The sequence below is a fragment of the Vipera ursinii genome (assembly GCF_947247035.1).
Source record: "Vipera ursinii genome assembly, chromosome: 13".
Lineage (NCBI taxonomy): Eukaryota > Metazoa > Chordata > Lepidosauria > Squamata > Viperidae > Vipera > Vipera ursinii.
The window spans coordinates 1673203-1724938 of record NC_139526.1 but is presented as its reverse complement, the minus strand read 5'-3'; the positions used below and the strand labels follow the sequence as shown (position 1 = coordinate 1724938).

The 51736-nt window shown below is 52.7% G+C and overlaps 2 protein-coding genes across 3 annotated transcripts; one reads left to right on the top strand and one right to left on the bottom strand.

Moving 5' to 3' along the window:
* The first annotated feature begins 4742 nt into the window (after positions 1-4742).
* Positions 4743-28344, top strand: COG7 (component of oligomeric golgi complex 7). Of its 2 annotated transcripts, none has more exons than XM_083373125.1 (18): positions 4743-4855; positions 7338-7555; positions 9600-9748; positions 11011-11127; positions 13753-13921; positions 15596-15678; positions 16625-16747; positions 21013-21211; positions 22201-22328; positions 23372-23526; positions 23920-24036; positions 24994-25059; positions 25210-25393; positions 26285-26422; positions 26565-26648; positions 27164-27278; positions 27421-27564; positions 27974-28344. In XM_083373125.1, exons 2-18 carry the CDS (start codon positions 7390-7392, stop codon positions 28138-28140), a joined length of 2304 nt encoding a protein of 767 aa, XP_083229251.1. In that variant the 5' UTR covers positions 4743-4855; positions 7338-7389; the 3' UTR covers positions 28141-28344. The 2 variants fall into 2 exon arrangements, with proteins under 2 accessions (XP_083229251.1, XP_083229252.1); XM_083373126.1 differs by lacking the exon at positions 4743-4855 and adding an exon at positions 6046-6172.
* A 3907-nt stretch (positions 28345-32251) lies between these two features.
* On the bottom strand, positions 32252-44582 carry SCNN1B (sodium channel epithelial 1 subunit beta; the record flags this gene model as incomplete). Its single annotated transcript, XM_083372419.1, has 13 exons — positions 32252-32665; positions 33230-33305; positions 35328-35389; positions 35657-35714; positions 35796-35871; positions 36197-36314; positions 36543-36635; positions 38194-38292; positions 38551-38714; positions 39282-39385; positions 42879-43069; positions 43468-43762; positions 44272-44582. The coding sequence occupies 13 exons, from the start codon at positions 44580-44582 to the stop codon at positions 32252-32254; spliced, it is 2061 nt and encodes a 686-aa protein (XP_083228545.1).
* Positions 44583-51736: the final 7154 nt, after the last annotated feature.

Sequence of the window (51736 nt, the reverse complement as noted above, 5' to 3'; positions counted from 1 at the left end):
ATAAATTAAAATTAAAAATTTAAAATAAATTAAAAATTGAAAATATAATTAAAATGCCTGTCAGTCCAGGTCAGCCAGGTGGAAAAGGAGTGTTTTGAGGCCGCGGCGAAAGGACCGGAGGTCCGGGGCCATCCGAAGCTCAGGGGGGAGCTGGTTCCATAGGACTGGCGCTCCCACAGAGAAGGCCCTCCCCCTGGGGGTCGCCAGCCGACATTGTCTAGCCGACGGTACCCTGAGGAGGCCTTCTCTGTGTGAGCGTACTGGGTGATTGGAATTCGTTCCCGGCAGCAGATAGTCCTGCAAGTATCCCGGGCCTAAGCCATGTAGGGCTTTGAAGGTAAGTACCAGCACCTTAAATCTCACCCGGAGGGCAACCGGTAGCCAATGCAGCTCATGGAGCAGAGGTGTTATATGGGAATATCGGGGAGCTCCCATCACTACCCGTGCAGCCGCATTCCGCACCAGCTGAAGCCTCCGGGTGGTTTTCAAGGGCAGCCCCATGTAGAGAGCATTGCAGTAGTCTATACGGGAGGTAACGAGTGCGTGGGTGACTGTACGTAGGGCATCTCGGTCCAGAAAGGGGCACAATTGGTATATTAGGCGAATCTGGGCAAATGCCCCCCTAGCCACGACTCCAATATGATCTTCAAAACTGAGTCGTGAATCTAGGAGGACGCCCAGATTGCGTGCTCTATCAATGGGAGGTAACATCTCTCCTCCTATAGTCAAAGATGGAACCGCTTGGACTAAACGAGATGACGGTATGTAGAGCCATTCAGTCTTGGCCGGGTTGAGTCGAAGCCTGTTCTTTCCCATCCAAATCTGTACCGCTTCCAGGCAACGGGACATCACATCGAGGGCATCACTGGGTTGGTTTGGGGTGGAAATGAATAGTTGGGTATCATCAGCATATTGATGATATTTCACCCCGAAGCCACGGATGATCTCTCCCAGCGGCTTCATATAGATGTTGAACAGGAGGGGTGAGAGCACCGATCACTGAGGCACTCCACAACTAAGAGGCCTAGGGCTTGACCTCTGCCCCCCTGCTAACACCGTCTGCGAACGGTCCGAGAGGTAGGAGGAGAACCACCGCAGAACGGTGCCTCCCACTCCCAACCCCTCAAGACGACGCAGTAAGATACCGTGGTCGATGGTATCAAAAGCCACTGAGAGATCTAATAGGACCAGGACAGAGGAATAACCTCTATCTCGGGCCCGCCAGAGATCATTCACCAGTGCGACCAATGCCGTCTCCGTGCTATACCCGGGTCTGAAACCCGATTGGTATGGATCCAGATACTCAGCTTCCTCCAGGATCAAAGGGAGCTGTCGTGCCACCACGCTCTCAACGACCTTCGCAAGAAAGCGAAGGTTGGAGACAGGACGGAAGTTGTTTAAAATAGCTGGATCCAATGCAGGTTTCTTAAGGAGGGGCCTTACCACCGCCTCTTTCAAGGCGGCAGGGAAGTACCCTTCACTCAGTGAGGCATTGATAACTGCTAGGAGCCAGCCTCGTGTAATCTCCCGAGATGCATAGACTAGTCAGGAGGGACACGGGTCCAACAAACATGTGGCGGCACTTAGTTTCCCCATGATCTTGTCCACTTCATCCGGAGTCACAGGATCAAACTCTTCCCAAATGTTCTCGGCCAAATTCATCGTTTTCTTCTCGTCAGATACTGCCCAGAGTCCAGACCAGCCCGAATCTGAGCAATTTTGTCCACCAGATATTTACTAAATTCCTCAGCCCGTCCTTGTAGGGGGTCCTCTCCCGTCCCTTGATTTAAAAGGGAGCGGACCACTCTAAATAGGGCGGCCGGGCGGTTATCTGCGGACGCAATGAGGGTGGTGAAGTAAGCGCGCTTTGCCACCCTCATTGCCACAAGATAAGATCTAGAAAAGGATCTTAACTGTGTTCGGTCAGACTCGGACCGACTGGTTCTCCAAATGCTCTCTAGGCCCCTTCTCTGGCGTTTCATCTCCCGCAGGTCCTTGGAGAACCAAGGAGCGAGTTGGGACTTGCGCCGGGTCAGAGGCCGCAAAGGGACAACGTGGTCGAGAGCCTTCGAAGCAGCCTGTTGCCAGGCATTAACTAAGGACTTGACCGGGCTGTGGGAGAGGGAGGTGGGAATCAGTCCAAGCGCCATCTGGAATTTATCTGGGTCCATCAGGCGCCTGGGGCGGAACCATCTGGTCGGTTCCGCCTCCTGACATCGGGGGGTGACGTGACGGAGGCCCAACCACAGGAGATAATGGTCTGTCCATGAAAGGGGTTGCGATGTTGGAGTAACCCCACCCAGTCCATTAAGCCATTGCCCAGAGATAAAAATAAGATCAGGCATGTTTCCTCCCTCGTGAGTTGGGTCCTGGGTAATTTGGGTCAGGTCCATGGCCGTCATGGAAGCCATGAACTCTCGGGCCACCTCCGATGCACTGCCCAGGGAAGGTAGATTAAAGTCTCCCAGAACCATAAGTCTTGGAAATTCAACCGCCAATCCTGAGATGGCATCAAGTAGCCTGGGTAGAACCGTTGCTGTGCAGCTTGGAGAGAGGTATACCAGAAGTAGGCCCAACTGACCACCAGGACCCCATCTTAAGAGGAGGGATTCACATCCGTCTATCTGAGGGGCAGTGGTCTCCCGCGGATGGAGGGTTTCTCTGATAACGACCACCACACCACCTCCCCTACCTTGAGCTCGAGGTTGATGCAACACACGGAAACCTGGAGGGGGTAGATCAGTCAGAGGGACCCCTCCCTCCAGGCTAACCAGGTTTCCGTGATGCACGCCAGGTCTGCGTCTTCCTCCTCAATCAAGTCATGGATGAGGGGAGCTTTATTCACAACAGACCTGGCATTAAAATAGATCAGCCTGAGCTCAGGAGTCAGTCCTCCCTCTTCCCCAGGGCAGCAGGTGAGAGCCAGAGGGTCGGAGCGCGCCACAGCTTGAAGATAGCGAGGGCGTGATCTCAGATTACGGTATGGCCCTCTGCTCATCCATCTGCTGCCATTCCCAATTACCGTGGGGATCGGTATCCCTATCCCATCCCCCTGGGTCCCAAGATTCTCCCTGGCCCTCATATTGCCGCGGCCGTTGGCCAACCTAGACTGAGACAGGTCCGGTAGGATCTTCCTCTCATTCTGCCGGGCCTGACCCTGCCCCCTCCCTAACGCTTCAAAATTTTTTAAAAGAAAACCCAAAAGCCTCTTTTTGGCGCCATGCCACCTCTCGGGGTCCCAGGACCCGTCATTAAGGAAACGGCGGCGCAGGTTTGGCCATATCTGAGAAAGGGGGGAAGCTCTCAGGGTAAGTAGCTCGTTTCTGGTGTAAGTCATTAGAAGATGGAAATAGGAGCAAAGGACGAGTTGGCTGGGACAAACTGCATATTAAATCCACAGAGCTGAAATAGTGGCTCTTGAAAACATGGTCACCCTCTTACAGTGACCAGGATCTTAGGGAACCACTATCCAGCCCTGGGTAGGTCGCAGGAGGAGAGAAAGTCTGGTGGTTGCTAGAATAGTCTGTTGGTGGTGAACTTCGCAGCTCCGGTGATGAATGGTGGTAGTTCATCTATCTCCATGTCCTAGATATCATCGCGACCCAGGGGCTGTAATAAGTCTCCATTTTTAGCTTCAAGTGGACCCTGGTGATGTTTTTGCAACATTAAGCAGATGCATTGGACAAGTGAATCCATTATACCCGATTGCTATTTGCCAGAAACCAGAAGTAAACTGGTATACATTGGAAACTGCAGTTGTGATACTGCAAACAGCTATAAATGTGAGCCAGTTGCCAAGCACCCAAAATGCGATTGTATGACTGGGGCATTGCAGCCACTGCAACTTAGAAATGGGTCATAAGTATATCTGGGGAGTTCTGTCATAACTTTGGTCACTAAGCAAGGACTATGTCTTCCGTTAATAATAATAAAAAAGTAGAAGCTGCTTGAATACTCAGGCTAAAATCTGTCCTTGAGGTAGCCACCGGTTTGGAAGCTTCTTGGAAGCAGGCAGGGCCATTTAAAGATCCAACCCGTCCCAGACACTCCTGGATCTGAAGAGACTGGTTCACACAACATTTGCAAACGTAAGCTACGGTGAACAAGTGAAAGGCAAATGGTGCAGGCAAGGGGTGCATTTCTGGCAGGTGCCCCGAGTGCGTTCAGACAAACCTCGGGGCTGGCCGGTCTTTGTTCTGCCTGGATCTTTTCCTGGAGTAAGTAAAAGGATCCAGAGACATAAGTGGCCTCCCTAGCCCTGGATTTGACTGGGCAGCATCCCGCCCCTTCCTGGCGACGTGGGCTGGGCGCTGCTGGAGCCTCTGCCCCCAAAAGGGACCCAGGCAGCATTCCCGGATAGCGTCGGTCTCAGCCCGGTTACTCTTGTTGCGTGGCCAGGTCTCCCTGCCCTCGGAGAGCAGGGAATGCTCGATTCGCGGTGCGGTTCGCGGCGCTGCAGCGGCCCCAGAGCCAGTGGGAGTGGTCGGGCGGAGGGGAAGCCCAAGCGGGCGGCTGCCTGGAGGGACTCGGCTGGGCCTGCGGGCCTCCCGCACTGGGAGGGCGAAGCGCTGCTGCTGCTGCAGGGCCGCAGCGCGAGAAGAAGCTGCCCCGGTTGGATGGGCGCCTGCCTGCCTGCCGCGCGTTCTGCAAGGCAAGCGGGAGCTGCCCGGGGGCGCTGAGTGGGCGGAGGGTCTGCCCAATCCGGGGGCGCGAGTGTCGGCCGCCAGCCAATCAGCGAAGGGGGCGGGCTTCCCGGAAATCCTGGAGGGGCGTGAAGCCGCGGGCCCGACTCCAAGATGGTAGCCGAACGCCTTGGACCGGCGGGGCCGCGGGGGCTCAGTGCGCAGGCGCGCAGGTGAGTTGGGGCGTCCCGTCGAGGGGGCCCAGCAGGTGAGGGGCGCGGCTCCCCGCTCGACTCCCTCGGAGCTCCCTGCCCCGCGATGGGGCACAGCCCGAGCCTCTCCGCGGGGCTTCGCGAGGCCTCGTTCCCGGCTCCGCCGGGTGTCCTTGCCCGAATCCCCTCGTCGCGGTGGGCGCCCCTCCCCCGCAGTCAGCGCCCCGGTGCGGCTTTCCCACTCCGTTGACGAGCCCGGCCTTTCCGAATGTGGCCGCTGGAAGGGGAGGGGGCGGAGATGCCGCTGGGGAATTCTGGGAATTGAAGTCCGCCCATCTTCAACTTGCCCCGTTGAGAAACGCTGCTCCAGGCCAGGGGTCTCTAAACTGGGCCCCTTTAAGATGTGTGGACTTCAACTCCCAGAACTCCTCTGCCAGCAGCCGAAATCCACGTGTCTTAAAGGGGCCACGTTTAGAACTCTCCTGCTCCAGGCTGTGCTATCACTGCTGCAAAAATATGGGAATGGCTAGTAGGCATGGTGCTCACTTTATTATTATCATCATTATTATTATTATTATTATTATTATTATTATTATTATTATTATTATTATTATTATTAAACTTTTATTCATAAAACATGAAGCTCAGTCAACTGAACACTCAAACTGACTGGCACTAATGATTGACACAGGTTGCTGCCGGCGTCCTAGGTATCAACCAGGTATCTCCTTAAAATGTAAGATGTTCCGAGTAGCGCAGTTTTTTGTAGCTTTGCTGGAGTTATTGCAGGAAGCTGCAATTTTTTGATGTATTTTGCAAAGTTTTTGGACATAGTTCCCAGTGCCCTGATGATGATACCATGATCATCATCATCACCTTCAATTCAATTTTCAAGTCCCTGCCCTTCATTTGGCAGGGTTCTTTGGGGAGTGGTTTGCCATTGCCTACTACTTGGGGCTGAGAGGGAGTGACTGGCCCAAGGCCTTTATATAGGACTATGAAGCACGCCATGGCCCAGTTTCTGGCTTGAGGCTCTGACCATGACACCAAAGCATTGCACCCTATAAATCTTACACCACATTAAACTAAGTTCTGTCCAGGCTGCCATTGTAATTTTTATCCTCCCCATAATCTTTAAAATGTTGACTGTTCTTGTTTTGGTCTCGCTGAATCAGTCTTGATCCTGGTGACTGGCTGGATTGGTCCCTGCAGTTTTCTTTGTGATGGTTTTTTGGAAGTGGTTTGCCTTTGCCTCCTTCCTAGGGTTGTGAGTCACTGGCCCAGGACCGCTCAGCTGGCTCTGCGCCTAAAATGGGACGGTCTCTGATTTCTAGTCTGGTGGGTGCTTTTAACTATTACTCCAAAGTGGCCCTCTCACTTTAGAGAGATTTAGATTTATTTATTTATTTATTAAAATAAAATAAAAATATTTTATTGCCTCATTTGTACACGTCCCAGAATGTTGTGTCTATTTACACTTCAGCAAATACCCCAGTTTCCAATCTGGCCTATAAGTAATTCTTTGAGGCATAACATCTTGAGAAACATAGCAATTTGCTAGACTTAACAGCCCTCCATTAAAGCTAAAGAATGACAATCATGAAATTCAAGAGTGAACTTCCTTTGGCAGGGGATTGGACATTTCCAGCCCTAGGATTCTGTATTTCTTTTAATTACAGATTTCAAATGATAAAGATGCAGCATTTTCTTTAAAATTGTCCTTGGAGTGCATTTTTTGCATAAGCTCAGAGACTGAGTAGGTAACCTTGACCTTTCCAGATCTTTCTGATAACAGCTCTCCTGGCCTGGTTGGGTAGCAGTAGAGAAGAGGATTTCAAACTTTTTCAGGCGTTGGAACCTGTTAATTAAAAAGAAAACCCCAGAGCCCTGATCAAGAAGAAGCTAAGCTCTAAAAAGCGGGTAGTGCCTGACTGAACTATTTTTTTTTTTGCTCTTAGTTTCTTAAGTTTTTTTTAGAAGTCCGTGGAGTATAGTTTGAAACAACTCTCACCTGGGAACAAGAAGCTGCTTGCCTTTTATCTTGGTTCTAGTCCTACCACAGGCACGAAAGCGTCTGGGTGATTTGGGACCAGTGTCTGTCTCACTGTGGAAAATAGGAGGAAGAAACTGGATATGTTTGCCACTTTGAGTTACTTATAAAAGTAATAAAGGAATAAATACTTAAAACAAACAGGGAGCAAACTTCACCTTCACCAGCATTGATGATGTTGCCTTGTTGGGTAATGAGACTGCTGCAAAAAAACAGCCAAGGGTTTCACACACGATCTTTGAATGCCAAATTCATAGAATCCTAGGATTTTCATTATTGCGTGTGTCTCCTAATACAATCCTGTATCCAGGGCAGAGGTCCTCAGACAAATGGCGTGCCCGGTAATGCTAATACCCTACACTCCCTTTAAAAAAAAATATATAAAGACGTTCTGCAGACAAAGCATTTGCTGAACTCCGGCCTCTGTTCCTGTCTCTTTCCTTGTTTCATCAGGTGCCGCAGTTACTGACCAGCTTCAGGCGGGGGTGAAAGTGTGGCAGCCACCATGGATTTCTCCAAGTTCCTGGCTGATGATTTTGAGGTCAAGGCCTGGGTGAACGGGGCCTTCCGGGCTGTGCAGCAGGAAGCCCCTGGCAAAGTAGATGCTCACGCAGCTACCCTGGTGATGAAGTTGCAGCTTTTTATCCAGGAGGTCAACAATGCCGTGGAAGGTGATGCTGCTGTCCTTGAGGGGAATTCGCTTGGGAAGTTTCAAGGACCACTCCTGGTCTGTGCGCTGGAAGCAGCTGCTCTGGGCAACAGCCCAGGTTATTTTTGCATTGCAGATTGCAGATGTTTCTACAAGCCATATGTGAAGCTATTTGCTAATGTTGCTATACCAACATTACACAGTTTAATCAAGACATGTTGTACAGCGGTTAATGTAATGTAAATATACGGTAATATAAAGACAATTACCTGTCTAAGATGGTATAGGTTCTCCTGCTTGAGCAGTGGGCTGGACTAGAAGACCTCCAAGGTCCCTTCCAGCTTCTGTTCTATTCTATTCTGTTCTGTTCTATTCTATTCTATTCTATTCTATTCTATTCTATTCTATTCTATTCTATTCTATTCTATTCTATTCTATTTATCATTATTCTAATCTGTTCTGTTCTATTCCTATTCCTATTCCTATTCCTATTCCTATTCCTATTCCTATTCCTATTGTTCTGTTCTGTTCCATTCCATTCCATTCCATATTTTTTATCCTGTTCTGTTCTGTTCCTATTCCTGTTGTTCTGTTCTGTTCCACTCCATTCTATTCCATATTTTTTATTCTATTCTATTCTATTCTATTCTATTCTATTCTATTCTATTCTATTCTATTCTATTCTATTCTATTCTATTCTATTCTATTCTATTCTATTCTGTAGTTCTATTCTACTCTGTAATTCTATTCTACTGTTCTATTCTACTGTTCTGTTCTATTATTCTATTCTAGTCTGTTCTGTTCTAGTCTGTTCTATTCTATTCTACTATTCTGTTCTGTTCTACTGTTCTATATAGATATTATATAACATAGATATGTATTTAAAATTTTATGTTAAAATATAAATATTTGTGAGGCTGCCTTTTAAAAAAAAGTGGTTAGCCTAAGTTTGTTTTTCTGCTTTTGGCAAGGGTTTCCCCACTTACATATTTTGAAGAAGGTTTTCTCCACTCTTTTACAAGAAACTTACTTTTGAGGTATCTGAATTGAGGAACACAAGTTCAAAATGTAAAGCAACATTTATATTGTCATCTTTGACACATAGTGAAAGTGAGAAGCGAGTGAATTTTAGTAATAAGATAAATATTTTTATAGTCTGTAATAATGGATTTTATTGCTAGGTTGAATGAATAATAACAGGGTCCTCCTCACCCTGAATAGGGATATAATTCCTTTGCTTCTTTGTGCCAGTAGCCCTTAAAAAAGCTGTCTTAACTTAATGCCATTCTCTCCATTTATCAACCTCCTTGGTTGGGAAAATAGTTTTTGGGAAGGGGAAATTGTCATCCAGTGTGGTGACATAACTTTCCAGAAAGTTATGGAGTTTATGGAGTTTTCACACTCAGGTTACTTCAGGTTACTTCGAGGTAAAGATAAAGTAATAGCAGAGTTTCATTGAATGGTTAATTAAAAACATGATGATGACGATGATGATGATAATGGAGGAGGAGGAGAATATAGGAATAATAGCAATAGCACTTAGACTTATATACTGATTCATAGTGCTTTACAGCACTCTCTAAGTGGCTTACGGAGTCAGCCTGTTGCCCCCAACAATCTGGGTCCTCATTTTACCCACCTCGGAAGGATGGAAGGCGGATCAACCTTGAGCCGGTGAGAATCAAACTGCCAAACTGCTGGCAGCCGGCAGTCAGTAGAATTAGCCCCTGCAATACTGCATTTTAACTACTGCGCCACTGCTGCACCTACTATAGGAAAGTAGGCAGGAATGGACACTTATTGAAACTCTGCATATTCTTAACTATTGATCAGTGGTGGCCTATCTCACGCATTGATTTTTAACTGACCGATCAAATATTTGTGAGCCTCTTGTCTCTATGCTGAACAGGTGTTACCGCTTTCTGCCACATAACCACCCCACCTTTTCCTCATGGACACCCCTCTGCTCTCCTGACACAGTTCCAGCCTTTCCAGAGGGGCAGCCTCTGTCTCTTGTGTTCTGGGAAGTTGCAGCTGTGCCTGACCTCCTCCTTATTTTACTACAGAGACAAGCCACCAGGCTCTCCAGAGCATGCCCAGAGTTCTGCGGGAAGTGGAAGCCTTGAAACAGGAGGCGGCGTTCCTGAAGGAGCAGATGGTCCTGGTGAGGGAAGACATTAAGAAGCTGGAGGAGGACACCGCACAGTCCATGCAGGTACCTGAGGCTTCTCTCCAGGGTGATGGGTTGGACGGACACCTTCTCTTCCTGGACACCTGTGGCGGAATGGATAAAAATGAGCATCCCTTAAAGAAATACAACGTTAAAAATTGATATTTTATTCAGACAGCAGCACAAATGTTTTAAAATTTATACTGAAATAGTCACTGAAATGAGTTTAACTGGTCTCTTACATTGCTACCCTACAAGCTACCTAGCAGTTAAGCCAAGATATTTATTTCTGTTTTTCATTTGAAGAAAATAGCTCGGTTTAGACTACATAAAATCTTGCATCAGGAAGGGGAGATTTTGGAGATCTTCTAGTACTGTGCTGAGTGTAGGACTTGCTAAAGCATTTCTGACAAATGACTTTTCTGGCTTGTCCATATCCTCCAGTGAGGCAGAACACAGCACTTCTGAGGCATCCCATTTCATATCTAAGCTGAATCAGCTTTCATTGATTTTGGTCCTGTCTCTGGGGAAAACTCCGTTACCCTTTAGCTGCCTGAAGACTGCTGAAGACCGTTAAACTCTCCTGCAGGCTAAATATTCCCACTTTCTCTCAACCCCTCAGAGGATTTTGTTTGGTCCCTGTACCACTGTTTCTCAACCTTGGCAGCTTTAAGCTGTCTGAACCTCAACTCCCAGAATTCCCCAGCCAGCTATGGGAATTCTAGAAGTTGGGGTCCACACACAGCTTAAAGTTGCCACGGTTGAGAAACACTGCCCTACACCATCCAGATAGCATTGCTCAGCCTCCTGGTTGTTGCGGCGGTGAGTAAGGAGACGAAGTGGACCCGCAATCCTGCATGGGGTTGTTGGAGCTGCTGCCGCGAGGCCAGGCAATTGTCAGCACGTTGATGGCCTGGCTGCGGGGCCCTCTGTCAGCCCGTGTGGGGCAGCTCCGCACCCCCCGCCTCGCTTCATGACCGCAGCAAGCAGACAGAATGGGCGGGCAGCCAGCTACTCAGCCTCTTAAGTAGAGCCTTCTTTTGGGGTAGGGATTTGTTGCAGGTGTGAAAATCGGGCTAGGGCTTATTTTCCAGGTAGGTCCTATTTTTGGAGAAACCCGGTGTGCCCTCTGTGTTTTCAGATCTTATAAACAGGGAGCAAACCCCCACTCCTGGCACCGGGGACGGTGGATAACTGGCAACTAGTCCGGGAATGACACGTGCGCCAGTGAACAGCCCGGCTCCGAGAGCACCCAGGATTCCTCAGGTCAGCCTTGAGCTACGGAGGTTCTCTTCTCTCGCTTTCAGGTCTTAGTCAAGCTCGACCACGTGAAATCCCGGATGCAGCTGGCTGTGGATTCACTCCAAGAAGCAGACAAGTGGAGCACTCTCAGTGCAGACATTGAAGAGACATTTAAAACACAGGTATTTCAATGTTTACAGCTCCAAACAATGTCCTGCCACTGTTGCTTTATTAGAATGCCTCCAGGCTGCTCAGAGAATGGATCAGGTCAATCAGTTAATTTGTGACGATAGAAACCTAGCATTGGAAGGGATCTTAGAGGTTATCTAATTCAACCATTTCTTTAGTCTGGCATCCACCAGAGTATCTCTGACAGCTGATCATCTCATTTCTGTTTCAAAACCTCCAACAAAAGATAGTTCGCTAGTTCTTGTTCCGTTGACTGACAGCTCATAGAGTCACAAAGTTCCTCCTGAGGTCTAGCCTGAACCTTCTTCCTTATTGTTGTTCCTGCCTTCTAGGACTATGGAGAATAATTGCATTTATTCCATCATTCAAAGCTGGAAGTGTAATGAACTGCGATGGGTTTCAGAAATCAGAAATACAATATGACAGACCCAACCTTGGTGGTTTGGCAGCCGGGCGGGGGGGGGGGGCGGGGAACCAGGTTGCATGAGCGGCAAATAGGCCGCAGCCCGGCTGTGGGCTGCAGCCCGGGGGTTGGGAACCCCTGCAATATAAGGTACTCCCTGACTTACGACCATTCTGTTAGCAGCCATTCGAAGTTATGACAGTGCTGAATGAATGGCGGTTAAAACTGGCCTCTGGAGTTCCAGCCACTCCAGCCCCTCTGTGGTCACGTGGTCTCAGTTTGGGTGCTTGTCCACAGGTTGCAGCGCCCCCAGCCACACGGTCACCATTTGCAACTTTCCCTGCCAGAAAGTCAGTGGGGAAGCTAGCAGGGAAGGTTGCAGGTTGGTGGGGTAGGTCTTCCTCCCCCCCCCCTTGCACTTCCTCCAGCCCTCTGCGCCTGCACTGCGCCTGCCACTCGTTTGTTGCTTTCTTTGCTGCCTATCTCGCCGTGGGGCTACCCTAGGAGGCTTGCAGTGATAGAAAGGGGCAAATGAAAGCAGTCACTTCCCCCCAATGGTCAGAGGCCCTGACCTTTCCTCGGTTTCCCCGGAGCAGCCCTTGCCGGAGCAGCCATTGGGCCTGACTGGGGGGCTGGGGGGGCTCCTGCAGTATTGTCTGAAAATATTATACAGTGCCGAAGAGCAGCTGGGGAACTGCTGCTTCTGCCTTTCTGCCCCCAAATGGACAAGAAGCCGGAAGAGACGAATTTATGCTCCGATCACTGACTATTCCGATTCCCTCCTCCCCCCACACCCTGCCCTGAGCCCCCCCTCCCCCCCGCCTGCCCCGATTCCTGTCTTGGTTTCCTCTGCAATCTTTGGTCTCTTGGAACCCTCCCTTGGTGATGCTTGTGAAGGTGCTTGAATTGAGACCCATCTCATGTCCCGTAGGTCACTCTGGGAGGCCATACAGTTAAAGAAACAGGAACATCAAATGAATAAATCAAAATTGCACAAAAACAAGGCCGCTAAAGAGTATAAATGTAGCAAAAAAGAGGGGGAGGTTTAGGATCTGCATTGATTCCCTATGTTCTGCCCTTTTTCTCAACGTGAAAATTTATTGATTTTTTCCCCCTTTGATTTTTAAATTAAAATCTTCCTTTCACTCTGCAGTTTTCTGCTTCCCTTTATAAAATTATTTTTACTGGACATTTTAAGAAAACATGAAGTAGAAATAGGAAAGTTGTTTTTCCTTCTCTGTAAACTATTCCATGTCACCATTACGGTTTTATTTTGATTGATCCAAAAACTTCAAATAAAGCTCTGATGCTGTAAATATTCCATTAAAACAGAGGTCCCCAAACCTTTTGGGCACGGGGGGGGGGCGTTCCATGGTGAGAGGTTTTTCTGTGGACCGGGAGTGGCGGGGGACGTGGCTTTGTATGCTGCCTGCATCCCGCGGAGGGGGCTTTGCTTGTTTGTGTGGACCGGTTGCTGGCATGCCGCAGCCCAGTAACAGTCCACAGACTGGGGGTTGGAGACCCCTGCATTAAAATACAGGTAGTCCTCGACTTACTGCAGTTCATTTAGTGACCATTCAAAGTTACAACACCCTTGAAAAAAGTGACTTACGACTGTTTTTCCCACTTACGACCGTTGCAACATCCCCTGGGTCACGTGATCAGAATTCGGATGCTTGGCAACTGGCTTGTATTTATGATGGTTGTCGTGCCCCGGGATCACGTGATCCCCTTTTGCGACCTTCTGAGGAGCAAAGTCCATGGGGAAGCCGGATTCATTTAATATCTGTGCTACTAACTTAACAACTGCAGTGATTCACTTAATAACTATGGCAAGAAAGGTCACAAAATGGAGCAAAATTCACTTAATAACTGTCTCGCTTAGCAGTAGAAATTTGAGGCTCAATTGTGCTCGTAAGTCGAGGACTGCCGGTGTTAAAGGGACATTTGCCTGGGAATTGTGACTACAAGATGGTTGACACATTATTTCAATTTATGTCCTCCGGGTTTCTAGTTCAACTCCTGAAATATTTTTTTTCATAACTATATTTTTATGTGTTTATTTTTTGGTTGCCCTTGGCTCTAAGGCGAATAAGAGAAGGCCACCTTCTCTGCTCCTCTGGAGAAAGGGTATCCAGCAATGGTTCGGGAAGGGTTAGGGTTAGGGTCTTGCTTGGGAACTGACCAGGCTGCCTCCTTCCCCTGTCTGGGCCAGGACATCTCTCTCATCTCCAGCAAGCTGACCAGCATGCAGAGCAGCCTGGCTGTGCTGGTGGACACTCCGGACTACTCGGAGAAGTGTGTGCACCTGGAGGCGCTCAAGAACCGCCTGGAAGCCTTGGCCAGCCCCCAGATCGTCTCTGCCTTCAGCACGCAGTCCGTTGGTAAGGGGGACGGGATGCCCATGGGGAGGGGGAGGGGGCTCGAAGGCAGAGAGGCCTTGTGGCCTTTCCCTGCAAACAAAGCCCGGAAGTGCTTGCCAGGGAGCGGGATCGTGGCTTATGGTTAGGAGAGGTTCAGATTGGGTTCCAACGTTTCGTCACGAAAGGACCTTGGCCCTGGGCTGAATAAAGATCACTGGCTTAAGCCAGCTCAGCTGAAAGGGTCCCCTGGAGTGTCCGAAAGAAGCGCAGGTTGTGGGTCTTGCAGTTCTTTGCAAAAAGAAGCGGAGCGCCTGTGTGAGGTCTCTGGGTCGTGGAGAAAGCCCTACCCGAGACAGGCATTGACAGGAACATTTGGACATCTTAATGTTGAACTGCTGTGTTCAGTTAATGATGGCTGCTAAAAAAGTCATCCAATCAGATTGGTCCCATGATGGCCCACCGTAGGACCATCACGAACCATAATACGGAGGCCGCATTATGGTCGTAAGCGGAGAACTATCTGCAAGTCCGGGTGGTGGGTGGGGTTGGGGGTTGGGATTCAGCAGCCAAGAGCATTGATTCATCTGGGGGAGGGCAGGAAAGAGAGGCCGTCTCCCGCTGCCTTCCTTTGGGCGATGCAGCTCAGGTGCTGCCATCCGACTGGAGCGCCCTCGTGTGGCCCTCTTGGGGGCAAAGGGGCAGCTGGAAACTCCAACAGTCTGTTCTCTAGCATCCCCTCAGTACTTTCCCCAAACTCCAGAGACGCCCAGGGGCCACCGAGGCTTGAACCCTCAAACCCTGGCTCTTTTCTGGTTCTGCCACACGAGGTGATTCGGTCACAGCTCTCAATCCCTGAGCAGAACAGGGATGCTCCCCTCTGGGTATTGTCTGTGGCGGAGAGTGGTCCTTTGGGGCCACAGGATGCTGGCGAGGGGCTTTAGAGCTGCTGAAGAGGGAACGGACCGCGGAGCGCCAGCTGCAGAGTTGGAGGCCGGGGAGAGGCCTTTTCGTGAATGGGCAGTTTCAGACTTAAACATCTTAAAGGGGTCCTGTGGTTTTCGAAGGTCTGATTTTGGGATGTGTTTTTCCAGGCCTGCTGGGGGTGTGAATTTGTCCCGAGTGTTTCCGGTGGGGCGAGGCTTGAAGCTCTGCCCTTGGATTGCCTTCGGTCATTACCGTGGGATCTCTTGGAGTTATGCCACTGGGCCGCCAGGTGGGGGCAGCCTTACGCCAAGCACTGGCTGTGACTGGCCCTGCCTGGAGTTCGGCTCTCCTCTCCCTCCATTAAAGGGGTGGCCAGGATGGCAAATGACTGCAGCCTTTGTCAGGGGCTTGGACCCCTATTTGTGGGAGCCGTTTATTCATTTATTTGCCCCCGGCCTTTGTTATTCTACCCTCCAAAGCGAAGAGGATACCCCGGCAGAGGTCTTGCTCTCAGGGGCTTTGGACGTAAGAAATGTGGTTTGGAGGGAGGGCGTAGAAGGGGCAGGCAAAGCAGAGCTTGCTTTCTCCTCTCCTCTGTGCAGATGCTCCCCGTGAACCTCCAGGGCTTATTCCCCACCTCGGAGGAGGGACGCTGCAGTGGGTCTGCTGGGGGCAGGAGCCTGGGCGGGTAGAGGCATCGGGACTGGAGTCGAACAGAAGCTGAACCTGCTTTTGTCCGAGACAGACTGAGGGAGGAAATTGTGCTTTCAGATCAGGCCCGGCTGTTTGTGAAAGTCTTCACGGAAATTGACCGGATGCCCCAGCTGCTGGCTTACTACTACAAGTGCCACAAGGTATTGGGGTCCTCGCGGCCGGTGAAGCGGACTTCCCATCTTTATTCAGCCCCCACATTTGGGCTATAGGAGAGGGAAAGGTGGGCACCGTTTCTGAAAGTGCCCCTGGCTGGTGACAATTGTGATGCCTTCGAGAGCCACGGGTTGGCCTAGTAGTCCACCACTTCAGTCCACACAGGAGAATGGGGTGCTGGGGTGCTTCATGCCAGCGGACCTGGGCTGTAGGCGGGAGTAGCATTCAGGCCTGTTCAGAAGTCTGTCGTTGTGATGGACCTTCAAGCCCGGTTGCTCTCCTGCTCAGTTCCGCCGAGAGCCACCAGGGGTCCTCCCAGGCCTGTGTGGGCACTCGCACTCGCTGGTCCAAATTGGGCACCTCTTCCTTTTAAGCCCTAAAAGTGCGTAAGTTTGGAAAGTAGGCGAAGCAGATTGAGAAACCTGTCTCCTTCCTCCTTCCTTCTCAGACCTTGAGTCTTGCCACGCACTTTGGGCCTTTGCCGTTTCATAACTTAAGCAACACTCCTGGCGAGGCGAGGGCTGTGTTCTGGGCAGCCCAGCCTGGCCAGGGTGGGGCTGCAGGAGAAGTCTCAGGTGCTGCTCCAGGCAGCTGGAAGCTTCTGGAATCCTTGGCTGCCCAAGAGCTGCTCGGATGTGTTCACAGACCCCCAGGGGGTTTATGTGTCAGTCAGAGGTTGTAATGTGGATGATGGACATGGTTTATCAGCTTCTCCTCAAAGTCTTTAGGCCTTCAGCCCTTATGGCCACCCTGTGACACGGCCAACGGGGAGGTTGAATGAGCTCAGGCCTGGAGTTTGTCTGGCAGTGGAGTCACTTTCCTCCAGTTCCCCCCCTCGCTTTCTATACTTATTGGCAAGAACCAGCATCCTCTCAGGGCCACCCCGAATGCCCCTATCCTGGTGATGCTCCTGACCCTCTCCCTCGCTCCCAGGTGCAGCTAATGGCAGCGTGGCAGGATCTGTGCCAGTCGGACCTACTCCTGGAGCGACAATTGGCAGAGCTCTACGAAGTGCTGCTGGGGACGTGGCACTCGCAGCTGCAATGGGCCACGCAGGTACAGCTGGGAGGGGAGGGGTCCGTGGGGCCCAGAGCCTCATATGCTGGTGCTCAGGAGGAGCCCGGCCTCTCCGCGCCCAGGCAGAGGAGGCCCACCCCACCCCCAGGCTGCCCTGCAGCTGTATCTCTTCCTTCATCTACTTGAAATGTGGCCAGGTTGCTCAGTCAACCTGACGAAGACCTGCAAAGCTCCAGATTCTGGCCTCACCTGATGTTGTGCCCCCATCACCCCGAGGGTTTCCTTAACAACCATTGTAGCTCAACTGGATTTAGTGCCTCGGGAACTTTCCTTGCAAGATTAAACCGTTTACGTCTCTTTACATAAAAAGGGCTTGACGTAAACTGATTATTGGCAAACCGCTTGCCTTATGTCCCCCATTCCCCAAACAGATGCCATCAATCTCAGGTTGCAGAAACTTGGAAGTGTGATACAGAATTAGATATCCTTGTAACCATCTCCCGATATATAGTTTTAGGCAGGTTTCTGCCCAGAGCTGAAGCCTCATTAAATTAATACTTGATTATTATTGGCAGCGTATGATCCATAAACGCTTATGCAGTAATAACTCTGCTGTTCTTTGAGATGCCAAAGACGCTGCCACATCAGGGCATCGAACTGGGGCAGTTGTGAGGTACAGTCATTGTTGCTTGTCCAAGATCACAGGCGGTAATCTCTCTGGATCCCTGCATGTCTTGGAAGTGCTCAGTTGAATCTTTGGCACCTCACTGCAAATGGCCCGATGCCTCGCTTTAACCTCGCGTGAGCTTTCTTGTCTCTTTGCCCTCTGACTCTGCTGCCTTTGCTGCTGCCTGGCTCAGCTGCCGTGAGCAGAACTGGCGGGCAGAGACCCAACGTAGACACCCCGGGGGTGGCAGAGGAGCCGTGTGTCCCTGGCCTGTCCCAAAATGCAGCTGGGGATCTGTTGCCTCTCCCACCCCCGGCAGCAGAAAGGAACTGGGTTTCCTGCTGGCAAACTGGTTTGCTGGAGTTTGGGGAAGCAGCGGCCAGTTTGGTAGGTGAGGTCTTGAGGCTTTCACCCGTGAAGGAGAGAACTGATGCTTATCTCTGGGGAGGCCTGGAAAGAGCCGGCCTGCCATCTTGGCCTGACAGACTGAGCTGCCTCTGGGCCATTTCCCAAGAGCCCCCCTCGGTCTCCCTGTGGCTGACGAGGCAGACTCGCCTGCGAATCAAGCCAGGAAGGCGCGAAGCAGCTCCTTCTGACAAAAAAGCGGAAATTCTTTGGTGCAGGATTTAAATGCAACTCATCCCTGGGACAGGAACGGGGGGGGGGGGGGCTCCCTGCTGGCTTGGGATGTGGCCACCTCTGTTTCTCCAGCTGTTTCCTTCTGCCAGAGCTTCTCTCTTCACCCCTCCCCCCATCTCAAAAGGGTCCTCAAACATGGAGGATTATTTTCTGAGGGACAGACTGTTCACCTGGAGGGTCTGCAGGGAGTGGGGGGCGGGAAACTCCCACTTCTCTCACACCACATCTTAACACTGACAACTCAGTCTGCTTCCCTCCCCCCAATACAATCTAAACCTGCATTTAGCTACCGTTAAGTCCAGGCTTGTGGGTAGAAATTGGCTCTGCACCTACTAGTATTTTTCATTAATCATGGGAAAAACCGAAGCATTGTAAAAATGCTAGATGGGATATAATGATTGTTCAAATTTCTTGTCAGGGATTTGAACAGGAATATGGCTAAATATAAATGCCAGGGGGGGTTGATGTAGTGCTGCAGGGGGCCCTGGAAATCACCTTGCGGGAGGCATCCAGCAAGCATTAGGGCAGTGTTCCTCTTAACCTCAGCAACTTGAAGATGTGTGGACTTCAGTTCCCAGAATCCCCACAGCCATGGAAGTCCACGCATCTTAAAGGTTGCCAAGGTTGAGAAACGCGGCATTAGGGCAACCGCAGGTGCAGAGGAAGCTGCATTGAGCTCAGGAGGGTGTGAAGAAGAGGCTCAGGCTGGCTCCCCCCCCGGGGTCAATGGGGGCATAAAGGGGAGGGGAGGGAAACACTGGGAGGCTGGCAAGATTCTGTTACCCCAAAAAGGGTAGCTCTAGTTGTTCTCTATTGTCACTTTCCTGGCCCATCTTTCCTGTAGTGCTGACAAATTCATTACATATTTTAAAGATTAATGATGAAAGAAACATTGACATTAAAAGTGGAATTTTTGAAATTAGGTAGGGCTTTTGGTAGTCTGTTGGCACACCTAGCACATTTTTGCCTGTTTGTCAAGCCTTTTCTGTTTGCCGTGAAGCTCAGTGTAGAAATCTTAAGTTTCACTTCAAAATTTGTTAATTTCAAAAAAAAGGAGTTAGTAGCTTCAGAACAAGGATATTCTGGGATCAGTGTGGAAATGTACAGTGGGCTTATCAATTTTTATCATCTATCTTGCTGACAAGTCACCCTGAAGCATCGGCCTAACGGGTTTTTAATGGTAAAATCAGTCTGCCTGGTTCATGGAATTTTACAAGGTCCAAAGTCTGCAATAAACACCCTTAAATTTCTGTGATTCAGAGGCACCCTTGCAGTCAATCGGGAAAAGTCATGGAACTGCAGAAGCGTTTTTCATTACTGTTTTCAGTACAGCACAGGTAGGATCAAGAGGCTTTTAAGCCTCTGATCAGATCCCTCCTTGAAACGATCCAGTGTAAAATCCTCCCTAAAATGTGCCCAGGTCTTTCTCTTCCTGCAACCAAAGCAGTTGGGCCCAGAAGCGCTACGGGGCAAAGTAGGGGGGTTCAGGGTGCATGGCCTTCTCCTCGTACAGAGCCCAAATGCCCATGTGCCTCTTTTTTTTAACCTTTAATTATAATAATGTAAGACTCAGAGCAAAATGCAGGAAAGAATCCAAGCTTCATTAAAGCAATTCCTGTTGTCTCAAGTTAGTGGGTGTCCATCTTTATGCCGCAGTTCTGAAAATTAATATCTGAAATACACAAGTCAATACGTAGAGAAGAGTCCAGTGATAAGAATGACATCCATTGCTCCCCCCTGTTGTGGAATTGGGCCTGCTGCCTGCAAACCCCATCCTTTACCCATATCTTTCGTGAACTAGAGACTTGGGGCCTGGTGTATTAGCTGCAGTTTGGCCATCTGGTGCCCGGCTCATTCGGAGAGGGAGCAGAAGAGACTTGGGCCAGCACTGCCTGCTTTAGGGGGATCCTCTTTTGGCAGGAAGTGAGTTGCAAGAAAATCATAATCATAACAGTAAAGTTGGAAGGGACCTTGGAAGTCATCCAGTCCAACCCCCTGCTCAAGCAGGAAACCCTATACCATTTCAAACAAATGGCTGTCCAATCTGTTCTTAAAAATTTCCAGTGTTGGAGCATTCACAGCTTCTGGAGGCAGGTTGTTCCACAGGTCTAATTGTTCTCACTGTCAAGAAGTTTCTCCTTAGTTCTAGGTTGCTTCTCTCCTTGACTTGTTTCCATCCGTTGCTTCTTGTCTCGCCTTCAGGCGCTTTGGAGACTAGCTTGACTCCCTCTCCTTTGTGGCAGCCCCTGAGATATTGGAAGGCTGCTATCATGTCCCCCCTAGTCCTTCTCTTCATTAAACTAGACATTCCCAATTCCAGCAGCCGTTCCTGATATGTTTTAGCCTCCAGTCCCCCGATCCTCTTTGTTGCTCTTCTCTGCACTCTTTCCAGAGTCTCAACATCTTTTTTACACCGTGGTGACCAAAACCGGATGCAGTATTCCAGGTGCGGCCTTAGCAAGGCTTGGGCAGGAGCCTTCCCGTAGTTCTGAGAGGTGTCTCAGCATTGGATTATGTTTTCCAACAGCATAATTGGGCATTGGCCGTGCTTAAAAATGCACAGGAGGAAAAGAGGAGCACAGACCCAACGGTTCCCCCTTCCTCTCTACTTGGCGTGTCTTCAGAGTAGATTTAAATTGAAGGCTGCTTTAAGATCCAATCTTGGCCCACGAGGAGAATATACATTTTAAGAGAGATGTTAGAGGCTTGGCACCTCTTTGGGTGTTGCCGACTGATCCATTTTTAAGGCATGGCGTTTGCCCAGTTTCCTTTTGAGAGAAGCTTCTTCCCCCTTTCCTTGCAAGACTTCCTGATTTATGAGCCCTGCGTGGAGCCTGCAACCCTCTCCTGATCTGGGGCAGGGCTCTGGAGCCTTGGCTTCCGTGGGCCAAAGGGAGTCCCGGGCCGGTTCCTCTGCCTGACCTGAGGTGGGATTCGTCTCGGTTCAGGGGCTCCGGCCAAGCCGCCTGGCCTGCTCCTACCTCCCTTCCTCCCACAGGTTTTCCAGAACCCGCACCAGGTGGTGACTGTCCTGCTGCTCCAGGTGCTGGGTGCGCTGATGCCCTCCCTGCCCACCTGCCTCAGTGCTGCCATGGACCGTTGCAGCCCCGAAAGCAAGCTGAGCCAACTCCTGGGGCTGTACGGCACCACCGTCTACTTTGCACATGGGCTGGAAGCCGCGATGCTGCCCAGCCTGGGTAAGTCCTTGGCGCTTGGACACCCTGCCCAAATGTCCAGGGGCATGGCTTTTTTTTTCCTTTCCCTGCAGGGAAGTTTCATAGGAGCACCGTTTGGCTAGTATTGCGTTGACGGTCTTTATTACAATTGTTACATAATACTTGTACCGAGCTTTGTTTGACTTGAGTGAGCAGTATTGACACAGTGCTTAAAGTGTTTGCCAAAGCAGAACAATTTGCATTCTATTGTGAGTAAATACTGCCTAGCACTTTTGATTTCTGTAAAGGTGAGCCAGTGCTCAGCCTCTTTCTCCCACCCCCACCCTGGAGGCCTGGGGCGATTCCTCTGTGCTGCCCCTCTTCTCACGCGAATTCTCTTCTCGGAGGTCAGGTGGGAAATGCCCCACTTGGGGGGAGAGCTGCCCTCTTGGCTGTGCCCCCTCCCCCCCAAGCATCCGAAAGAAATGTGAGCTCCTCCAGGCAGGCCTTTCCTGGAGGAGGCAGAGTCGCTGTCTTGTTGTACAGGGTGGGGGCGATGTCTCAGGTTCTCCCTCTCCCCATTAATTAAATAAAGACCCGACACAGCAGTAAATGTACAGTGGGGTGGAAGGATTTGATTTTAAATACACTTTTTCCAGAGTAAACACTTAAAGCACTTTCTTTGTTTCTTTAGCAACTGCCCCTTATTCCAAAAAAAAAAAGGAGGGCTTGGCAGCCCCTGCCCTGCTTTGTGGCCTCATCCTTCCTTCCTGCACAGCGTCCAACTCGAGAGTCTGGGGAAGGGTCCTTGGAGAGTTTGGGGAGCAAGGAGGCATCTTCTGTGTTTGCAGGAGAGTTTGCCAGCCCTCTCGTCAGTCTTGAGAATTTTATGGGTCTTTTAATTTCTCCTCTTGCCCCAGATTTAGTTTCAGAGTTAAAATAACTGGCAAAGGTGGGGGAGATGCAGGCCATGTGTGGAGGCCCCCCCTCGTGGCCCTCCCCCTCCTGTGATGCCACTCTTGTGCTTGTAGGGGAGTGCAACCTGGTGAAGGTGGCGGAACTGGTGGGGGCCGTCTTCAGCCCTTACAAGCCCTTCCAGCTGCAGTACCGGGCCCTGGAGGAGGACAATCTCCTCATCCAGATGAGCGCCATCCCTCTGGTAAGAGCCCTCCCCGGGAATCCTGTGCTCATCACGGACCGTGGTTGGTCGAGAGTCTGGCTTCGTGGCATCTGAAGTGATGTCCAGAAGTTCAGACTCCGAATCCTTCCGAAAGGGGAGAGGCTTCCCTCTCCGCCTTCCTTGCCAGGGACCCGCTCTGGGTGAAAAGGGGGCTGCTGTGCTCGGCTTCCCTTTGGCTGGTAAAAACTCTCCTTATTGTTGGTTCTGTGTTGTGGACTTGGAAGGGAAGGGGAGGCTCACAAGCACCCACAACCGAGTGCCTTTTGTAAGCTAAAGTGCCCATCACAGACAAGAAAGTCTGCCCAAGACAGGAGTGTCCCAGAGGCTTGTTCAGGGCGAAAGCCCCCAAGCAGAGCTCACCCTGCGAGAGTTTCTTCTTCACGGGGGGGGGGGGGGGGTGTCTGTCTTCTTCTGGAGGATGGGCCTGGAAGCTTCTTTTTTTGAGGGGGGGGGAAGGAGAGCTTATCTTCTCTTTCTAAAGAAAACTTAAATTTAGGAAGTGCAAAGAAAATCTGCCTCTCAGCCGCGCTCCCCCCCCCCCCAGGCTTCAGACAGATGGCCGGGTGCTGCCATTGTTATTTTGGGAGGACCACCGTGACTGTGACAGGCTGTACTGAGTTTCCCACAGGGTGGGGGGGGCGTTGGGATTTCTTATTTTGTCCTCTTGTTTGCTGCCTCTTTGTGACCCTGTTAAACCCTCTTGCTTTAGGGAGGGTTTTCCAGCTCAAAAGGTCATTTCTGGCATTGAGACCTGGTGCTCTCAGGCAACAGAAACTGCAAAACAATCCTGGGGGGGGGGTGTCTTGGAACCCAGATTTCCCCCTAGAAATTGGACCTGTTTTGCAGGTAAAGCCTCAGAGCAGCCCCCTCCCCCAGGCGTTGAAAGCTTCTTCAGTGCCCCAGCTGGGCAGAAGGTCCTCTGGGCACGGGCAGAGAGCCAGAGAAGGCCTTTCAGAGGGCCTAGCTGTCCTGCCGCTCCAGAGTGCTACTGGCTGTGAGCCGTGATCTTGTGTCCTGCGCAGGAACACGGGGAAGTGATGGACTGTGTCCAGGAGCTGAGCCATTCGGTGAACAAGCTCTTCGGCTTGGCCTTGGTGGCTGTGGACAACTGTCTCACGCTGACGGACGGGCTGGGCGTGGGTGGACTCCTTGCCGCCCTGCAAGCCCTTTTCAGCAAGTAAGTCCTTGGCCGCGAGGAAAACTCTTTGCATCCAGCCTCTGGGCCTGGGGAGGGGGGCTTTCTCCACCAGCTCAACACCCCCCCCGCCCCGCAAGGGTTGCCAGTGGAGAATTTGGCTCCAAGGAGAAAAGGCTGGTAGATGAGTGGGACTCCTTCTGCTCCCCGTGGCCACAGGAGGAAACGGCCAATACCGTCCGCTGCCCCTCGCCCAGCTTCCCAGCTCTTCCCTGCCAGGGGCTCTCCGATGCAGAAGAGAGGCAGGCTGGCCTGGGGAAAAGAATCGGCTTTGTCCCCTTGGATCTTCCTTTCCCACCCGGGCAACCCACAGCTGGCCTGGCAGCTCTCGGCCGCAGGGGCTCCAGCCGGCTCTTCTCTCTGACCCTTCCTTAGATACGTCTCGGACTTCAGTAACGCCCTGCAGTCAATCAGGAAGAAATGCCGGCTGGATGACCTGCCTTCAGATTCCCACTTCCAGGAAGACTGGACTGCTTTTCAGAATGCAATTCGGTGAGAAAAATGCCTTCTGCAAAAGGCAAACGGGGTGAAAGGGCGGCATTTCCGGAGAGCTCGGCATTGCTCCTTCACCTGAGCAAGATTTGGCCCCCTCCCGCCTTTTTCTCTGACTAGCCACAGCGATCTAGACTCAGCACCCAAATGTCCCTGCTGCATCTGGGGGGCAGGAGGAGGGGCATTTGTGCCCAAACAGTAATGGATTCCTCAAGAAAGGGAACCCATCCGTGCGCCGTAAACGCAGACAAGACCCAGGCTTCCTTTATGTAGAGGTAGGCCTTGACTTAATGACCACAATTAGGATTCGAATCTTGGCTGTTCAGCAAAGTGCTTGTCTCGGTGACTGCAGTCCTGGCACTCTCCGTTGTGCTCACTTAGTGGTCTCAGGGGTCATTAAACAGATGGAGTCCCAGCTAGGAGTGCGGAGTGTCTCAGGGGCTGAGGTAGACTTAAAATCTTCCTGGCTGAAATTCAAGTAGGGCTCTCAGTCCCTGAGCAGAGAGACATTTGACCTCTCGGGGCCTCCCCCACCCACCTGAGCCCCCCCCCGCACCTCTTGCTTCCCTCTGCTTGGGTTTTGGCTTCCTCTCACCTCTGGGCCAGCGGAGGGTGTGGCTTGTCAGAGGAGCTCAGCTCTGCTCATGAGGCACGGAAGGCAGCTCCTTTGGTGGGTGCAGCAACAGAGCTGAATTCTTCAGGATTTCAACCACATACCAGGGTGGGGGTGGCAGGACAGAGTTTTGCGACAACCAGACGTGTTTTGGAGTGCCCTTTCCAAGGTTGTCGTAATTCTGGACTGTCATTAAGTTGAGGATTGCCTGTCTTTGGGGTAATCGTGAGATTCCTGCTAGGAGACTCGGGGGACCTCTGGGGCCTTTCCATCCCAGCCTGTGGCTTCCCTCATGGGGGGGGGCTTTGGGGGCAGCGACTCCACCAGCATCTCTTTCCCTGCAGAATAATTACCACCTGTGGGGAGCTCCTGCGACAGTGTGGAGACCTCGAGCAGCAACTGGCCAACAGGTGGGTTTGCTGGGCTGCTGTTCGGAAAAGGGCGGGGCGGGGGCAGGCCCATCTCCCGCCAGCGCCCAGCACATACTCCCAGTTCTTCTTCCCCACTGAAGCTTCGACCCTCAGGGCTCAGGCCATTTTGTCTCCTGGTGCCGGTCGCAGGATCCTCTCCACAGCCGGGAAGTTTCTCTCGGAGACCTACCGTCCCTGCAGCCTGAGCGGCTTCCAGGAGCGCAGCCCGGAGAAGCAGAGCCACGTCAAGAACCCCTGGCAGGAGTACTGCTACTTGCAGCAGGACAGCCCGGCAGAGTACGCTGCCCTGCTGGAGACCCTCTACACGCTGAAGGTGGGCATGGCTGGGCAGGCAGAGGAGCAGCCTTGCTTACCCCCCCTCCCCAAAAGGCTTTCTGAGCGGGAGGGGCTGGAGGTGAGGGTCCCTCCCCGCGAGGGTTTGCTTTCCCCGTCACCTTGCTTGCTTTTCCCAGCGTGCAGGACTCCGGCAGGCCCTCTCTGCCTCTTTTCTCAAAACGGGTTGGCTACCCCAAGGGTGGTAAAGCAGAGGGCAAGGTCCCCCTCCTGAAAGGCTTGCGAAATGGAGGGCACCTGTGCCTGTGCTCAGGCTTCTCGGGAGACAGATTCTGGGCACTCCTCCTCTAGCCTTCGTGGGCCCCACCACACACGGGTCGAGCCTCAAGGAAACCACTTGCCTGGCCGCCTTCTCTGGCGTACGGTCTCCCAAGGCAGTTTGCAAGCAGCATCTCGGCCAAAACGTCCTGCCCCAGAGACCCGGTTGAGCCTCATCAGGACCAGGCCTGACCCTGCAGGAGAATTGCGATTCCCCCAAGCTTTGTTATCCACCTCCAGTTCTTGAACTAGGCTCCGGGCTGAGTGTCCGCCGCCGCCCATGGAGATGAAAAGGCTGGGTGGCCTTGGGCTGGGGGTGAAACGGCCCAGGACGCTGTGCAAGCCAGAGTCGTGGCAGTTGGAGCTTCAGGCAGCAGTCTCGCCTGGCCTGTGGCTTCACTGCGCTCCGAGGCCTGTGCCAGTTGCCCGGATGCCTCTCTCGTTCTCAGGGCTGCTGGGGATGTTTCCCCACCCGCCACCCCCATTGATTGACAGGGAAGGTCCCTTGCTGAGGGGGTTTTCGCAGCTGCTGTGGCGAGGGAGAGGACTCGTTCGGACAGTGCCGGGGAGCAAAAGGAGCCTGGCCTGACTGCCCCCTCCTTCCCCACTGCAGGAGAAAGGGACAAGCCACAATTTGCTCTCAGCGCCGCGTTCTGCCTTCACCCGCCTCAACCAGCTCGCTCACCAGCTGGCCTTCGACTCGGTGTTCCTTCGCATCAAGCAGCAGCTCCTCTTGGTAGCCAAGATGGAGGTGAGCGTCCTCTAGGTAGCCAGGTGGGCAAGGGCGTGGGGGTCCCCACAGACTCCTTGAATGAGGACTGAGGGAGAAGAAAAAGGGGAGGTCGCTCTGCGTGACAAGCCAGGCTCTGCCTTTCTGCTCATCCTTGCCCTAGAGCTGGAGCGCAAGTAGTGCAGGCGAGATCCTCACCGAAGACCTGCCCAACTTCAGCCTCACGCCGCTGGAGTACATCAGCAACGTAGGTGGATGGTTCACACACGCAACGCAGGAGCTGCTGGGTCTCCATGGCCTCCCGGTTCCACCTCTGGTCCCTCCCCGTCCTCAGCTCTCGGTCTGACAGAGGCCTGGTGTGGCAGAACTGGGCAGCCTGAAGGGGCCAGGAATTCCTTGGTCCCTGAGCTGTGGCCCCTCAGGGGCCCGGTCTGAGTCCCTCCTGGGTCCTGATGGATTCCTTTGGAGAACCGGAGCAGAGGAGCCTCTGAGGAGGGCTGGCCTCGATGGATGAGGCACTCCGGGTGCGGAGGGCCATTCTGGGAGGTTTGAGCCACGGAAAGGGGCCTCCGAGGGCAGAGGGACTGTGATGAGCCCGGGGCCACAGCGAGGCTTGGCTGAGCCCTTTTTGGCTCCAGGATGTGCCCTGGAGAGGAATGCGCTGGTCACAGCTGGAGCCGTGGGGCAATTGGCAGGGCTTCAGAGTGACCCCAGTGAGAGGCTGGGGCTGCCTGACCTGTTGCCCTCCTCCCTCCCCCTCAGATCGGCCAATACATCATGTCCCTCCCTCTTCATCTGGAGCCCTTCGTGACCCAGGAAGACGCAGCGCTGGAACTCGCACTGCATGCTGGGAAGCTGCCCTTTCCTCCAGAACCAGGTGGGAAGCTCCCCGGGAAGCGGCCTTTGCCCAAAGAGGCAGCCGCAGGATGGCTCACCTGGGCAGCGCCCCAGTTCCTCTCTCTAAAGGAAGAAGCCCAATGCAGCTGCGGGACAGTCACCACTAGTTCTCTTTCTGCCAGGTGACGAGGTCCCCGAGCTGGACAATATGGCGGACTATTGGCTAGGCTCCCTTGCCAGGGCCACGATGCAGACGTACTGCGAGGCCGTCCTACAGATCCCTGAGCTCACCCTGCATTCCACCAAGCAGCTGGCCACGGATATTGGTGAGGAAGGAGGATGTTTGGCCCGTGGGGGAGATACCCAGCTTAGGTCCTGCGTGTGGGTGGGGGGCCCAGAGGGTCACCCGACCTCCTCCCCCCCTGCTCAGGATCCAGGTTCCGGCATTCCTACCATTAGGCTGCCCGGCTTCCAGGGAGGCAGGCGCCTGGCTCACTGGCCCCACGGCCAGGGGACTCTTTCTGTTCTGCCTGCCCCTCTGGATCCCAGACCCGAGGGGTGCATTTATAAGAAAGGGAGAGCAGTGAAGAGTATCCTTGTGCCCACCCGGCCCTTTTCCCATCCAGTCCCTCAGTCCCCTGCCGGGTGTGGTGCTGCTCTGGCCATTTTTCCTGGCACTGCCCCTCTCTTGGCGATTGGGGAGCCGAGACGCGATGCTGCTCGTTTCTCTTGCAGATTACTTGATCAACGTGATGGATGCCTTGGGCCTGCAGCCTTCCAAGACCCTGCAGAACACAGTGACTCTCCTGAAGGCCAAGCCTGAAGATTACAAGCAGACGGCCAGAAATTTCCCCCGCCGCCTGGCTAGCAAAATTGCGGCCATGAGGGCCCTGGATTATTGAGCTGCTGATTTCTGGGCCCAGGAGTGGGCCCCATTGCTGCACCTGGCCAGACATATGCTGGAAGGGCCCCAGAGCGTGCCTGGCGTTCTCCCTGCCCCCCATGGTAGAATTCTCTCTTCCTTGTGAGAGAGGAAAGAGGCCAGAAAAAACTCGTGTATGTTCAGACAAGTTTTGTAAGTACTCAATAAATCCCTTTAAAAGGTGTCTCTTCCTGATAGCTGGTCGAAAAGAGCGTTTGCCGCCAGCCTGCCCCTCCTGGTGGAATCGGACCCGAGGGCAGGGAGATTGGAGGGAGAGTCCTGACCGGGGGCAAATGTCCCACGGAAGGTTGTGGGGAAGAGGGGCAGTTTCTCCCCTGCTGCTCATTTTCTGCTGGGGGCTGGCCAGCCTCGGAGCACGAGGTCTCCAGGGGCCCAGACGAGGGCCCCTTGTCGAGGGTGGAGAGCCTGGGCGTCCTCCAGGTGATGCAAGGAACCGGTCCGCAGGTGCAGCCAGGAGGCCGAGTGAACTCTGTACAGCCAAGCCGTTGCACTCCCTTCTTCACCTCCAAAGCCCCAGTTAACTCTTGCCTGGGCTGAATCTGGGACACGACGGAAGGCCGGCCTCTGCCCTCCTGGCTGCTTGTCTGCAAGGAGGTGAAGCCAGCGGCCAGCCCAGGCCGAGGAAAGGCCACCGGTGACACCCCCACCCCCGTGGCCAGAAGAGGCAGTTTGGGGAAAGGGCTGAACCAGACCTGGCCAGAGGCAGCTTTGGCCGGGGGGTGGTGGTGGAATTTGGGGACGACGACAAGCTTTGTGGGCTCAGAGCCAAGAAAAGAAACGGTGCTGTCCTCCCCGAGTCCTCCAGATGTAGCTTGGGCCTTCGCTGCTTCAAGGCTGGACCTGGCTGGGGGGGGAGGGGGCTGGCCCAGAGCCTGCGTTGCTCCTCGAAGTGCAGCTTGTGGGCCAAAGCCTCTTACCCCAGGGGGAGTGGCCCCAGCGCTGGAGGAGATGCTGCCCGAGCTGGATCCTGCTGCCCAGAACAGCTCCCTTGCCCGGCCCTTGTCCCCGCCTGCCAGGTTTATGAGCTCGGTCACAGCTCAGATCTGGGTGGGAGAGTGCGGTTGTCCAAGGCGGGTCCCTCCTTGGAGAGTCTCACCCCTGCAACCCCTCCCGGCTTCACTATCCTTCCACCCAGGGGTGCGAACTCCCTGCCTCCCAGGCTTGGGCAGAAGCTGCCAGTGGCCCTGTTGGCGGATGCTGGCAATCAACCTGCGAGGGGCGGGGGGGGGAGGCTGCTTGGCTGCTGATCATGACAGCTGTGCAGCAGCAAAAAGAGCCTCAAACCCCCCTCCTCCCCTTTTCTCGGTGTCTTCTCTGCATTGCCAGTCCAGCCGCTTTAGCCTCCCAAAGACATTTCTGTGCTTTCTATACACGATGCCCCTCATTTGTCCGCTTGGCTTTTTTTTATTTCTGGTAAACTTACTTCTTCATTATGTTTATTTCTTTTATTTTTGCTTCCTTACCTTTCCTCTAGGACAGGGGTGTCAAACTCAATTTCATTGAGGGCCGCATCAGCATTGCGGTTGCCCTCAGGGGGCCGGGTGGGTATGACCAGGGTGGGCGTGGCCTACTGGGTGGGCGTGGCCAGAGTGCGTATGGCCTACTGGGTGGGCGTGGCCAGATCTACATCATTCGCATCAAGGGTGCCTATGGGGGCCTGGGCAGGAGTGGGACAGATCTGGGGGTCTCTGGCAGGAGGAGGGTCTCTGGGCCAGGGCCAAGGCAGTGGGGGCTGTTCCCTCACTGTTTCCAGGATGGCTTCGCGGGCCGCATGAAACCACTTCGCGGGCCGGATCTGCCCCCCCCCCCCCCCGGGCCTTGTGTTTGACATGTCTGCTCTAGGAGCTCAAGGCAATGCGCAGGACCCTCCAATGTTCCTCACTGAAAGCTCTGTGGGGCAGACTTGACAGAGAAGAGCTGGGCCAAAATCACTAGGGTGACTCTTCTGTTGGGGGGAGCTTTGTTTCTGGGCCTACCCTCATCAGGGAGGGCATTGGCATTGAAAGGTGGTAGCAGACCTGCAAGCAAGGTGGCTCTTTCAAAGCCCTGGCATTTGTGGCAGAGCAGCTGCCAGCAGATGAAAGCCTCGGGCTAGAGGGCAAAATGCTGTCATGTTGCCCAGAAGGGGCACCTGGCCAGTCCCTTCCGGCTTCCCAGCTTCCTGAGCGAGAGGCAATGCGGGATCCCATCGGGGTCGGTCACTGGGACAGAGGTTCAGAGTCGTGCTGTCCGGCTCGGGATGGGGCCTTTACCAAACTCCATGCCAGTTGCCGGTGTGCCAAGAGGGTGGGCATCATTTCACCTTTCCAGTTAAACCAAGCCTTTCCCTCCATTTGCTCGAGCTTTTTTTTTTTTTTTTGTAGTCCTGTGCCAAAAGTGGGTTTTGAAATTTGAAGCAAGATGATTTTGCCTTCCATACGGCAGAAGAGTCCTGCTTTCCACAGAACGTAACAGCAACGTGGCAGGTTTCTGGCTCCCTAGCAACAGTTGGTCTTTAGGACCTACCAATGTGGCAGCCGCCTTTGCTAGCCACCCATTGCCCTTCAGCCCAGAACATGGTGTGCAGCAGCGGTGCAACGGCCCAAGGGCTCTGCTGCGGGTGTGTGCACTCCGCTTCAAACGTGTATACCTGGGCTGCAAGGACTGGAAAGGCAGCATTTTTGCCAGCACACTCACTCTGGAGGAGAAGACGAGCATGCAGCATTTTAAGAGGCAGTTTTTCTCCCCCCAGCATCCAACAGAATCGTTCTGAAAGTTGTAGTGACCAGAGATGCAAAGCAGATCCAGGCCACTGATCCAGGAAGAGCTGTGATGACCAAAATGAAGCCCAGGGATTCCTGCATTCAGGTCCCCGGCAGGGACCCGCAGCTGCTTGGGCTTCTGAGAGACCAGCATGCGAATTTCAAGTGCTCCAAACTGCTGCAGTCTGACCCACCAGGAATCTCCCCCACCCCCCGGAAGCTGTTGAGCGGAGGGCCCCCTTCTACGTCAAACAGCACCCCAGAGTTCCACCATGCAGAGCGTTTCCTGAGTGTTCCTGGAGGCGACAGGGTGACCCCGCAGGCCTGCAATAATGTGGGAGAGCGCGAGTCCATGCAGGATACTCTGCTCCTTTCCTCTCTCTGGCTCTCCACCCTCCAAACATGGATGCCTCCCCCTCTGGGCGCCGCTCGGGGCTGGGTCATTTGGCTGCCTCGTTTGCACACTGTCTACCCTGGGACATCTTGGTTTGGGTGCCTGAGGCTGTATTCTGCTGCCACGTGCCTCTGCCCCACAGGTTGGCAAGGGTGAAGAACGCTGGCATTCCCCTTGAGAGGGCACATGGTGTGATTCTGGTCTCCCCTTTCTGGCTCAGATTCAGCCTAGGCTGTTGGGCACCGAGCTGGCAGGGGACAACCTGTCGCCACAGCTTTTCCTCTTGCCCACCAGCATTGAGCAGACTCTCTAAGAAGCAGCTGGCACATTTCTCCTCGACCCATGGGACTCCTCGTCCTGTGAGGAGAAGAGCTTAGTGGCCCCAAAATGAGGAAAGCGAGGGCAAGGAGAGGCGGAAAGGTGACAAAGGGAACATGGTTTTCACCCAAACTGGGTTTATTCTGTGAGAAAGCTTTGTAACTTATAACGACCCGTTTCTTTGCGGTGACTCCCTCTTCCACTTCAGCCCTTTTGCCACCTCCAATAAAGTCCCGCAGGGGATGTCGGCCACCAGGTGCCTCTGCCATAAAGCAACAGGCGGGGGGGGGGGGGCAAGAAGGCCTCTTTTGTTACAGAATGCCTTGCCCTGGCTGCCCCCCCTTCCCCCTCTTCATTTTAAGATCTGCACCACTATCAAGAGTTTCCCATGATTGGCGGTAAGCTCCCCTTTCAGAGTTTTTACGCCAACCTCTTGACCTGCCAAATTTATACCCGGAAAGAAATGCATTGGCTTTAGCGGCAGATCAGGGCTCTCCAGCTGCTCCCCAAGTTTCTGATGTGTTGAGTGGAACCGGGGGGGGGGGCATCCAAGAGGGAGGGGGGAGGATGCCCTGCAGGTGCCTAGAGGAGCAGAGAGGAAACCTGCCTTCCTGGCCTCACTGGATCTTGGTGTCCACCCCAGGACCTTCTTCCTCGTCGCTGTCTGGCACCAGCAGATCCACAGGGAGCACACGAAGCGAGTCATACTTGGGGGGTGGAGTGCCGGGCACAGAGCCAGTCCCTTGAGCACCTGGGGGACTGTCGCCCAGCCCCCCAGCTGCTGCCTCCTTCCCCTCCTCCCCACAGAAGCCCAGGTTGGTGTAGGCCTCCACTTTCTCGCAGACGGATGGAAGGGCATCGGGGGGCCTGGGGGCTGGCTTCCACTTCAGCCCCTTGCCCCAGGCAATCAGCTTCAGGACGCTGATCCAGACAAAGTCAATGAGGATCTCCCCGAACTCAATGAGGCACAAGACGGAGCCCCCCATCCAGAAGCCAAACTGTCCACCGAGGCTGGAGAGGAGCCAGACAATCTGCCGTGGGGAGAGAGGCCGAGGTGAGGGCAGGGCAGGGCAGCTCAGGCGTCCCCAGAGCAGAGATGCAGGGATCAGCTTTGCAGCTTGGCCAAACTCTCCTGGCCAGAGAGGGGCTGGGGCTGGGCTGTTCTTATGGTCCCACACGGGGCCAACATGGAGGTGAGGATCACTCACCAATCCAGCTCCTGAAGCCAAAAGCCAGACTTCTAAAATTCTGGATTTCAGATACGGAAAATGGACTGTTTCTCCTCGGTTGCAAGGAGCTTTGAGCCACTTCCTGGAGTTTCCTCATTGCTTGCCAAGCAACCCAGTCACCCCATTGTCTCAGGTCGGCCTCTCCTACTTTTCCCAGATGCCGACATTGTTCCTGCCACATGCAAAGCAGGGCTTCCTGTAAGCACACCCTCCTCCCACGTGACCTGAAGAGGCACCTGCCATTGCGTTGCCCATCCCTGCTTATCAATGAACTCAGCCCCTCTGTGGGGGACAAGCCTTCACAAGACCTCTGGTGAAGGAGGGAGCTGGACTCAGACCTTTCGCCACCTCAAAGGTGCCACTTACAGTTGTTGCCGCAGACTCTGAGATGGTGCGGTAGTTGTACTCCTGGAAGTAGATGCTGAGCTTGATGATTCCGTTTCTGTGACAGAGAAAGAAGGGACATTCAGGACTGCTCAAAGTGTGAGGCAAGGCCTCCTTTCTGTTTCTCCACACCCTTTCCAGCGGCTCGTGGTTTTGGGGTTTTCACAGAACAAGAGACTCATAAGAGTTTGAAGGGACCTCAAAGGACCTCCGTGCAAGGTCTGCCAGAGGACCCAGATTGTTGGGGGCAATTAAGCTGACTTTGTAATAATGCCGCTTGGGTGTGTGTGTGTGAAAGCCCTAATAAGCAGGCATATACATAGAATGAAGGCTACTGCTAAGCTTATAAGCCGCCCTGAGTCTTCGGAGAAGGGTGGGATATAAATGGAATTAAAATAAAAAAATAAAATAAAATAAATAAATCCCCGCCAGAGGACCATCCAATCCCTCCTTGACCCCTCAGCAATGACCCGGCTGCTTCGTGTGTGAGCCTGCTCCGTGGCCGAGAGGTCATAGAATCAGGATCCTCCTGACATCCTAGCCTGAGCCTCCTTCCGCTTCTCTCACCCAGGGCAATGCAGAGTAGGCCCACCCCCTCCTCCATGCGATCCTGCTTTGCATTTCTGAAGAGCACTCTCGTATCTTGCCCTCAGGATGACCGTGCCCATATCAAACCCCCAGAGCCTGATCAAGACCCACAGAGTGAGCCAATTACGTCCCGTCATCTGGACTCTATGATCCTGGTAATGCAGGCAGTATTTGCGCTTCCAGCACCTCCATCACGCTGCTGGTGCTGGTGCTGCTGGTTGAAAATGGCAGCCTGGTGCTTTCATGGGGATTATCGGCTCTCTCCCACGCCTGTCCTTCTTCCTCAACAGATGCATCTTTACATGCTGTCCCATCCAGTCAGTCTTGACCACATTGATACCTTCTCTAGGGTGATCCATCCCTGACCTGCTCCTTCAGGTCTTTCAGTGTCTGAGTCTTCTCCTTCAAAGTTATACCTAGCTCTCCCAGCTTGTCTTCTGCAAATTTTTAAAATGCCTCCTCAACTCCCTTAGTCAAGGATGAAAATGTCAAACGGCCCAGAGCCCTGGGGCCAGCCCTCCAGACTTCCCTCTTGGAGTGTAGCAATTCAGCCAAGATCTAACATCATCTCCTCGTCTCTTGTCACTTTTCAAAGGAGACCATCATCAGATACTCTGCTGAAGGCTTTGCTGAGACCCAGTGCCCGTGTCTGCGCCAGGTCTTGGGCGCCTTCTCTCTCACTCCAGGGGGCTGAGCGATATCCAGCTGGCAGGTTGAAAGGTCAGGCTGGGCTGCTCAAGTCTCAGAAGCCAAAGGGGGCTCCGGTGGGCTTTCCTCTGCCCCCGCCAGCCCCCCCCATCACAGCAGAGCTCAGAGAGGACAGGACTAGAGCCACAGCTGGGGCAATGCCCTGAAACAAACAGGATGGGACTTCACAGGGTTTTGTATCAGAAGGTGAAGGCTGTGACAAGATGGGTTTGAGGAAAGTTCACGAGAAGAGGGAAGCCTGGACAAATACGTCGTACGTAGCTTATTTCTGACAAGAAGGGGCAGGTGTTTGGTTCCTGCAGTGATTGGGGATTGTGGGATTTGGCCCTCTGCGCAGAGACACAAAGGTGAGAGCAGTTGTGATGGGCAAGGAAGCAGAACTGGCCAGGCCTACTCCCCGTTGACCCACAAGTGAGCTGGGCTCCCACAGAGAGGACAGAAGCCCCTACATGCCTTCCAAGGGACGTTTCCCTTTGCCTTCTACACTCAGGGCTGGCTGAGCGATGGCGGTGACTCAATGATTTGTGCTTCTTAGATTGTAAGCCGCCCTGAGTCTTTGGAGAAGGGCGGGATATAAATGGGATTAAAAAAATAAAAAATAAAATAAAGACTCAAAGCCGCTTGGTCAACTTCAAGAGAAAGCAAAGGACGAACCGGGTCCAACCCTCCCCATCCATGGCCCTCGTGTGGGACGGCTGCCCCTCCCAGCCTCTCACGCCGCCCAGCAGCTGCAATGGAGGCGTCCTACCGCGTGGGCGACAACGAGGGACTCACACTGACGCACCTGTCCAGAGTCACTTTGGTCGACGTGTCTCTTTCGTAAGACAAAATATGGAAAATCCAGTCCTAGCAAGAGGAAAGCAAGGGACACAAGCAGGTCATGGCAGGGGACAGATGCTTTCATGGGGACCAAGAAGTGAGAATTTTCCGCTTGGATACCTTTTTTACTTCCACTGACTTTTAGAATTTAAACTATTGAACACGGGTCCCCCGACTGAGTCGGGGGGGGGGGCCTGAAGGTGCTGCTCAGCCCCCCCACACACGCAGAAGAGTCAAGATGGCTTGCCCGGCCCTCGGAGAGGCAGGTGAGGAGCCGCTGCAGGCAGGACTCACCTCTGAAGCTTCGGAGGGCCAGTCCGCCATGGAAATGGTCATCTTGTACTGGGTGTTGCTGCAGGAAGAGATAAAAGATCAGGCCTTTCTCTCAGCACGCCCCCCCCCAGGCCCCGCTTGACCGCTCAACCGCTCTTACTTGCAGGTCTCCTTGCAAGACTGGATGCACGTCTGCCGATGCTCCTGGCTCGTGCGCAGGATGGAGTAGCAGTAAGCTGTAGGGAGAGAAAAGCTTGTCTTGGCACAAGGCTCTCGGCTGCTAAGCTGAGCTGAAATGTTACCTTTAATTCTGAAGGAGAAATGCCTCGGGCCAAAGTTTTGCCTAAGGATTAAGATGTGGGTCTCAGCACATCTCTTTCTATTGGGAGCAACACACCTGCAGGGGGCTGGCACTAGCTGTGCTTTCAAGTCCGCTCCACCCCCAGCCTAGGGCCAGCCGGGCGGTAAACCTCCGGCAACTCCACAACTCCATTCTCTTGTCGGACCCATACAGCTGGGGGGCAGCTCCGCTGGGGGGGGTCATACCCTCCATTTCCTCACCCCAGTCGGGATAATCCTCGTTGTTACAGTAACGGGCCCCTTCGGGCAGCGGGTAGGAGTAGTGGGCACACTGGCAGATCTTCACCATCTTGGCTTGGAAGCAGGAGCGCAGGCAGGCCTGGAAGAGGACGGGGTCCTGCTGGCCGTGTGCTCCTCAAGAGCAGGGCCCAGCTCCAGCCACTGGGCGCTACCACCACCCCCTTGCCGGTTCTTAGCCAAATTCCCCCAAGAGGCCCCCAAAGAGGGGCCGGAAGAGCTCTTGGGAATGTCACCATCTCAGCCCTCCCCCGCACCGGCACTGAGCAGTGGTCCTTGTCTGGGGGTGGGGGGCAGCAGCACTGCTCACCTGGATGGAGTACATGGTTTTGTACTGGTTTCGGAAGGGGCCCATCTTGCTGCCAGGGTGGGTGCAGTTGGCACAGGCCTCCATCTCCTTGGCCTTCAAAGAGGAGACACCAAGGGCCCTCCTTAGATCTGGGGAGCAGCCCCAGGGCTCTTCCCAGGGGGCAGGCAGAGGAGGGGAGCCCAGAGACGAAAGGCCCTCTCCTCCGCAAGCGCCCTCCTCCCCCAGCTGCAAAGGGCGGCTCCTTCCAGAGGTCTGAGCTGGCCTCTCGCAGGAATCAGGCCAAGGGCCACAGCAAGTGGCCAGCCGGTATTCCCCCCCCTCCCCCGTTTGGCTCTGGCTAGAGAGGGCCCCCACCCCTCCAGGAGGGAGGCTGCCAGTGCAAAGTGTTGCTGCACGGCTGGTTTTTCTAAGGAAAAGCACAAAGGATTATAAAGCGGGAGTGCTTGTGCAACCAGGAAAAAGGGGCCACCCAGCACACCCAGAGATGGGGAAGCGCCCTCGGCCCCTCTCAAGGACACGGCGGCCCTGAGCAGTTTTGAAACTTCCCCAGCAGTTTCGGGAGGAGACGCAGGCAGATTCAGAAACCGACGGCCCTTTTGCTCTTTTGGGTGGGGGTCCTCCCCCTCCTCCCCCTGCTGAACCAGGGCAGCTCCATTCTTTCTGAGCAGCCCCACAGCCCAGCCTGGAGGGCCCCCCTGGCCCTCTGCGTCTGGGGGTGGGGTGGGGGGAGGCCCCGAGGTGGCTGAAGCGCTCGCTCAGAGTGCCCACACGGCCCTTCTGCCCACGGAGCGGAACAGAGCAGGGAGAGAAAGCTTTGCCCTCTCCTTCATAAGGGGAAGCTCCCCCCCCCAAGAGAATCACACATATAGGCACCCTGGATTCCCCACACTTGGCTCGGTCTGGCAGAAGCACCGTCCACCGCCTGTTCCTTGAGCTCAGCCCCTGGGCATCAGCCCCAGCAGGGTGGCTCACTTCCTGTGATGGAGCCCAGCTCACCACCCTGGGGCTTGCAGGAAGCGTTTCCCACAGCGCAGGGGGAAGCCCCCCCCTCCCTCAGCATCCGTCAGGAGCCAAGGCAGCCAAAGGCCACACTGCTCTCTCCAAGCAGGGGCGGGGGATGAAGCTCCTTCTCAGAGCTGGGGATGCCGCTGTCTCACGTGAGCCCCAGCCATCACTGTGGGTTTTCCAAGGGGGCTTCAGAGACAGTTGACGCAGCAGCCTTCAGAGACCACTCCCAGCACTCGGCTTCCTGCTCTAATCACGGGCCGACTCCCGGATGGGGAAGCTGCTCAGCTTTCAAGGTTCAGAGGGGAGCGGGTCTCCGGCCTCTTCAGGACCCCCAGCTCAAGACCTATTGGAGGGCCGTTCATTAATGCAGGCCGGGCCAGGAGGTGACCCCCTTCCCCTCCCGGCTGCCCCATTTCTCTTGATGGGAAAAGACACTAAGGGCCCAGGACTCCAGTGCAAGGCCACAGAAACTCTGGCCATAAAGACCAGCCAAGGGGGCTGTGGGCAAGGGACCCTCCCTTCGCACCCACAACAGATCAACATCCCAACGTGCTCACCCTCTGGCCATACCGCAGTCTCATAGCGACATGAAAGGGGGGCCCCCTTCCAAAACAACAGGGACCCCAACCAGAAAACCCCCCACCTGCGAAGCAGCGTAGTCCTCGTAGAGGTTCTTCACCGGAACGTCGGACCCGTTGAGGGTGCAGTCACTGTAGGGGGAGCCCATCCGCTCCAGTTCATCCTAGGAAGAGAAGCCCGAAGAGGCGGCAACAGTTGCTTCTGGCCACCTGGCACAGACGGCGTTCCCCCCAAACTGGGCTTCCCGTTCACCTCTCCGGGGAGTGCAGACCATGGAGGCCTTCTTGGGAACCCTGCATGTTCATCCCAGGAAGGGGAAAGCGACGCTCCTGATGCGGAAGACCCCCCCCCCCAGATTCCCTTCCCACCCTGGCTGGGTCCCAGTTCTCTTCAGGCGGTCAGCCCGGAGCGGCCCACCTACCACCAGGACGCCAATGGAGGTCTCGGTCCCTGACATGGCGTAGATGCCCTGATCCTTCAGGAAAGGGAAGCTCCTCTGCTCGTGCAGCATCAGCCGGGCTCCGGCCGTGGAGGTGAGGAAGGGGATGTAATCCTTCTGGCTGATGTCCAGGATCAGCTTCAGCCCTGCAGAGGCAAAGCCCCACAGTCATCAGCCGGGGGGGGGGGGTCCTGGGAGAGAAAGGGGGTGCAGAAACAGGGGTGCAGCCTATCTTCACTGTTTGTCAGGGCTCTTGTCTCGGCAGCCGGAGGGCTGGGGGGAAATCCAATGGACACCTCTGCCCAAAGGGCTGGGGATTGGGCCACACCCTGGAGAAGAGCAGAGCACAAGCTTGGGAGGCCTGGCACCCACACTTGGCTGATGTGCCTCTGAGCCTGCAACAGAGTGCTCCTTTTGCTGCTCCGGTTTGCTTCGGGCTAGATGTGCCCAGCCTTTGGAAGGGGGCTTGGCATCGAGGCCCACATCAATTCAGCCTGGATGAGCAATGCCAACCTAAGGATAGTTTTCCTTCCATCACCAGAGCTACAGCTGGCCCTGATCATCACAGCTGCAGTGCAGGACCCCGAGGCGCTTTCTCCCTTTCTTGGGACCCTACAGAGCCTTCCCCCCTCCAGCTGCAGCCCAGACAGGCCTTGAGACCTTCCCCAGAGGGCTGCCGGACCTGGAGCTCTCCCGCTCCCCCAGGTACCCACCAAACTCTGCCCCCGGATTGGAGGAGATGAGGGGCTCCTTCTCCACCCCCCAGTTGAAGACGTAGCAGTTGCCGTGGTCCGGGTGGTAGAGGTGGGTGAAGTTTCTGCGGGAAGCCAAGCAGTAAAGAGATTATTCTCACAGGGAGAGTTCTGGGGGTCCCGGCCAAGGGTCTCTGGTGCTGCCCTTGGGGGTCTTTCAGGGAAACCCTCCATCAAACCCTGAGCTGCACAGAGAAATTAGAAAATTCAGACCAGGCCTAGTGTTTCCTTCCGGTCTGACTACCCAGGGAAGGTTATTCACGCACTGGCCACATTCACGCAACCCAAAACTATGAGTGTCAAGGTGCCTTCTGGCATCACCCAAAACCGGACGGCCAGCAAATCACTTGCCGCAGGTTTCTATGGAAACAAGCTGTTCTCCTTCCACGCTTGTCAGCCACCTGGGAGTCCCAGACATCCAGCCTTTGGAGGAGGCCCTGAGCCAGGAAGAGCCAGCAGGAGCCAGCAGTGCTCGGATTAACTGAGCCCGTGTGAAGCCAGGCCTCAGGCCTCACTGGTCAGAGCCCTGGTTTTGGCCTCCAGAAGGAAGGGCGCCTCCGAAGCTCCCCTCTTACAGGTTCGGCTTCTCTGCAACTGTCCAGCCTACCTCACAGGGTTATTGCTATGGTGAAAAGGGGAGGGAGGATATAACTCCAATAAATTCATTGACACAATGAATATTCTGTCCTGTCGCTCCATGCTTCTTTCCAGAAAAAAATGGGCCCAGCCGGTTCTAAGCAAAACAGCCCTTTTGGCCAGAGACTTTCCAAGCAGCTGACCAGGCCTCTCTGGAGGGCAAAGGGGGGGGGAACGCTGCCCTGAGTCCTGGAGGACTTGTGGGGATGAGTAACTCAGGGTGGCAGCCACTGGGGATCAGCAAACTACGGACTGAGTGCAAACCAAATAAGGGGTTTGCTGGCAGATGGCTGCGTGCCGAGATGTGTCAATCAGAATAGAGCTGGAAGGGATCTTGGAGGTCTTCTAGTCCAGCCCCCTGCTCAAGCAGGAGAACCTATACTATCTCAGACAGGTGATTGTCCAGTCTCTTCTTAAAAACCTCCAGGGATGGAGCGCCCACAACATCTGGAGACCAGCTGTTCCACTGGTTAATTGTCCTCACTGTTAGGAAGTTTCTCCTTAATTCCAGGTTGCTTCTCTCTCTGGTCAGTTTCCAACCATTGTTTCTCATCCTGCCCTCTGATGCTTTGGAGAATAAACTGACCACCTTTGTGACAGCCTCTCAAATACTGTTAACATGTCCCCCCTAATTCTTCTTTTCTGTAGACTGGCCATTCCCAAATCATGTCAAGTGTTTGTCCACTAGGACTCCAAGGCCCTTCTCACAGTTACTGTTTTAGAGTAAGATTTCACCTAATCTGCACTTGTATCTTTGGTTTTTCTTCCTAGATGTAAAATCTTGCTTTTCTCCACATAAAATTTCATATTGTTTGATTGGGCCCATTGTTCAAGTCTGCAAAGATCATTTTGGAACCTGAGCTTGTCTTCTGGGCTATTAGCTATTCCTGCCAGCTTAATGTTGTCTGCAAACTTGATGAATTCCCCTTCAATTCCCTCATCTAAATCATTTATGAAGATATCGAAGCGTACTGGGCCTAAGGCAGAACCTTGTGATACCCCACTGCTTACTTCTCCCCATGTAGATCAGGCATGTCAAACTCGTGACGTCACGTGATGTTGCACGACGTACCATGACTTTTTCCCCATTGCCGGCAATGGGGTGGGCGCGGATTCGTCATGTTGCATCCGGCCTGCGGGCTGGCGACTTGACATGCCTGATGTAGATGTAGTACCATTAAGGACTACTTGTTAAGTACAGTTTGTCAGCCAGTTACAAATCCATCTGCTGGTGATGCTGTCTATCCCACATTTTTCTAGCTTACCAAGAAGTAGGTTGTGGTCTACTTTGTCGAATGCCTTGCTGAAGTCTAAGTATACTGTGTCTACAGCATTTCACTGCTTTATTAATTTAGTCATTTTGTCAAAGAATGAAATAACATTGGTTTGGCATGATCTGTTTGTAACATACCCCTGCTGGCTACTAGTTATAATTTTGTTTCTAGATGTTCACAGATCTGTTTTTTAATTATTTTTTTCAGTATCTTCCCAGATATTGAAGTTAGGCTGGTTAGTCTCTAGTTTCCCGGATCTAGTTTTGGGGGGTTTTTGAAGATGGGAACCACATCAGCTCTTTTTCAGTCCTCTGGTAGGGTAGATCTGGCTTTCAAGGGAAAAACCAAACAATTTGGTGAGGAGGGTCAGCTGTGTCTCTTCAAACAGGAGTGGAAAATGTTGGCTGATTGATCGCTCCAGGCAAGGCAATGGCCGAAAGGACAGGCAGCTGCCCTCCGAGCCGAGTCGGCAGACACAAGTGCCACAGAGTCTCAGCCGAGACCCAGAGAGTTTCTGCAAGGATCCAGGAGACGGCCAGGGAAGGGCCACAGGCAGCGGGACCCCCAGCTGCCTTCGCACCAGAAAAGCAAGTGAAGTTCAGCCTCACTATGGCTTCGTCAGGCCAACCTCAGCCATACCTTCCCAGGGAACCCTGCCGAGCGATGGATGTCTGCTCACCCCAAAGATTTCTGGGTACCCAAAGAACAAGCCTCTTGGCCAGGAGCAGCTCCAGAAACGGAGAGACCACCCTGCCTTTCCTTGTCTGGCCTGGGGAAGCCCCTCTGCTGCCCTTGCACAGGGAGGAAGCCTTCCCTGCCTCGTTGGTTTTGGCTTTAGCCAGGCTGGCTTCAGCTTCTCCAGATCTGGGACCGAAGCTTTTGCAAAATCCTATTTCAATACACAGGATCTTATTTCTCAAAGGGTAATCCACCCAACCTGACTGGACTGGATCGGGCTAGAAAGGGAAGTGGAGGAAGAGCAGACAAGACGCTCTTAGCCCAAAGGCCGAGAAGGCGACACCCTCATCCCTCCTTGAACATCCCCCACCCTGGACTGGGACCACGGCTTGCGTCACCAAAGGGAGTGTCTCTGCAGACCACACACACACACATTGTGGCTTGTGGTTGTCACCACACTTGGTAGAGCCAAATGCACTCATTTCCTGTTGCATCTCTCACTCAACCCTCCGTCATCTCCTTACGATTCCTCTCCTACCGATGAGATCTCTGCGGGATCAGTTCAGAATCTGTAAATGGGGAGCAATGAACTTGCTTGTGGGGTGGTTTATGGGAAGCACTAGTTCTCTGCCTTTTCCTTGGTTCATCCCAGGCTGATTTTTATATCCTGGTTTGTTCTGCAGACTGCTGAATATAGGTTCACACAGAACACATAGAATAGAATAGAATAGAATAGAATAGAATAGAATAGAATAGAATAGAATAGAATAGAATAGAATAGAATAGAATAGAATAGAATAGAATAGAATAGAATAGAATAGAATAGAATAAAGCTGGAAGGGACCTCAGAGATCTTCTAGTCCAGCCCCCTGTTCAAGCAGGAGAACCTATTTCACACAGACTCGTACAAGGCTCTACAATTAAAGACGGAACTGATCAAAATGCTAAGCGAATTCTCCTGCGCACATACCTATGATTGCAAGGCTCAGCTCCATACAGACATGCCAAGATCATGTCCTCTGCCTGGTAGCCCATTTCAATCCTTTTGCTCAATGGCACTTTGGACAAGATGCTGGTAGACTGCAGGATGTACCATTCAGTCACCGCCTGGGCCGCGCTGGTGAACTTCCGGTAGAAGCAGTGGGGGGTGAGGTGTGTGCACTGAGGATGCAACCAGGAGGGAAGGGAGAACATGATTGGAAGGGAAGCCGAGCAGCCATGAGCAGCATTGGCCTTCTCAGGTACATAAACAGCTTGCAGGTGGGCTGGCCCAGAAATTAGGAGCTCTTTCCAGCTGAGCAAGTGACCTGATGGGGTCTCTTCAATAACTTCTAAATAGACCCCCACCATCTGGCCCACGTACCAGCTGAGCTGCCAGAGGAAAGGTCTAGTCAGAAGCTCAGAGCTGCCAGCACCACCCTGTGGGGGAGCTGCCCTGTGGTGTGCCATCAGGCAGGGCTGCCGGGGGAGGGGGTGGCACATTGGCATGCTCAGGAGCAGGGGATGAGTTCCTCATCTGTGGGGCACAGGGGAAATCCTCCTCCTGCTCCCCTGCTTACCAGTTTCAGAGCCAGCTTGTACCTCCTGGCTTCCGGGTTGCCAAAAGAGGAGTAGTTGTGCCCTCCGAGGCCAAGAGAGCCGTTCCCAAGGATATCACGGATGACCGGATGCGCCGCATCGCTGTCGTCAATCAGGACCAGGGGGATCTGGTTCCAGAGCTGCAAGTTGAGCTTCTCGCTTAGATTCGCTGCAGGGCTCGCCGAGGCATTCTCCTGAATAGGCTGCAGGATCCTTTCAAGGGCTGCCTCAGTCAGCACATCCAGATCGTTCAGGTAGGGCTTCACCTTAGAATACCTGAGACATGGGCCAAAGAAAGTTCACGCCAGGTTTGATGATCACAAGTGGAAAATACAAAGAGGATCCTGTGCAACCACACACACATCTCCAAACAATAACTGGGCACTAGGCAAACCAAGGGCCATGTCGAAATCCTAAGGTGCCATCCGGCTTGCCTCCTTAGGACAGGGAGGTCCCCTACTTTTGAGCTTCTCCAGCATCTGCAAGCTAACCTGTCGGCACCTCCCACCCGGTACCTTCTCTGCTGGGTCAAGAGCCTGGCTCTCGCCATGGGCACCAACTGTCCTGCAATTTGGTTCTTCGGGCCAAATCAAGCTTTTTACTGCGGAGAGCAGCCTTTGTGTGTTCCTGTCCTCGGTCAAAACCAGTGGGTTGGCCTTCTGGCTCAGGGCAGCCTAGATGGAATCCCATCACATTTTAACAGCAATATCAGGTACAACTGATGAATGCCAGGTTGTCCAGAGGCCCTCCCGATACCGGTCTGGATCCCTGCAGAGGGAACTCACCGGAAGGGACTTGCATTGCAGATGGTAACAGCGGGGAAGGTCAAGGTCTTGAAGCCGATGGCCAGAGAGGCCGTAACGCTGTAGGACAGGTAGGTGTTGATGAGGATTCCCCACTGCCAGAAGACCAGCGAGGCGAACAGCAGAGTCAGGAAGAACCAGATCAGTTTCTTCTTCGGACCCTCACAAATGATGCGCTTGGGCCCGTGGGTGTTGGTGTTGTCGCAGTACCAGACCAGCAGCTCCTGGTAGGTGTACCCAGGGCCCTTCTGGAGGCGATGGAGAGCCTTCACGAAGTACTTCTTCAGAGTCATTGGAGAAGCTTTTGAAGAACCACAGAAAAAGTCTGTGACATAAATGGAACAAGAAAAATGCCCAATTTCTCATTGGTTGGAATAAGCAGCAGCTTGAGAATAAGAAGCGACAGTGGAGACAGCGGCAGGCAGGGTGGTGGCGGCAGTGGTAGCCCTCAGAGTCTTAGATCAGGGGTCTTCAAACTTGGCCCTTTTATGACTTGTGGACTTCAACTCCCAGAATTCCTCAGCCAGCTTCGCTGGCTGAGGAATTCTGGGAGTTGAAGTCCACAAGTCATAAAAGGGCCAGGTTTGAAGACCCCTGTCTTAGATGATGCTAGAATGGAGCCCTGAATATGGGAGAACCTGGAACTTGAACCCAGGAGAACAAACCTGGCACCATGGGCATCACTGGAACCTGATGGCACCCTTGGCAGAGTTAGGTTCCCAACCGATATTGGGACAGTTGAACTCCCTCCTCCCACTCCGTAATTACCGTGTGCCTCTTTGTCATTTGACACGCAGCAGCCTCGCCCAAATGCTCTACCTGTCCAGGCAGTTTATAATAAGCTCCTACAACAATGTCAAGTACGCTTCTCTTCCCTTTTGTTGTTCCACAGAACCATCAGCAGAATTCCCATGCTCTGATTTGTGAATTTCTGTGCAAGTGTATTTTCTACTTTGCATACCCTATAACATTTCCCCTCTTTCCTCTCCTCCTGAGTAAGCTCTAGCCTTCCAGGGCTACATGCCAACAAATTCCCGTCCTCTTTTGCGGACAGCTCCATGACAGAAGGCAGAGGAAGGAACAAGGGGTTCTGCTGGGTCTAATTCTTTACCAACAGGGAAGATCTGGGAAAAGGAATGAAGGTGACTAATACTTTGGGAGAAAGGGAGTGTGGTATTCTGGAATTCAGGTTATAAAGTTTAGTTTAGTTTAGTTTTATTAAATTTTTATACCGCCCTTCTCCCGAAGGACTCAGGGCGGTGAACAGGGCATATCATAAAAATACAAAAATACAAAAGTTAAAATAGAATTAAATTAATGCCCAAAATAAAACAATAAAATATACAAATATTTAAAACCCTAAATTAACTCCCCATCAGGCCAGGCCAGCTTGTTCGAATAAGTGGGTCTTTAACCCGCGCCGGAAGGAGCGGAGATCCGGTGCTCTCCGGAGCTCAACCGGCAGTTGATTCCACAGAGCCAGGGCGCCCACAGAGAAGGCCCTCCCCCTGGGGGCCACCAGCCGGCATTCTCTGACCGGAGGCACCCTGAGGAGGCCCTCTCTGTGGGAACGCACGGGGCGGAGGGGAGTTGACGCCGGCAGCAGGTGGTCCCCGAGGTATTCCGGACCCATGCCATGTAAGGACTTAAAAACCATCACTAAGACCTTAAACCTCACCCGGAAGACAACTGGTAACCAATGCAGCTCGCGGAGCAAAGGTGTAACATGGGAGTACCGGGAAACTCCCAAGACAACTCTCGCGGCCGCATTCTGTACCAGTTGGAGCCTCCGAGTGGTCTTCAAGGGAAGCCCCATGTAGAGAGCATTGCAATAGTCAAGACGAGAGGTCACGAGCGCATGAGTGACCGTACACAGGGCATCCCGGTCTAGATAGGGCCGCAACTGACGCACCAGGCGAACCTGAGCGAAAGCCCCCCTAGAGGAGGAGAAGAGTCAAGCTTGTCTGTGGATTCCAGAAAAGGAAATTGGGATGGCAGGCAGATGTCAGACCCCCCCCCCAAAAAAAAAGTATTTGCCTGCATATTACTTCTTTGCCTGTGTAGTTTCACTTTCCTTTCCAAGTGGCTAATGGACAGACTTTCACCCTACCCTGAATTACCTGCTAACAAACCTGCCATTCCCTCCCTTAAGGAATGGCTTCATCAGCTGCAGAACATTTGAGCAGTTGTTGGGAAAGCTCTAGATAAAGCCAGAGCAGCACATAAGGCTCAGGCAGATAAAAAAAAATATGGAAGCCTTTCTGAGCGGGGGATAGAGTTTACCTTTCCACCAGATGTTTGCAACCGCTGCAACCGTCCCAGAAGCTTGGACCGAAGTATATTGGCCCTTTTCCCATTAAGTGCATTATGAATCCTGTCACAGTAGAGTTAAAACTTCCTAAGAGTTTACGACAAATCCATCCGGTGTTTCACTACAGTCTGTTGAAACCCAGCCTGCCCCTGCTCCTCCTGCTCCATCCGTTATGGTAGAGGGTGAGCAGCATTTTAAGATCGACATTTTAGACTCTTGCAAACATCATGGTTCTATTCAGTATTTAGTTGCCTGGAAAGATCTCCCTGCTTCAGGGAATGAGGAGGGTCTATAGGGAACATGTTAAAGCACCTAGGTTGCTCAAGCACTTTCATGCACACTATCCTGATAAACCTGATTAATGTGTTTGTTTTCCCTCTCTCTCCCTTCCCTATTTTCATTTTGCAGGTGGATTTGTCATTTTATTAGGGGGACCGTATGTCAGACCCAAAGTATTTGCCTGCATATTACTTCTTTGCTTGTGTAGTTTTTGGGGGGTCTGCCATTCTGGTGAGAGGGGGGCTACTTGACTGGGGAATGTATTTGCCTTGCTATGCTCTGTCATCTTTGAAATGTCTTCCCTTCATGAGAAAGGAATGTGGCCTGAAAACATCTGCCTTATCTCCAGACAGGAGCCTGGGACCATTGGGAAACCTTGAGATGGGCACTAAATCATCAGGTTCTCAAAACAACCTGGCACCTATGGATTGGCTGGATTTCAACCGGACAGTTAGACACTGGGGGGGAGTTTTCAATGGGCAAATTCTTCAAACCTTGTTTTGCTGTACTGCTATCACTAACCCTTAATAAAAGTTCCTTTTGAAACAATGCCTGTTTCAAGAGTTCTGCTTTCTTGGGAGACCTAGTTGAGGCTGGTCCTTACATAAGGTCAGTTCCAATGATTTGAGATTATTGAGGAGAAAAGTATGGGAGATCTTTCAAAGGAATATTCTAAGGATACTATCACAAACAGCTCCAGCAGAAACTCTATGGAAGACATCAAAACATCCCAATGAAGAACAACAGCAGCTTCCTCGAATGCTGAAAATGTGCGTGGAGAATAAGAAAGACTGGAGAAATGCCAGTTTGAATAGACCCAGGTCTCCCATGCCAGGCAGGCTGCATCCCAGCAACTGAAGGGAATGTTTCAGGAACTTCAGGACCCCGAGAACCAGAGGGCCCTCAGATGGGTCTCTCCGTTGGGTGCCACTCTCAAAAGCCTTTTGAGCAGCTTATTGTTCTCGCTTGCCTCAGAGCAGGTGCCATCCTAGCCACGAGAGTGGGGCACAGGCGGGCCCGCAGGAGCCCGGCTCGTCTTTTGGCAGCTTCCAGAAGCCAGGATGCACCTCTCCAAAGGTGTATGGGATATGTAGACCAGGAGGCTCCCAGGTAGCTCCCTCACCATGACCCCCCAAGTTTAACACTGACCTAAAGCAACAACATCCTGCAAGCAACAGCCACAGGGAATGTGTGGAAGAAGCAAGCCAGGGTGAGAAAAGGGGGACCGTTTCTGGGGCCGAAGGATTAGGGGAGGATGCAGGCTGCTTTTCTAATTCTTTTGTCTTCAAGATACATTTTGTTCTGTCCAGTGAGGCCAAGGCACAGCTTAAAGGTCTCTCCAGGTGAGCCAGGGCAGGCGTGTCCGAGTCCCTCAGTGCTGTGGGAGAAGAGGACAGCAGCCTAGCGTGGTGAGAGGTGCAGCTGGCAGGCCAGAAAAGGCTCCCGGACAGCGGTTTTTCCCGATGCTCCCACACGGGAGGCTCCAGCATCTGCTGGGGATGCGGCTTCTTCAAACGTGGAAAGGGCAGGCCTGGGAACCGAGATCTGCACTCACACCTCCCTAGTAGGACTGACTATACTGTGTACCATTTTCCATTCTGAGGAATAGATTTTAAATCCACAGCCTATGCGGAAGGTCATATCATGTCAGCTGTAAAATTAAGGGCTCCCCCCATAAAGCCCCAGAGGTTGAAGGGAACCCCACCAACTACCTGTCCCAGTGAAAGCTTCCCCTCCTGAATGGCTCCTTGTCATGAAAAGATCTCTGGCGTTCAAGGCAACTGTTGCCTACGGTGTGCAGTGGAGAGCACGGACAGCTCCAGACCGTTTCTGGGAGGCCACCACTCCCTTACTGGAAGTAGACCTTCTGCCCTCTGCCAAGGCTTTCCCGGAACTCTACTCCTACTCTACTCTCCTTTCTACTCCTCTGATCAACCACTTGATCCTCCTTTGAACCAGCTCGTTTCTCTCAATCCTTCTTTACGGGTTGGGGGACCCAGACCGGGATTCCAAGTGGGGTCTGACTAATGCAGAACATGCCAGACGTGTCGCTGGAGAGGAGACTGAACACGGAGCTACTCTCCTTTACCGGAAAGGGTGTCATTCCAGGGGGCAGTGCAAGGAAAAGTGAGCTTGAGTTACACGAAGCCTAATTCCTTTGAAAGGGCCATAAATCAAGAGTTCAGAGAAGAGCAACAAAAATGATTAGGGGCCTAGAAGCTAAGTCATACAAAGAACAGTTGCAGGAATTGGGTCTGGCTAGTCTAGAGAAGTGGGAAGGTAACAGCGTTCTGTGCGCCTTTGGCGTCTAGTCATGCCGGCCACATGACCACGGAGACGTCCTCGGACAAGCGCCGGCTCTTCGGCTTTGTAACGGAGATGAGCACCGGCCCCTAGAGTCGGAAACGACTAGCACGCATGTGCGGGGGAACCTTTACCTTTACCTATAGTCTAGAGAAAAGAAGGGCTAGAGAGGAGGACATGATAGCCGTGTTCCTGCCTTTGAGCAGCTGCCACAAAGAAGAGGCGGGTCAACTTATTTTTCAAGGCACCAGAAGGCAGGACAAGAAGCAACAGATGGAAACTAACCAAGGAGAAAATTCCTAACAGTGAGAACAATCAACCAGTGGCACAAATTGCCTTTGGAAGTTGGGGGTGCCCCAACACCAGAGGCTCTTAAGAAAAGACTGGACAGCCATTCATCAGAAATAGCATAGGTCTCCTGCAAGAACAGGGGGTTGGACTAGATGACCTCCAAGGTCCCTCCCAACTCTGTTACTGTTAAATAAATTTGGAAGCCCCTGGCAAAGGAGCCCCTTCCAGGGAGGCGGTGAGCTTCTCTTCGCCTGGGACAGGGGGTGTCCAAGGAGAAGCCAGACAGCCCCCTGTCTGGGACGCTCTCACTTGCAGCAGCAGCAGCTTAAATGGCCCCTTTCATCAGTAATTGGTACGCTACGCTTTTATTGATGTGGTTTAAAATTACATACACATTTTTTTAAACTTATTAGATTATTCCACTGTCTACCAAAATCTCCTGGTAAGTTATAATAAAAACATAAGAAGCAATTATACTAGAACAATTGCAATCTCTCATAACGAAATTCCTGTTGAAAAAGATAAGCTCTAAAGGTCAGTTCCACAGGAGCACATTCTGAAGCGGGGCAGAAAACCTCAGCCTGAGTCACCTGCAGGAAGTCTGGGTGGATCAGGAGGGGAAGGGGTCCTCTTCCAAGCCTTCTGGAGCTCTCAAAAGCAAAACCGGCTCTTTGTGTCTTTGTCTGAAAGAGTTCGATGTGGTTCCTCCACAGGCCCACTGGCTTGAAGTCTCTGGACTAGACACAGACGTTAGGAGAGTCTCGCACGCAGCTCTTACCAGCAGGTGCTCCATTTTAAAGCCGCTTTCTTCCAAGAACGGACAGAGGAGACATGTCAACAGAGTCTCTTAGGAAGACTGGTGATCTCAAAAGGGGAAAAGCAGAGAAAGGTCCACACCTTGAAGGACACTTACGCTACACGGCTCCTCTTTCTAAGGGAAAGTCAGAAGGATTCCATGATCCCAATATTTATTACAGACAAATTTCCCTCTAGGAAATTCCAGACTTTTCTCGTGGAAATTTTCTCCTTCAAAAGATGGAAAATGTAAGAGAATCCTCTAACTTGGATCTGACTAGGCAACAGGGACATCATAGAACATATTTGGGGAAGTAGGAGTAGCAGTGGCTCAGTGGGTTAGGACGCTGAGCTTGTCGATCAGAAGGTCGGCAGTTTGGCGGGTCAAATCCCGAGTGCCGCGTAGCAGAGTGAGCGCCTGTTACTCATCCCAGCTTCTGCCAACCTAGCAGTTCGAAAGCACGTAAAAATGCAAGTAGAAAAATAGGGACCGCTACGGTGGGAAGGTAACAGCGTTCCGTGCGCCTTTGGCGTCTAGTCATGCCGGCCACATGACCACGGAGATGTCCTCAGACAAGAGCTGGCTCTTCAGCTTTGAAACGGAGATGAGCACCGGCCCCTAGAGTCGGAAACGACTAGCACGCATGTGCGGGGGAACCTTTACCTTTACCTTTAGGAGTAGCAGGAACCTTGGATATCACTTAATTACTTAATATTACTTCCTGCAATATTTCTGATCTTAAGGAAAACTGAACCTCTTTCTTGGGCTTCACCCAGGCTGATCTGAACAAACTCTGAGCAATGATGAAACACTGGCAAGAAAAGGAGCCACGTAAATGGAGAGTTTCTTAACCAGGATATATTAATAGCACAATCACAAATAACTCCAAAGAGAAAACAAAATAAGGAAGAATACTAGTCAATACTAGTCAAGAGATTAACACACACTTTAAGACAAGAAAAAAATGGAATATACCAGCTTTCAAGGGAACGTGGCAAAAGGATTATCAGGTAGCAAAAAGAAAAAAGGCTGCAAGTCCCATTCTGGTGCTTCTACTTTGTTCCTGGGTCTAGGACAACTTGCCCTGGAACAAATCGTTGTGGGACAATTCAACGCTGTATTAATCACTTCATTCGGTTACTTTTATTTTTGGTGACCACGTTTTCATCAAAATTATTATAGCTCTTGTATTTCTGGATTGACTTTCTTATTTTATTATTACATTGGCCACAGTTCTGTCAAAATCCATTTAACTTTTGTATTTGTCGACTTGTCCCAAGGTGAGTTGTCCTCCGGCGAAGTGTCCCATTCCGTTCCTGAAAGCCCAGCCATATCTTTGTCTACCCTTTTTGAGAATGAATTAAGTACATTCTCAAGTAAGGACATAAGTACAGGGCGCCCTTGGCTTACAGTCATTTATTTAGTGACAGTCCGAAGTTATAGCAGCACTGAAAAAATTGACCCAG

Excerpts from the sequence above, each read along its gene's own strand:
- COG7 (XM_083373125.1), top strand. The coding sequence starts at position 7,390 with ATGGATTTCTCCAAGTTCCTGGCTGATGATTTTGAGGTCAAGGCCTGG. Across the intron at positions 16,748-21,012 it reads AGCTGCAATGGGCCACGCAG|GTTTTCCAGAACCCGCACCA; the intron begins GTACAGCTGGGA and ends TTCCTCCCACAG. Across the intron at positions 25,394-26,284 it reads AGACCCTCTACACGCTGAAG|GAGAAAGGGACAAGCCACAA; the intron begins GTGGGCATGGCT and ends TCCCCACTGCAG.